This window comes from Mustela nivalis (assembly GCF_964662115.1).
Source record: "Mustela nivalis genome assembly, chromosome: 2".
NCBI classification, from domain to species: Eukaryota; Metazoa; Chordata; class Mammalia; order Carnivora; family Mustelidae; genus Mustela; species Mustela nivalis.
The window spans coordinates 147,408,155-147,478,818 of record NC_139021.1 but is presented as its reverse complement, the minus strand read 5'-3'; the positions used below and the strand labels follow the sequence as shown (position 1 = coordinate 147,478,818).

The 70,664-nt window shown below is 49.8% G+C and overlaps 1 protein-coding gene across 5 annotated transcripts; it reads left to right on the top strand.

The window, feature by feature from the left end:
* The first annotated feature begins 18,895 nt into the window (after window positions 1-18,895).
* On the top strand, window positions 18,896-50,997 carry DRGX (dorsal root ganglia homeobox). Of its 5 annotated transcripts, none has more exons than XM_082719580.1 (6): window positions 18,896-19,008; window positions 23,175-23,272; window positions 24,200-24,301; window positions 27,197-27,375; window positions 27,463-27,575; window positions 48,656-50,997. In XM_082719580.1, exons 1-6 carry the CDS (start codon window positions 18,975-18,977, stop codon window positions 48,919-48,921), a joined length of 792 nt encoding a protein of 263 aa, XP_082575706.1. In that variant the 5' UTR covers window positions 18,896-18,974; the 3' UTR covers window positions 48,922-50,997. The 5 variants fall into 5 exon arrangements, with proteins under 5 accessions (XP_082575706.1, XP_082575705.1, XP_082575707.1 ...); XM_082719579.1 differs by having other exon boundaries at window positions 27,460-27,575; XM_082719581.1 differs by having other exon boundaries at window positions 23,172-23,272; window positions 27,209-27,375; window positions 27,460-27,575.
* The last annotated feature ends 19,667 nt before the right edge of the window (window positions 50,998-70,664 follow it).

Sequence of the window (70,664 nt, the reverse complement as noted above, 5' to 3'; positions counted from 1 at the left end):
AGTGTCTGACACATAGTCAGTTCTCAGTAAATGTTAGTTATTTAAAAAAAAAAAAATCACTCTGCTAATAAGGGCCAGATTCGGAGTTTGGACCCCGAGCAGTGTGGCTGAAGGACCATCCTGTTTAACTCCTACCTGTGTGGCCCCTGGCACTTGGACGTTGACCCCTGGAGACTGCCTGGACACCGTGGAAAGCCTCGGCCAGGAGCTCTCTGGTCCTGGGCACAAAGAATGTGCAAGCTGCAGGAAGGACAGGAAAGGGAATGGGGCTTTTTTGCAGGCTGCCTATACCAAAGGTAGGGGCAAGAAGTCCCTCGGGGGAGACTGCCAGTCCCTGCCCCTGCCGGCTAGTGAGGACAAACCATGCTCAGCCTGAGCTAGGGAGCATTCCGTTGACAGTGCTTTGGGTGTCTTGGGGCCCCTCTGATAGGCAGGGGAGAAATCTGACGGGAAGTGCCCTGGGTGGGCCAGGAAGGGGGCCCTGCGATGCTGTCCGGCCGCGGTCCGTAGGCCGCAATGCACATTCACGAGGCCCTTCAAGAACCCCTCTTGGATCATGCCAGCACGAAACTGCCAAGAGGTGGTGCTGTCTGCATTTTACACATCTGAAGCAGAGGCACCAGGAGGCCAGTGGGAGGACAGAGTGGTCAGAAACATGGGGTCTGAAGCTTCACTGCCTAGGTTCAAGTTCTAGCTCTGCCATTGACCTCCTGACGATATGGTTAATCTACTCACCTGCTCTAACCTTTATTTCTTTTTGCATAACCTGGGGTCAGGTTGGGGTCCTGTAGGGTTGAAGGAATTATTTAATTAAGCTCACCCATACCAAGTCAAGTGATTTTAACGTTCTTGGCAGGCAGTATGCTATTATTATTCCTATTGTACAGTGAGGGAAACCGAGGCACAAAACACCACTCAGCTAGTAAGAGCCAGAGCCAGAATGTGAACCCAGGCTGTGTGGCTGTAGGAAGGGCCCAGCTGGACCCCAGCATGTGGTTCAAGCACAGGGATCATGCCTGACACTTGACTGTTGTTCATGGCTGCCCAGCCAGCAAGAGGTGGGCCAGCACCTCGGTGGGGGTCCCACGTAAAGCCCTGCCTGTACTTACCAACCCTGGCAAATGGAGGTGTAGGCTGAGGAGTAGGTGCAGGGAGGTGGCTCACACCTCCATCTCTTGGCTGGTGCCCAGTGGGAGCCACCGTCTCAGGTCACCAGCAGACACCTGGGTGGCTGTGGAGTGTGAGGGGGCAGCTCAGAGGGACCTGTGGCCTGCCAGAAACCCCTCCTCCACATGGGCCCCCAGGATGTCAGGGATGTAGGGGCTGGATCATGCTGCCTTCCGGCTACCAGGTCAACTACCGCAAGGGACAGTCCCTACCAAGATGAATGCGTCTCATCACTCCGCCTTCGTGTCCTTCCCCTCCTGTTATAAGGTGAACCCCGATGCCTCCAGCCCCTCCTGTGTCTCCCACAGATTCCTCTGTCTCAAGGAGCAGAAGACACAGGTGTGCTGCGGCAGTACACAGACATGCTGGTGGAGACTTGTGGTTGCCAGTAAGACAGGCGTGGGTGGCAGTTCTTCCTGGGGTCTTGCCCTGGCACAAACTTGGCTCCATGGAGTATAGGGAGCAGGAAGCTGGGAGGGGAAGAAAAAAAATCCACTTGGAAGCCCAGAGCATCAGATCTTGTCTAAGGATACATCGAACTCCCTTTGTGACCGACGAGGCCCAGATGCTTCCTAGGCTTCGGTTTCTCCAACTGCAAAGTGATGCTGAATCTTGATTGACCTCACAGGCTGAGCGCAGGACTTGGGAATGGCACTGGCTGGGGAGGAAAGGGTGGCTGGTTCCATTCTGTGGGGGGCTGTTACTGCTCGTGTCATCCTCTCCAGCAGGTTCATTTGCTGCTGGGTCCCTGGGAACTACACAGGCTGGGCACGAAGACAGCCCTTGATAGTACTGAATCAATAATAAATGAACTGGAAGCTTCTGTAGTCATTCTTCTCACAAGGCCACGTCTGGAAGAAGCAGGAGGAAGAGTTTAAGTCTTCCATCTCCCCCACAGCTTGGGTCTTGAGTCTCAATTTGGGGCTTTGCCCTCTCCCAGCTGGCTGGATGGTGGATGGTGGCAGCAGTCAGCCTTAGGAGGTGACTGAGCAGCGGTGCTGACCAACCTCAGGGAGGTAGGTTCCTGGCACACCTGCGACCTTGCATAGCCGGCGAACCAGGGGCACCTGCACCCCCGTGCAGCTGAGACACTGTGGTAAAGCAGAAGGTGTCTCTGATCCTCCCTCTTCTCCTTGACACACTCACCTGGATCCCAGGTGAGATCACCAGAGGTGTAATGAAATCAGAACAAGAACTTTGCCTTGCTAGTAAGCTCCCACTGTCAAGCAGGTAATGGAAAGAGAAGGAAGTCTTCTTCTGTGGTCCACTGTTGATGCATTATGCTGCCTAGATAAAATGGAACCAAACATGAAAGAAGAGATTCCTGCCAGTGAATTCTTTAGTGTGTTGTCAGGGAGAAATCATTTATTTGAAAATTTAAGAATGGGTGTGAGCTAGATGTCCATCTGTAGGGAACTAGTGGGTGAAGGATGACCTTCTCTCCTTCCTTCCTTGCTCCCTCCCTCCCTCCCTTTTTTCCTTCTTTCCCTCCTGCATCCACCCATCTTCCATCCATTTTTCTGCCCAAGTTATGGAGAAGACATTGAAGATGACGCCCGTAGCAAGATGTTCACAACATCACTGGCTGAAAAAGAATTGCTTATAAAACTGGTTACAAAAATTGGTTACAAAATTGGTTCATGAGATCTTGTGGGCTTTTTGTTTTCTTTTCGCATATGTTTTCTACCTTTGCTACAATGAAGGTATTTGCTACAATAAAGATATTAATCTTTATTGGAAATAAAGATTTCTACCTTTGCTACAGTGAAGATATAAGAAAAAAAATAACTATTCTTAAAACAAAGCAAATATGCTGTCCATTGGGGCAGCCTGGAACACTGACCAGGGGAGATGCGTGTCTTGGCAGGGAGAAGCTGGGAGGGCCGGGAAACAGCGACATCCTAAGGTCTTGCCTACAAGCATGTTGTGGGCTTCTGCCTGGTACAGATAAGGTTCTGGTGACCTCCGAGGTCTGTCACAACTTGGGGTTCTCAGATCAAATTAAGATCCCATTCAAGGATTATTTCTCGGTGACCTGCAGACTTACAGACGAAGGCTGTTGGCTTCCAGTCCTTTGCACACTGAAAATGTGGTCAAGGGATGCCTGGGTGGCTCAGTTGGTAAAGCAGCTGCCTTCGGCTCAGGTCATGATCCCAGCGTCTTGGGATCGAGTCCCACATCGGGCTCCTTGCTCAGCGGGGAGCCTGCTTCTCCCTCTGCCTCTGCCTGCCATTCTGTCTGCCTGTGCTCGCTCTCTCCCCCTCTCTCTCTCTGATAAATAAATAAAATCTTTAAAAAAAAAAAAAAGAAAAGAAAAAGAAAATGTGGTCAAAGTCCTATGTTTGAACCCGGGTTTACCCCTGGCCAACTGGCTGTGTGACTTTAAGAGAGTCCTCCAAGTTTTCTGAATGGCAGACTCCTTATCCATAAAGAGCAGAAATGCCACATCTCAGGGTCAGTGGAGGAGTAAATGCACTGTAAGGAAGTTAAAAGTAGAGAGATGCTCTAGCAAGGGAGATGAAATAAACACTATTCACATAAAAGGTGGCAGAGAAGATGGTGCTCGGCCAGGCTAGAAGCATCTAGCTCTTTCCCTGGGCCCTCTTCTGAAGGACCGAGCCTGGCCCAGACCTGGGGTTTGGGATATGTCTGCTACTTAATGAAGATGTGGAGAGACCATGGGATGCGGAGGAGAAAGTGACGGGACCTCTGTGTGCCTGGGGGAAGGGAGGCTCTTCAACAGAGGGGTCATTAAGGCTGGTCCCTCTTAGCGCTCGGTGGCTACGTACATGCTGGAGGAAGGGATGGATGGGTGAGCAAGCTGAGTCTGGAACAGGGTTTCTCAATTTCAGTACTGTTGACTCTTGGGGCCAGATGGATGATTTTTGGTTGTGTGTTGGGGGCAGTCCTCTGCATCATAGGAAGTTTAACAGTAGCTTTGGCCTCTCCTGCTAGATGCCAGCAGCAACCTTTCCCCCCAAAAGGTTGCAACAACCAGAATCATCTCCAGAGGTTTCCAAATGACCCCTGGGGGTAAAGTTGCCCCAGTTGAAAACTACAGGTCTAGAGGGATGAAGAGGAGCTCCCAAAGGTGAGAGGGGAGTGGGTGCCATGGAAGGAGTGCTTGGAGTCTTCCTCCCACACCCCTGGGCTTGGACCCTCTCTGCTCTCCCAATGACCCCCAACCCCCACCCCACTAGTCCTGCCTGAAGGGCCCACTGGAGAGCCAGCATTCCAGCCCTGGCTGCTTTCCTGCCAGTTCATCCTGATGGGGTTGGAGGCCACTGGCAGTGCCTCATCCTAGCCCAGCTCGGTCTGTCCCTCCCTAGTCCAGTGCTTTTACCTTCCTGTCCTGCCTTCTGTGAGTCTGGGGCCAACCACCAGTGTCCCTGAACCCCCATCCCAAACAGACGCTTCATGATCCTGCAGCGAAAGCCCAGCTGCTTAGAAGGGAGTCTTGGGGCTTACTGGCCATTTGCAGAACACGATGGGGACGGACCTCCCGAGCCTGCTGCCGCTTCATCCCACTGGCACCAGGACAGTGGGACACCTCTGGGCAGGTCTCGGACCCTCTGGCTTGGTCCAGATATTCAACTGGTTAGATGGCAGGACTCATACCATCCGCTGTCTTCAAATAATTCCCTGGCGGTGGTCGGAAGCCGGACAAGCCCCCAACTTGCCTCAGTGTCCCTTCAAGGTGTGGTGTGCTCTGGACCAGTGGAGGGCTGCCCCTGGAAATCCCGTGTGTGGGGGCCTGCCCTTTCCTCTAGGACTCCAGCTCTGGGACCGGGTGTGGCTCTGGAGATCCCAGTGTCCCCTGAGGCCTCGGCTGTTTCCACAGTTCCCCCAGCTCCTCTGCAGCTGGCGCCCCCAACACCCGCACCCAGATCTCACCTTTGCACACTGCCTTGTGGGATGGCAAGGACAGAAAGGGGACCCCACTCTTCCATTTGCTGACGGGCTGCAGGGTGGGGAGCAATCTTTCTGTGAGCACACAGCGACGACCAGCCATCATCTTGCAGAGTGCTTCTAGGGCTCCTTGCTCTCCTTTTTCTGGATGTTTCCTTTCCCCTTAATTCTCTCCCTGAGCAGTTGGTTGGGATTGTGAGTGGACACACGGCCTGCCCCTGGCTCATGATAAACGAAGAAAAATGTTTGCAAAGTGGATACTGAGCAGAAGAGTACTAGAGTTCTTACAAATCATTAATCCTCCAGGACAAATTATGAGCCCTCCAACAGAAAAACAGGCACCTATGAGAAGACCCCTTATAAAAAGAACCCCAAAAGAAATACAATAGAATAGAAGCGATATGGGTATGGTAAATCGTTTAACCCCATAAAATGATTAAGAGAGAGAGAGAGGGATGCCTGGGTGTCTCAGTCAGCTGAGTATCTGGCTTCCGCTCAGGTCATGACCCCAGGGTCCTGGGATCGATCCCTGCATCAGGCTCCCTGCTCACCGCGGAGTCCGCTTCTCCCTCTGCTTGCAGCTCCCCTTGCTTGTGCTCTCTCTCTCTCTCCCTGACAAATAAATAAAATCTTTAAAAAAAGAGAGAGAGAGAGAGAGAGAACACAGAAAAAGATGTCTTTTGTGTGTGGCTTGTCAGACTGTCAGAAATTATTTTGAGAGTTGCCTGCTGCTTCCCTGAGTATAGGGGACACGCCTAGGCACCCGGCCCAGGGTGAACTTCCATTGTGCCCTTGGTCCCCGTGTTCCTGGTTGCTCTCCACGAGGGCGGACATCCTGCTGGGGTGGCGGGCTCAGAGCCAAAGGCAGAGAGGGATGAATAAGTGATGGGTTTCTGGGCACAGGGAGGCGGTCGGGATTACAGTAAATGAAATCGGAGCAGCAAGGCCCTCACTCCCCAGCAGCTCGGTCCCGGCGCCTGCTCTAAATGATCTCTTTTCGTGCACCCTCGCCATGGTTTCATTATGGCCCATTAAACAGCAATAATTAAAACAAAATATATTGGATTTGTTTATCTTGGACTTCATACGGCTCTGAGGTTTGCCATGGTGGTGGTGCAGAGCTAAGCCTGTGAGGGCTTATCATTAGCAGGATAATTAAGGAGACGTTGTCTTTGTGGGAAGAAGGTACATTTCTCCGGGGCAACAAACTTCTGGTGGTGGAAAGTTCTGCCTGGGGGTGGCCGAAGGGTGTGGGAGCTGCCGGGGGCAGCGGGTCCAGCCCGGGGACGAGCGGGGTTTGTTCAGTCAGCAAAGTGCTGTGTGCCCGGTCCTGTGCCAGAGGCTGGCGGTGCCATTAAGTTCTTGCGCTCTCAGGGAGAAGACACGAAGCACGTGCCATTAAAACTTGTGAGAAGGCGTTGATGGCTAAAGAAGGAAATTAAAGCGGGAGATGGGCAGAGAGTTGGGGAGAGTAGGGTGGGGGGGACTCTGGTGGCCCTGGGCATCTCTTGAAGAGATGACTTTGAGTTGAAGATGGATGACGTGTGGCTCAGAGTCCGAAGCCTTCCCGCCCAGAGAGAAGGGCAATGACAAGGGCGGGAAGACGGCTGGCCAGGCTGGGGCTGGGAGGGCTTGGAAAGGGCTCTGCTGACGGACCAGGAAGCTGACTCGTTCTCCCCCCCTCCCCCGCCCCACCCCCCTCCTCAGAGGAAGGAGCGACCCTCCTCTGCGGTTTGGTGCCACCTGATGGCCACTGTTGGTTCTGGCTGACATGGACGGGGGGCTCCATGTGACTTCAGGACAGCAGTCATTTCAGAAGTCGCCCAGTTGCTTGGCAACTCTTTCTCAAGGAAACCAGAAACTTGAGAAAATTGGGCTGGAAGAACTAGGCATGCAGAGAGAGACCTTCCCCATGCCTTCCCTGCTTCCCAAGGTGGGCTGCCAGGATTTCCTCCACCCTCCTTCCTTCCACTTCCCCAGTCTTCTTTTGGGGCACCAGGAGCTAATCTGACTTTAGATTTTCGTAGTTTGCTGTGCTGACCAGCGACCCAGTATGTAGAGGTGTACAATAGAGAGCCCCATCTGCGGGTGGCAGCCCCTCTAAGACCCACCAGAGTTGTGCAGTGGATTTAGGGGAAGTCCTCAGGACCACTGCTAGATGAATCTGTCTTGGGGAGAAATGGGACGGTGGCCTGGAATCTGGACTTCCCTGGTATTTGATCTTGTAAATATTTCTCGCCCCAGCCCTGGGGAAAAAAATGCTCTAACTTCCTGCCTGTTTCAGGACCTGCCTCTCCAGCATTCCAGCCCACATCCCACTGTCCTTTTGCCTAAGGTTTCCTGCTTGTGACCTCTGCCTCCAACCAGCCTCTTTACCTAAGAGCCTGTCCAGAAGATCAGGGTCTCCATTCAGACTTCCATCCCTTAGCCTAGGACTTTTCACCAGGAGTGCCTGACATTCCAGACCGCCCCTTAAACCCTGTGGGCCTCCAACTTCACCACCTCCATCTAGAGGGGGCTAATGGATGTGGTTTTCAGTTGGGGGCTATGCTCACTGATGTTTACCACCCATGTAGGCTAGTCCCCTTTTAAAAGGTGGAGATCTGAAGTGTGCTCAAGGTCGAAGGGAAGCCAGAAAGCAAAATATTTATGAGTATGACCTTTCGCAGAAATGGGAAGAAGTGTGCATGGCTCTTATGAAATTTAAATATGCTTATTCTTTGATCAAAATAGTTTGTCTACTGAAAATTTATCATGGGTGTGGATCTCCTGTAATAGTTCCCAAAGTAAAATAGTAGCAGTAATGGACAGTTGTCCCCCAATATCTGTGCCCCATAATGATAGAACCCGTGATATTTATCTGGCACATAGATGTCAAGATAAGAACTGTTTCTAAGTCTCCAATCAGCAGGGCGTGGCCACAGCTCTGGCCAGTGGGTTGGGAGCGGAGGTAGCAGGTGCAATCAGTAGGCCCTGAGCCTCCAGTGAAGGCTGTACTATCTGCTCACCTTTTCTATTCTGCCTGGCGGCTGCACTGCTAATGTAGAGAGGGGTCCTCCTGGGCCATGCGGACAAAGGCCACACCGAAGTGACAGCGGAGAAAGCAGATTAAGGGAAGTCTTGCTTATCTCCTTGAGCACAGCCTCTATACTAGACTGGCTGTCCACAAGGGAAAAAAAACCGTCTTGTTTCAGCCACTGTTTTGGGTTTCTATTACAGTACCTGGACATAAGTCCTAACTACGTATAGAACCTCAAAGAATATTGTGAAACATGCAGTGACATGGAAAGATATTCACTATAGATCGCTAAGTGAGTAAGACACTAAAAAACCAGATAATGGTATGATCCCTTTTTTTTTTCTTTAAAAAGTATGCATACAGTAAATTCAGGTAAAATATCATAAGCTATAGAATGACATATTAATAATGGTTATGCTTAGATTGTGTGATTATTGATAGTTTGGGTTTATTGTCTTATGTGCTATTTAGAAAACATTTTAACATTTAATTTATTGATGGATTGATTTTTTTCCCCTTAGACAACTTTTTCTGAAGAATACAGTAAAAGGCAAGTCAGCCATAAGGCCACTATTCAAAAAAAAAATTTATCCAGGGGCTGTAAATTCAGATGCCTTCAGAGGTCAGACAGAAATCATCACTGTGTGAAGGGGTGAGATGCTACGAAGGGGCAGGGTCTGGACCTTGGCCAGTTGGATTCTGTACAGTTGTTTTCACATTTTAAATAATATAAAATGTAATATAAAATAAAGCCAATATCAATACTGGTCAAATACAGAAACCCTTCCAGTGATAGACAGGTGGCAACCTCTGCATCAAGTAAGACACCAGGGTTTCCCTCCCCTAAACTCATTCTTTATTTCCATCTCCCCCACCACACCACTCATTGCAGCTGACAGGGGAGGAGGTAGGCATCCCTTCCTTGGACAGGGCAGGGTTCAGCCTCGGTATTGCCAGGGGGAGGCAGGACTTGGGGTGGGGGGCAGGAGGCGGGGGCAAAGTCAGGCTTGCTGGGATCTTGGCAGAAGAGCAGGAGAGAAGGTTGTGACTCGCTCCCCTCCCCGCCCCCACTTTGGCTTAATGAGAGGGAGACCATGTGTGCTGCCATCACCACATTCACAAGGCGCTTTACCGCTTCATAAATGGCTTCTTTTGCGATGGGAATCATTTTCTTTTGCAGACGAGAACACGGATGTTCAAAAAGTTCAGGTGACTCCAGAGCTGGAAAGGAGCGACAGGGATTTTGGACACAGAACGCCATGTCCCTTCTACTACTTCAGGCTGCATGGTGGGGAGACGGAAGGCTCTAGCAGCAGGGGTGTGAGTGAAGGTTGTCAACACAGCCTAGGAGAGCGCTCCCATACCGTCGTAGCCGCTCCTGCACGACTGGACAACGCATCCGCCTTGCTCTGCAAACTGTGAGCCACTCCTGACCACCTTGGAGGTGACCGCTGGGACTGCTGAGAGGTTTGCAGCATCATCTGGTAAGAGATATGAGAGCGAAGAGACGATTGATTGGCTCTTGACTCATGTACTTATTTATGCTCCGACTTGTCCCAGAGAGCATCGAAGGACATAAGACTGCACTGCAGGGAGAGGCATTGATTGCCAAACGTCTGTTCATGTCTCTGCCCTCTAGACTTGAGCCCGAAGATCTTGCCTTATTCATTTATGCACCCAACAGATCTTTCCTGCATGTCTGCGGGGTGCCAGGCATTGGGCTAAGTGCTTAGGATATCATGACGAACCCACACTGACCTGCTCTCTACCTTCACGGCATCTACTTGATTACTATATTACTATTACTATATTAGCAAGTAAAACAACCACCACCACCACCACATATATCATATTAAAAGTTTTTAAGAATAGTGAAAGAAAAGACATTTATTTTCTCTCGTTCCTAGCATCAGGCTGACACAAGCATGGATTTCAGTGAGCATCTGTTGGAGGAGAACAGGAATGTTTGGGCTATAGGAGGGACACTGGGAGGTGAAGGGCTGTACTGGGGACCACCACCTTCCCAGCAAAGGGGACGCCCATCCGTCTGCACCAGTTGCCCTTCTGCAGCTGCCTGAGCTCATTCCTCCTGGCTGGGACTTTCTGGACTGAGCCGCTGGAGATGGTGGGGGCAGTTGTGGACACCTGGGGTCCTTTTCAGGGGTGCAGCCTGTCTCCTGGAGACCTGGCTTTGGCAAGCTCTGCTATAGGGCTTATGAGAGGCTTTCCTGACATGCTAATCTTCTAGGTCTCTGGGGTCTTGTTTACAGGTGCCTTCCCTGAAGGCTACTTGGCACAAAACTGGTGCTCTACAGTTATTCGTGGGATGAATGAAGAAATGAGTGTCTAGACAGGTTTACCTAGTGTGTCTCAGTGTGTGGTGCTGAGCTTTGCTCCTTACCTGGTTGGTCTGTGGGGCGCTGTGGGCTACACTGGTCCCGAGGCTGAGAGGTGGAAACTGCCAGCACTAGCCTTGCTCAGACATCAGTCAATTTCATTCAATAAATATTTATGTTGGGATTTAAATATGCCCTGAGAGCCTGCAGTTGGATGAAACTGAGGCCAGCAAGAGAAAAGGGAGGCAGTGAGTACCTTATTAGTGTGTGCAGAGAAGTGCACCAGCTTGTATACACATGGCCTGGCTATGCTAGGCAAGGTGATGGCAAACCAAGTCAAGAAGAGAGAACCAGAGAGCACAAATGGAACAGTGGGGCAGGCGGGTTGGGGGACCAGCGTCCTGGAGGCATGGGTTCTGATCGTGGGTAGGAGTGGGCTGGTCAAAGGGAAGAGGTAGGGTCTGATGAATCCAGGTTTGCAAAGGTATCACAGGGAAGTCACAATTATGAGGTAGGTACCTACTTTGTGTGTGTGGGTGGTGGAAAGTGGAGAAGAAGCTACAGATGGCTGGGACAAATAACTGTAGGGTAGACCCGGTCAATCCCACTTTGTAGATGAGGAAAGGAGGACTTAGGAAGAAGCCAGATTTGACACCCAGTCCACCTGATCAAAAACCCACTCCCCTCCCACTGGAGATGCTTACATAATTCAAATCTTTTAGAAACTGGAAGGTTTCATTGTGTTTACTAATCATTCATGTAGCTAACTTATTTCTTATCTTTGATATTACGCTACAGAATTACATTCTGCACATTTTTTGAGCACTTAGCATGGGCAGTTGACTGCGTGTTTTGTTTCAAGAGAAGCCTGTCTTTTTAAAGAGAATGTAGTGACCAGCGCTGGGGCTTGGGCTGTGAGGGTGGCCTCCAGTCGTGTTTCTGCTGGTTGCGACCTGCAAGTTGTTCACTCTCTGCTCCTACTCTTCTTCTACAGTTCTGTTATTCATTCTTATGGGGAATTGTTTTGCACCAAAGAGCTGACCTTGAAAGTTATTTTTCCTAGGTTTATTGGTGAGATAATGTAGACTTGGAGACTGAGATCGTTCTTCTATTTTTGGCTGGATCTTATTTGAGATTTCCTTGGATTGGTTTCATTTTCTTGTTTGCAATTCATTATTACATTTTTAATAATAGTCAGCTAGGCTTACCAACCAAATGTTTATTAAATGATTTTGCTCCAAGCCAGGAACTCCAGGAGATCCATCAAAATAGTCTTGGATGTTGGGATCTTAAAAATTGAAACTGTAGGTGCACCTGTAGGACATATCCCAGACAGATGTGTGATCCAGTCCCCCAGGGTTCTCACTGCAGCTGGAACTGAGAAGCAGGGAGCTGGAGGCTGATGCTGAGGTTGGCAAGGCTATCTGTGGGCCTTGGGGGAAGGAGGGCACTTCTCCATTGGAAGCTGCATGAGGATACATGAATGTGAGGATCCTTCCCCCAGTGAGGGTTAGGGTTAGGCTTAGGTTTAGGGTTAGGGGGTAACCTGTATTCTGAGAGCTGCCCTTCCAGAAAGGTTCTAAGGCAGGGGAAAGAGGGCCCAGGGAATCCAGTGGCTTTTCCTGTGGTACCAGATAGTGCCAGATTCCTTTCTTCCTGCTATCTCAACTCCTTTCCTAGCCAGAATCTCTGGGAGCTGGCTCCCAAGGCCAAAAGTTCCTGTCTGTGTTGTTTGTGCCTAGCACAGAATAAATGCTAGATATAGGCTTGTTGAATTGGACTGAATTAAACTCTGGAACTCAAGAGGCTACAGACTTTGTGTCCCCTCCCATCCGAACACTCGACAAGAAGTCATCATCAGTCTGAAAATCATGATAGACTCATGCAGAATTTATGTGAGAGGTAAGAAAGTCAGATGCCTACAGGAACCAGGTGGGTCACACAAACACAAAAAGTGACATGGAGGACATGTGGAAGAGTAGGAATTGTGGCTAAGCAGGGTTGACATGTTCAGTCTAAGGCAATCCACTGGAATTTCCTTTTCTTTTTCTTTTTTTTTTTTTAATAGATTTATTTATTTATTTATTTGACAGATAGAGATCACAAATAGGCAGAGAGGCAGGCAGAGTGAGAGGGGGAAACAGGCTTCCCGCCTAACAGAGAGCCTGATGCGGGGCTCGATCCCAGAACCCTGAGACAATGACCTGAGCCAAAGGCAGAGGCTTAACCCACTAAGCTACCCACTGGAATTTCTTTTTTTTTTTTTTTAAAGATTTTATTCATTTATTTGACAGAGAGAAATCACAAGTAGATGGAGAGGCAGGCAGAGAGAGAGAGAGGGAAGCAGGCTCCCTGCTGATCAGAGAGCCCGATGCGGGACTCGATCCCAGGACCCTGAGATCATGACCTGAGCCGAAGGCAGCAGCCTAAACCACTGAGCCACCCAGGCGCCCCTCCACTGGAATTTCTAAAAAAATTTCTGTTGGCCAAAGAAAATACCCTTGATCCAGTTGAGCCCTTGTCTTAAGTTTTCTAGTCAAATAGCTTTGTACTGAGTGCAACTCAACAAACCTGACAATGCGGAAGGAAGAAGGAAAAAATACAAGGAAGCAAGTGTGGCCGACTGCCAGGTAGGTAGGATGGGGAGCTGCAGAGAAGCTCTCCCCAGGGTGGCGCTTTTTGGCCCAACGTGGACCCATCCTGGAGACAGCCAGAGAAGGCATGTACTATCTATTAGTACTTAAAGCAGCACCGAGGAGTCCCTCTCCATGCACGTGTCCCCTGCTGGACTATAAGGAGTGGCAGAGCAATAATAATAATGATAGTAGAACCATCATAGCTTGTGTTTACTGAGTGCTTACTACGTGGTGGGCATTGTTTTCAGCACTTTTTTTCCTTTTATTTAAAAAAAATAGATTTTATTTTTTGGAGCAGTTTTCAATGTACAGCCAAACTGAGCGGAAATTATAGAGAGTTCCCATCTATTCCTTGTCCTACAGGTGCACAGCCTCCCGACTATCAACACCCCTCACCAGAGTGTGTATTGACATGTCATAATCGTCCAGAGCCTATAGTCTATTTTAGGTTTCCTTGCTGGTGTTGTCCATTCGATGGGTTTTGACAAAAGTATAATAGCATGTACCCACTGCCACAGTATCACTCAGGATAGTTTCACTGTCCTGAACATCGTCTAGCGCTGTTGTGAATCCCCTCACCAGCACTTGATGTAGACATTTTCCAAGTCCTTTCTCAGAGGAAGTCAAGGAGTTCCTGCAAGAATGAGCAGCCTTCTCAAGTGTGCCCTGTTTATGAAGCTAGTATGCAGGACTCTGCAGGGACCCCGTAGGTGGTGGGGCTGAGTCAGGTACGGTGCTTTGAGCTGAGCAGAAAGGCTCCCTGGGAACCACATGGGAATACGCTTGGTCCTGTGGTCATCGTGGATGAAGCTAGTGGAAGTTGGCTTGCATTTTAGTGGTTGCTATTACTTTTACATGACAGTAAAACTAATGAATGATAGGAAATTTCCAAGATAATAAAATGCATATCTATCTCTTGTTGTATGTATATTTTTTTCTGTTCATAGTTCCCTATTCATCTGGAATTTCAATTAGCTGCTGTTCCCCCCTCCCCCCCACATATCCTATCATGTTTAGCTAACTCAAGTGTTCTTGGCAATTTCCAAAACTACAAAATGACAAACAACAGATTAGCTGACAAGTAGAGAATATGTGATGTCCATACGGAGCACGCTTACGCTTCACGTTCTGCCTTGAGAGAGCTGGGTGACCACTGGGGATTACACCAGGGAGGCTTTAAAAAAATTTAATAGTAAAACAACATTACAAATCACCCAGATCCTTCCAAATCACATAATTAGGAATTCAGTGTGGTTTTTTTACCCCCTCCCTGAAAATAGAGATATTGTTATGGTTTTAAACCATGTTTACTGAGATTGTTTCTGCTAAACCAAATTTAAAAGGAAGGTTGGGGAAAATCTCTTCTGAGCATAACTGAGATGTCAAATCCAACATATGTTCATGTATCCAGCTCAAAAGATGTTGACAGTGACATCTTGAAGTGTTTCTCCAGTTTCCCCCAAACAGAACAATGGTAAGAAATGAGTACCATGTGTGATGGTTGAGACATAACCTGGAGTCTCAAATCTCTGCATTTTCTAAGGATTTGGGATTCTTTTCAGGAATCAATTTAAAATAACTCATAATTGAACTGAAAGACAATTTAGGGCTTTCAGGTATAGATACTCCAATTTCTAACATTTTATTGCTGCTCTTAGTGTTTTTGAGATGACAGTTTTCCCTTCACAGAACAAGCTTAAAATTAGAAAAATCAAACACCCATTAGAGAAAGCAGATTTACTCTGCTATTAATTGATGTAAAGATGTAAAATTTCCATCACCCAGGCGGGAGCCAAGCACATCCCCTGCAGACATTTTCAGGGGGCAGTGGGTCAGCAGCAGCCCACTCGGCCTAAAGGGGAGCTATCTGCTTTTAGGAGAGGAGGCTTGCATTTTCAGTGGTAGAGACGCACTGGGAAGAGGGGTGCGGAAACCACATCTGTACACACATCTTAGGGAGTGTGTGACACTCTCTTCCCACTTTGTTTTATTTTTTAAAAAGTGAACAACCTTCCAAGCTGAGCAATCCACCCTATTCTGGCTTCTCTGTGCTCTGCTGGACAGGAGTAGCTCGCCTGTTTAGTAACCAGAAAATGACTCAGAAGGGAGACTCTGTGGCTGTTGTGAATTAAATAGGGAGAAGAAGGAGCGTTGAGGACCAACCACAGAATTGTCTCCTTCCAGAGGCTGGAAGCAACCCAGGTTGGGGTGGGGAGGGCCAGCAGTGTAAGAATCTGTTGAAATATGACCCACGGTTTTAACTTTAAATAAGCATTTCCGTCCTAATAGAAGCCCCATCTAATGTCTCCTGCAGCTTTGATTTTGGAACACGTCACATTCCTCATTAAAGCAATCACTGTTAAAACATAAAGCAACACAGGATTTATTTCTTCATTAAACTGATGATCCGTATATGAAGCCAATTAACATTATGAGTCTGGTGAACATCAAGTGTAAAGAGGTTAGAGAAAATTAAAAGCAGTCACCTTGGTCTTTAGATAAAGAAAGTACACTTTTAGGTTGTAAATTATCAGAGTGTCCAAGCGGGACAGATCTGTGAATTTGGTTAATTGAAAAATACATTTTACCGTACAAGAATTAAGGAAAAATAACCTTTTCGTTTCAAACGCCCTTTTTGGTGGGGGAGGGGGACCGTAGCGAATACATATTAGTCACCTTTGGAGGCCGAGTGTCGGAGACAATCGGAATCAAAAAGGGGGCTCGCGTCATCAAAGTTTGCAGTAGGCTTTCGTTTCTACCTTGCTTGGCTGTTTGTTTATTCGCTGTTTTGCCAACAGAAAGGAGCCGGTCTCGCCGCTCAGCAGAGGGAAGTTGGGCGAGGCGAGGCGGACGGTCCCGAGCTGACTACAAGTCCCGCGCGAGGTGGGTGTTTTCCGGCAGCCTGGCTAGTTGTCCCTCCAGGGGGACGGCCAGGCTCGCGTCGGGGACGCTCGTAAGGCGAGGGTCAGGCGGCGACTCGCGGCCGGCCCCTTCCCGGCTGGAGCCACAGGGCAGGAGCAGCGCGTGGGGCTGCGGCGCCCAGAGTTCGGTCCTTCTCTGAGCGCGGTGAGCGCGTACCAAGTTAACTTCCTCAGGTTTGATCAGTCCCCCGAAGCCTGGGATCCGGCAGGGCGGGTCCCACTGCTGCGTAGCCCAGAGCCCCGGGGGCCTTGGGGACCCGCCTCTTTTCCCTCCGCCGCCCTGGAGGGTCCGGTGCCGCTGTCCAGGGTTCTGACTGGTCCGTAGGCGCGGGGAATGTGCTGCCCGCAGATCCAGGATGAGCGTGTCCAGTTCCTGGGACATCTCTGAGACTTGTTGGGAATCTGCTCCGGCGGATGTGAGGGATGGAGAGCTGAGACTGGGGCTTGGACTTCGTTAGCTTTGGGGGCCAATGCGGCGCCCCGGGCGCCTGGTGCTGCGGGTTCCCGCACAGATACCCAGGTGCGACTGGAGCATCTTGGCCAAGCCCTCCGGGATACCTTCCTCAATTCGCCTGACGAGCACCCGCTCTTGGAGCGCACAGGGTGTGCAGGCGGGGAGCTGCCGCCTAGGGCAGATGGGAACCTGAGGGAGATTTGGCAGACCCGGGCATGCCAGGGTAGCCTCAGGCTCTTTGAAATAGCTCCAGAGGATAGGGTCCTCTGAGTGACACTGGGAGGGACACAGAGAGCGCGCGGAGCCTCTTGGCCTGGGTTGACACAGGGTCCGCACTTGGGGCTCCAGCTCTCTCTGGATGAAGTGGAAACGGCGCTCTCTGCTGCCCGACCAGCCCCTCCTGCTACCGCACCGGCCTCCTAGACCTGCAGGCGCGTTCCCCCGGGCTCGCCGCCTGGACTGGCGGAGTCGGTGACCCTGGCGGAACTGGCAGTGCGGGCTCTCTCCGCCTTCAACTGAGCCAGAGTTTCCAGCGGTTTCTTCCCTATGTCGCCGCCGACTCCTCGCGCGGGGCTGGCTGAGCCCAGGAAGGACAGCTGAAGTGCCCCGGGCCCTAACTTGCCTCTGCTGGAGAAGTGCCCCGACTTCCTCTCACTGGTTTCCGGAGGGCTGTCCATCGGCCGCCCAGTTCCGAGGCACTCTGCCTTTCAGCTCTACAAGCCTCGCCAGCGGCGGTGTCCACGTGTGGGGCCCACCAGGCCTTTTGTTTCCAACACGCTGTGTCTTTAAGATCAAGGCTGGATCCCAGGCGGTGCAGGGACCCGACCCACCGCCTCGCCAGGGCTCCCGAACGCAGCATTAGAATGTTTATAAAATATTCAATTTATGCAGTCTGTCCAAGAAGCCATCGTCCCAAAATAAAATCAGCAGTCTAGACGGAACACAGACACCAGAACTTATCAACAGTTGTCTGACTTGCATCTTCTGATGCATCTTGAGTGGGTCATAATACCAACTTTATTTTCAGTGGTGCATAAATTAATTACACGCATTTAATAACCAAAATATCATTATATTCCCCCTTTAATATCATAAAGGCTTTCCGCCAGGGAAGCACTTAATAGTGCAGGGGGCCGTAACGGGCTATTATCCTGGTGTAATGCTATTACAGAACCAATTATGCGCCATTAGACTTGCTTTTTTTTGCAGTTTATGTGATTTGATCCAATCCCGCGCCCCTGACTTGAAAATTTCAGCCCGGTACTTTAGAGTTTAATTTTCACCCAGGCAGAGGGAAGGGCGGTCTCTCTCCGCTGAGTGTCTGCCTCGGATGCATTTTAAAAGTAATTGCGAAGGGTCCCACCGCATATCATTTGCATTGAGAAACGAACATAAATTCAGGGACCCCTTGCTGAGAACAAAATCAAACTTTCCTTTTGTACGGTCGCCTGGAAAGGGAAGCCGTGTGCAAAGAGTCCCCCCAAAAACCCATCCGCTGGCTACAATTAGCAGCGCTTTGTCAATTCGCAGCCGGAGAGACGCTGGGCCTTTGACAAGGGCGAGCCCAAATCCAAGCTTTCACTGAGAGAAAAGGTTTGAGTCAGATGGGACGAGGGGTGGGTGTGGGTGGCGTGTTGAAAAAATAACGCCTTTTTTGGGGTGGTGGCAATGGTGTTTGTTTCTATCCTCTTTTAAAAGAAGAAAAACATTTCTGATGTTTGCTGAGAAATGATGGATTTTTTTTTTTTTACACCACGTGGGCCATTTGTAAGGCCCAATAGACCTATCCAAGTTACTCGCAGTAGACAGCGCTGGAAATAATCAGATTAAGGCCAATTATGCGTGAGATTATAAAGGCGAGTGCTGAGCGGCGGCGCGCGCTGTAGACAGACAGCAAGACATCTGGCCACTTCCCGAGTCACTTTCTGGTCCTGCGGGCGCCAGCCGCGCCGAGCCCCGCCCGCTTCCAGCGGATCCCGGCGTGAGGACGGGAGGCGGTCACGCTCCGGCCTTCCTCGTCCGCAGCCCGCCGAGGTACGCACGGCTCCCGACCCACTCACCCGGCCCAGCGCGCCCGGACTTCGGGCTCCGCTGCCTTCCCGGCCCCAGGCTGCCGCTCGCACAGATGGCCTGGCGCGCTCGCTGGACCCGGCTGCGGCGGCCTGGGTGCCGGGCTTGCGGCGGGGACCCCAGAGAGCGGGGAGCCAGATTGCCCGGGTTTGGTGTTGGGGCCAAGGTGGGGGCATCGCTATCTGGGAGGTGGACCCGAACCGATGGGCTGTCCCACGGGGACCGGGCTTGAGACGGCGTTGCCCTGTTGCCTCCAGTCCCCACAGTGGGTTTAAGGCATGGGGGGGGGTGGCTTCCGGGAGGAGGGCGCCCAGTGCTCACTAGGGCCAGTCTGGGGCGCGGGCAGAGGGAGACTTAGACTCTATCGCTGTTTGTTTTGCAGCGGCCGGAGCTACGCGCGCCTTGTCGGTCTAGCGGGCACCCTCCCCAGGCCCCGCCGTCCAGCTGACCCGGCCGTCGGCGATGTTTTATTTCCACTGTCCGCCGCAGCTAGAGGGTGAGTAAGCGCCGCGCCTGAGGCTGCTCCGAACCGACCGGCGCTGGCCAGAAAGCTCCCGGGCGGCTGCGTGGCGGGTGGATGGTTGGGTTCCCGCTCTGCGAGGGTTGCAGCCGCCAGGCAGTGGACGGGTGCCCGTGGCCTCTTTCCTACATCCCACTCCAGCCTTCCGCCCTGTCGCCACCTGCCTCCCACCTCCCTCCCCGCCAGGGCCGGTTGGCCCCAGGCTATTTTCACAGCAGGGACCCGCCGGGTCCTCCCAGCACAGATGCTGGTGTCACGCCTCTAATCGGGTCTCCCCCGCCCTGGGGGCCGCATCAATCTTTCACGGTGTTTTGCAAACATCCCGAAAAGCCAAGGTGGACTAGGGAGTTGGGCCTCGTCGTCCTGTCACCAACCATGAACTATGAAAGACCCATGCCTAGACTGCTCTGGCTTGGAGGACGGAGCTGTCCTCCTCAGGAAAGCTTTAACATCTGTTCTGGGCCACCACTGCCCTCTGGAACTAGGTGGCCCTGCCCACCACCACCCCCAAGTGCCCTGGCCTGGCTCCTCCCCTGTGACTCACTGGGTTTCTTGAGCCCAGTGGCCAACCGCTCCCCACTCCCAGGGGAAGCCCCATGGCCAGGGTTTTAGACTTTGAGGGTCCCCAGGCCTTAGAAGGCATTTTTGCCTCAAGATCCCTCATATGGTGTTGGCTCTGGATTGTTAGGTGGGAGTAGGTTTGTGAGAAGGGGACAGCTTGACTCTCTGGTTCCCCCACCCCTCCAGGACCTGGAGGGACCCCTTGCATAGGCAACAGACAAATGCAAAACCACACCTTCCGGACTTTTAATAGCATATTCCTCAGAGCAGACATCTCAGCAGTGGGATATTAGAACTTTTATACCTGGGAGCCATACCAGGACTCGGCCTTTAATAACCTACTCCTTTGATTTATTTGTGGGGTGGGAGAATTTGGGAGGCCAGGAAATTGAGGGAGGCATGTGGGGGGCAAGGCGGTGAGGCACTGTCCACCTTGTCTCCTTTTACCAGGAGTAGTCACTGAGCCTCGGCTGGCCAGCATGCCCAGGGATCTCAGGAAGTTTGTTTTTGTCTTAACCATGGAAGCTTTTAAGAGTTCAGTAGAATTTTCTAAAGGAGGCTAAGGATCCGTGTTTAAGCCCTACTAGCTCAGTCAGCATTCTGAAGAAGGCAAGACCAGATATTTGCCTGCACTTCACCTCCTTTAATCTCGAAGGACCCATGCTGCCCCGTTTTATGAGGTGCATGTCCGGAGTACACCCCAGGCCCAGAGGGACCTTTGCATGTGTGGAGGACACACCATCTCTGTGCTTCTGAACCCAGGGTTTGGACTGATGGGTACGACATAGCCCACTCTTTAGGTTAAAGGGCTGGGGAGAGGCCAAGAAGTGAGTATTTAGCAGGTGGTGGGCTGCTTAGATAACTTAGGGGAAAAGCCTGTTTGCAGGGTGGGTTTGCAGAAGTCACTTAGGATGAGTCCTGGCTTGGCTGATCATGGTCCCAGGGATCTGAGCTGTTGGCTGCCCACCTTCCCTTCCCACACCCCGGCACGTTCCCCCCTCAGTGCTGATTCTGAGCGCTAGGACCAGAAGAAAAGGAGATGGATCTTTAAGAACCTTTTTATCCCTCTGCAAATGTGTTTCTGAGCTAGTTTTGCAGAAAGGGCTTTTTTGTTGCTGTTGTTGTTGTTTTGTATCAGTTTAGTGGTGCCGAGGAGGAGGTGATCTGCTGCACATGGAAAGGCTGACAACAGCCCTTTGGAATATGACATCTCCCTCAGCCCAGGAGCTTTTTAATTTTTATTCGTTATTAATCTAGAGAGGCATAAAGAAGAAAGCAAAGCATGGTTCATCATCTCACTTCTCAGATAATTGTACTAATATTGAATTAAAAAGTACTACCTATACCTGCTTAGGAAACTCAAATAGAACAGAGACCTCCACATTGAGAAGTGAAATCCTCCTTCCTTTCCCCTTTTTTCCTAAAGATATTCCCTATTTTTGGTTTCTTGTGATTCCTTCAAGAAAAACACACTTTTTCTTTCTATATATTATGCATTTTTTTCTGCTGAGATCACACTGCCATGTCCTTTAGGACTTTGCTTTTTTTACCTTGTAACATAGGTTTTGGAAATTATTCCATATCAATATATATACACACAGATCTACTGATTTCTTTTAAACAGTTGTGTAATATTCCATTATATGTTGTACTGGTGGGAACTTCGGCTGTTTCCAGTTTTTTTCTTCTTATTATCATGTTGCCAGGAATGTTCTTTTTTTTTCTATTTTGGCACACTTTATGTAATTCATAGATTAAATATGTATATGTTCACTTAAATCTTTGATGAATATTGTCAAATTACCCTCTAATAAGGCTCCAGCCATTAATGTGCCTACAGAAGGTTAATGGACACACACATTTTCTTACACCCTTAACTGTATTAGGTATCATTATGTACCTTATTTATTTATTCATTTTTTGGTTAAAATGTTGAAAATAATAGTTCATTGTTTTGTTTAATTATTGGCAGGGTTTAACATTTTCATACTATCAACATTTCTACTTATTTTTTAATTTTTTTAAAATTCTACTTGTTTTAAAGTAAAAAGCCTCTTCTCATTTTTTTTCTCTTTTCTGTTTGTTCTTATTAATTTGATGGCCCATCAGCCTTTTTTAGGATTCAATTTGGCTCACAGTGTTTCAATTACAGATATTATATCCACACATTGTAGAAAAATTTCGGACCAGCAGGTGTAAGTTAGAAGGGTGAGGTAGGTAGAATGTTTGGAGCATCTCAGAGTCGGCATTCCATCCTCACCAATCAAAGGGAGACAGTTTGGTTTCCTGCAAAATAATGGAAATAAGGCTGCTTTGAGGCTATCCCTTTGAAGTTGCCAACGAGCTGGAGAGAAATCTTTGTAACTAGGGTTTTGAAGAAAAGTGCAATTTGGACAAGAAGCTGGAGGAACAGGCTTCAGGAGAGACTGGGGTATTGTGGCAAAAGATGGGGCAATGGGGAGCAGAATAATAAGCAGGAGGGACCCCCTTATACGACAGAATTTTTAAAAGTCCAGAGGACTCTGCTTCCTTGGGACTGAGGTCTTTCTGAGGGAGTTTGCCCGTGTGGCTTGCCAGGTCCTAATGCCGAACCTACGGTCCTTCTGAGACCAAAGCGCATGGCAGCTACAGCATTCACTGGTTAATGGGAACTTGCTCATTCGTTTTTCTAAGAAGCCATTGCACACTGTCGAGTAAATGGTGCATATTAGGAAAATGACCTGAATGCACATTTGGGGCCAAACTCTGTTCTGGCTTTATACCAGTTTTGGAGGCTGCTGGGGAGGAGGATGGTGGAAAGGATGCCTTTCTTTTCAGGGAAGCGAGAGCAGTGGCTCCTTTATGAGCCTGGCCAGAGAGGGTGGGGTGCCCTTTGAGAGTGGCCCTGCCTAAGTCTACTTGGAATTCAGGACACTAGCTTCTTGGTGCAGACCTCTTGTTAATTGACATCTATATAACAGATCCACTATGGTGCTGATGAGCTGTGACCAACAGTAATTAATATTCATTTATAAACTTCTTACCTCCTGGTGTCCTGAAGTTCTAGGAGAAATGTACAGTGAAAGCTCTTGGCATTTTCTTTCCTCTCCCTCCTCCAGCCGTTCAGCTTTGTTGTTTATAGAAACAAGGGAAAGCAAATGAACAGGTGAGCAAACAGGAGACGTGGAGGTTTCTATGAAAGAATCCGAGGCAGGGCATGGGATCAAGGCACACTGGACGCAGGTGCAGCTGGAAGTCAAAGGACAGGGGAACGCACTGCCCCAAGCCAGTGATGTTTCCTGGCCCAGAGCCCAGAATTTCACAAGAAGCAGATTTAGCCTTCTTAGGGGAGAAGGTTGCCACCTGCCCTACAAAATAAGCAGAGTTGGGCCTAAAGTCAAAGGTTACTGGGGCGGGGGGAGAGAGCATGAGAGAGTGGAAAAGGAGGGGCTCCCAGGACTGCAGCAGAGGAAGATGCTCTGGGAGAGGCAGGTCTCTCCCTGAAGAAGCTTCCCAACGAACGTGTGTGTCCATATGTGTCCAGGGTCGGTGTGAGGCCAGGGAGGCCCTCTGGTCAGGCTGACTCAGTTTACTCCCAGTAGGCACTGCACCCTTTGGCAACCACTCTCCAGGAGATTTCGATGATGGGTTTCTGCGCAGAAAACAGCGCCGGAACCGGACGACGTTTACTCTTCAGCAGGTAATGACAGCGCTTCCTTTCTGAGAATCAGCTCCGTCCTGCCTCCCAAAATATCAGAGTTTGAGCAGCTGTTTTTGTCTTTTAAAATAAAGCCAACTATGGAAATTGGATCTTTCCATTTTCTTGCGCACTGTATGTGTTAAGAAATCTGTTTGGGGAGAGGGCAGATGACTTGGACCTTCTGATCCCAGATAGGAAGGGAAGGGGCAATAGTGATCGCTCACATTTGCCCTAGGTTGGTAGTTTGGGGGAACATTTCCACACCAGCAGTATCATCTGAACCTTGGGAAATGCAGACAGGACATTCTTAATCCCAGTAGATAAATGGGAAGACTGGCGCCCAAGAAACTGACTGACTTGTAGAAGGTATTGCCATCCATAAATGGAAGGGCTGCAAGGGGGACCCTCCTACCATCTTTCCTGGACCTGGGCTCTTTCCCTTAGATCTGTGCAAACTAGAGGAGTCACGAAGGTGGCCCAAATACCTCTTGTTAGTTTCTGTGGAACTGACACAGTGAGGGCGTCTGCAAGTTGTTTCTGTTCTCCCAAGTCCTCTCGGGAAAGCTGTGTGGATTGTTCTGTCTCATAAGGCCACCCTGAGAGCCTTTGATTCCTAGGAATCGGTTTAAATGCAAAAGCACATAAATATTTGTGCTTCTCTTCTAATTCTCATTTCTTGGGGGAGCACCGATGTCGATGGATGTCTGGATATCGATGGCGTTAGCGAGTCTTAGCATCTGAGTCATCCGTGGTTATAATTTGTATTCCGGGGGATCTTCTCAAAGACCTCTCTTCTTCCTCTTCCTCCCCCATTTGATCTGTGAAGCTACTTCCTCAACTCCTGCTCATTGCAAATTTGAAATAGGCATCTGCTTCCTCTCACCTCACCGCAGCCTCTCACCAGTAAATATTTTTCCCTTTTACTAGCTGGAAGCTCTTGAGGCAGTCTTTGCCCAAACACACTATCCCGATGTCTTCACCAGAGAAGAGCTAGCCATGAAAATAAACCTCACAGAAGCCAGAGTGCAGGTAAACCTTCTTTTTAATTATTTAACTCTCTAATATTAAAACTGGCAAACTTTTTTTTTTTTGACATCATGACTGCAGAGTGCACATTTGGCCAAAGAAAGCAAATGAAGACTATCTGTCATTTTCATGATGCACTTTAATAACATCAACATAATGTGGAATATTAGATTAGGTTGATTAATCGGTCATTCATAATTAACTAGTGATAATGTTCTACACTAATTTGTCCGCGTCTCTAAGGTACTAAATTACATCAATGCACATCCATTTCCTTGCTTTGGAAAAAAAAAAAAAAAAAGAGCTGAGATGCTATTCTCAAAGCAGCTCTGACCGCTCTGGGGTAAGGCCGGTCAATTGCAGAGAACTGTGTTTTCAGATGGGAACAGGGTAGGATCTGCTTTCCAGAAATTGCATCATGTCCAACTTTTCCCCTGGACGCGGACTCTTTCAGTGAAGTGGATCCGAAGAACATGTGCAATTTAAAAATCTTTAAAGGGCAGCGGCGAGAGGGCTGCCTCCGAGCCGAGCATGGCCCGCGGTGACCGTCTCTAAGCAGGAGTTCTTTTTAGAAGCCACACGGTGATTACGTTTAAGTGCACAAACCCGTCGAGCCCAGCAGATGTGCCCGAGTGTGGGAGGAACAGATTCATAGCACCGCCTCTCCGGGAGAGCTATTCTTTGAGCACAATTATATATTCATTTTATTTATGGGGTTTCCTCCATGCTGTTTCTGTTGTTTTTTTATGTAGGGGCTTGGGGTTAAGACTATGCAAAGATCTAATTGTAGGAAATATAATAGTTTGCTTTCGGTTCCCCTGGGTCATGTTAGTATCTCTTAAAAACCAATGGCTGAAGAGAGATAATGGAATTCTGAGCAGTAAATTGGGGGTTGTAAACAAATTATTTCCCCTATAATCAGATTATGTGATCCTGATTATTAAATCTGAACATGAATCATTGGTCATATGCGGGCAAATTAAACTGATTATTATTTGGAAATGAAAATCTCCTTTGGCCAGGATGTTGTCTATCCCTTCTTTTTTTAATGCCAGCTTGCCAATAGCTGCCTAAAGACCGAACTGCAAATTGAGATAAATGACACAATTATTGAGCATTCAGAAGTGGAAGATCATAACTTCTCCCTGAAAGGTGCAAGGGTGAGATAGGGGTGGTAACAATTAAGTCTGGGAATTGTTGTTCAGGCTGTTGTTGGCTATTATGCAAACAGACAATGGCTGTGAAGCATTTGTTTAGTGAGCCTCCGTGTGGGGACGGGGCGGGCTTCGGTGGCGGGAAGGGAGATGTGTTTACATTTATACCCCTTGCTCATTCAAATATGATTAATGTTCTATAAAGCAGGGTCTTAATCGAAGCTGATGTTGTCAAACAATAACTAAATAGGGAAATAAACGACTCCATCATGCTCTTTCCTCAGAAGCAGGCGAACTGTCAGTGCAAAGTCATTAAAATATGATAATGAAAAATAGCTCAATTAAATGTTGTTATAGCTGTGACCTTCATTCAATTAAGACACAAGAAAGTGTCTGCATTTTGCTTTGCATTTAACTGCCCTAAATTTAGAATATAGATAAAATCATTATTCAATGGTTGCTGATATGTGCAATTAAAAGCCAACTAGATTAGAAAAGAAAGAAACCCAGTTAAAGGAGAATGAAAATTCGGAAGCGGGGTGGGCTGGCGGAGGGCTCAGCCCCGGGACCCAGGCTCTCTCCTGGGCCAATGTGAGGCAGGAGGAGGAGAGGCTACCCTGGGGGGAGTGGGAGGTAATCTAGCCCAGCCTTTTTTGAAAGCCAAGAATTATCTCCCAGGAGAGGAGGGATGGGGTTCTGCTGGGTAAAGAGCAGCAGGATTTCACTGACCTCTGGGAGCACCTTGGGCCCCGTTGTGCGGCTGTCATGAGGGTGTCCTTCTGCAGATGCCGTCCTGATTGCCAAGGCTTGAGCAAGTCCACACCAGGCTCTAAGAAGGCACTTAGGGCAGGTGAATCGTAAGCGTTTTCCTAACCAGAAGGTGGCAGGGATAAGGCTGCTTAATATTGACCGAGGGACTGATGGCTGTGTGTCAGGCGACAGTGCTCCCCATTTTTTGTGTGTCTCTGTGCTGACAGTGCTTGGGGGTGGCCATTGTTATTACTCCCAAGGAGTTTGGAATTGGTTCCTAGCCAGGCCACCGATCTTCAAATCGTGGGTCTGCCACTTACCACCTGAATGACCTTGGGCCGGTTAATTAACTTGTCTGTGCTTAGCAGTCTCATCTGTGAAGCGGGGATAGACCCACCTGCCTTCCAGGGTCGGGGTGGATTCTAAACCAGGCCAGGCTGACTCCAGAGGCGTCGTGCCTCGTGGGTGTGCTGGGCTGCCAGTCACAAGCTTCATGAGGTGTCAGAGACGATTTCATGGGTCTCAGGACAGACACATCCCGGCTAAGGCAAACCTTTGGGAATAGGGAATGAGTATTTCTGATGAGGAAACCCCAGGACAGTGTTTTACAAACTGCTGTGATGATGAGTCTGCCTCCCTCCGACCGTAGCAAATACGTTTCACATCAAATAAATGCACTTGGATATGTCAAAAATTTCCACACTTGTACCTTTGCTGTGGGTGATACATTTGGATACTTTCTATGATTTAACATTTATTTAAGAAAAATGCCTGTCATGCCTTCTACACTGATCTTCTGACCCATCTTTGGGTCTGAAGCTGCAGTCCAGAGGGCACTGTTTTGGGAGATCTTTCGAAGAGAGGAGGCTGGTCCCCCCACGCAGCTGCTGCAAGGTGAGCGGTGAGCACGGAGGCTGGGAATCCAGGCGTTTGGGTTTTTGCTCCTGTCTGATTTTCTGCCTCCCTGGGATGTGCATTTCCACGGGGGACTCAGGTTTGGTTCCAGAACCGAAGGGCCAAATGGAGGAAAACGGAGAGAGGGGCTTCCGACCAAGAGCCTGGAGCCAAGGAGCCCATGGCAGAGGTGACGCCACCGCCCGTGAGAAACATCAACTCCCCACCCCCGGGGGACCAGGCCCGGAGCAAGAAGGAGGCCCTGGAAGCGCAGCAGAGGTGAGGCGGTCGAGCCCCTGGGGAGGGTTCTGGAGACTTGGCGGCTACACAGGATTGGGAACTCAGTGTGATTTTTATCTCCAGCAGCCTGGGGAGAACTGTGGGTCCCACCGGACCTTTCTTCCCCTCTTGCTTGCCGGGGACCCTCCTGAACACGGCCACCTATGCCCAGGCTCTGTCCCACGTTGCCTCCCTGAAAGGTACGTTTTGCTTCTGCTGGCTGGTGGGGTAGAGCTGGGGTTTCTCGGGCGCGGCACTGTCCCTAAGGTATCGTGGAGATGGTCTGGCAGTCCTGGTTTCTCAGTTCCACCAATCCTTGTATCTTGGGCAGTGCTGCTCCTTGTTCCCTTCTGTCAGTTGCAGCCAGGCGCGTGAACAGTCTCAGTTCCCCCACACGCTGTCCTGTTTGACTTCTGCATGGCCTAAGATTGTAGGCGTCACCGCACCAGCCAAGTGGTTGTGCCACGAGGGACCACTCTGCCTTCACAGGTGGCTTCTTCTCACACAGGTGAAGCCTTGTGGGAGAGGCCTTGATGGGCCGTTGTCCCAGCTTACAAGGGCTCTCTCCAACTGTGCAGCGTGCCCACCTGCCTCCCTGGGGACTCCTGATGTCAGAGGTCTGAAGGGCTAGGATTGGTGATTTTTCAGAGTTTGTGCTCTTCTTAATCGCTGTTGTTGTCTGAAGGATGCAAACCATTAGGGTTGTTTGGTCAGGCCCAGAAAGAGGAACTCCCTGGGGACTTCTGGGGCATTCCCCACTGGATGAATGTGCCCATCCACTGTTTCTGCATTCCTGGCCTTGAACTCACTCCTTCTGGGATGAGGCCAGGCAGCTGTGCTGGCCAGGAGCGGGGCTGGCGTCCACATGGGGTCTGGGGCATTGAGGGGCAGTGCTGTGCTTATGAGGGCCTGTCTGTCACACGGGGTCTGGGAGGGGAGACACAGGTGTAGGCTGTAGGCTTTTGCCTGATAATAGGCAGTGGGAGAGGCCCCTCCTAGAGGGTCCCCTGCTTGTTCTGCGTTAGGATCTGGGGTCTCCTTCCTTTGAGGGGTCTCCCTCCAGCTGGTAAGTCAGACACACACACACACAGTGGCAATCCACAGCACAAATGTGGTTTCTGGAGGCCGAAGGAGGGCATGAAGTAGCTTCCCTGGGGAGCCTCCAGAAGGGAGAGAAGGGCATTTTAGGCCTAGAGAACAGCACATGCAAGGTTCCAGGAGAGGGCAGGAGAACCAGGTTTGTCTGGAGATTGGCTGGTATGGAGGGGTGTCCCTGGGAGAGTGCCCAGAGATAAGGTAGAGATGCTCAGCAGGGCCCAAGGCTCTGGAAGCTGTGCTCCTGGGGTTGGATTTTCCCAAGGTGGGTCCTTGAGGCCCAGAACACTTCTGAGCCGTCCAGGTAGCTGGGCAAGTGCCCTCGCTTAGACAGCTGGTATGAGTGGGTGAGGCTCACTCCTGTCCATCTCTGGGCTCAGGGCCTTCCTCATGCTTCCTTCAGCTCCAGGCCCGGGTGCTCCAGGGGCCAAGTACAGCCGCGCCCCACCCCTGCCAAGAGTGGCCTTGGAACACATTCACAGGACACAGTAGGCTGATCGGGAACAACAGAGGTGGAGTCCCAACTGGAAGAGGCTTCTGGAAGGAGATTACCACTGGGACTTGGGTATCATTTAAGGAACCAGTCTGGGCAGAGGAGCAATTCCGTGTCTCAATCCTCTGCTGTGGTGGGGGCCAGCTCGGTTCCTGAGAGCAACCATCTCTTTTAGAAATGTTCTTGCTTGCCCCACTCCAGCCTCATGGGTTGTACGTGACTCCCGTGTCTCTGCCGTGGCCGCCTGTGGCCGGGCTCTCTGGCCAGCCAAGCTGGGCCCCGGGAGGAGGCCTGCAGTGGCTTGAGGAAGGGTGAGGGGGCAGCTGACTGAGCAGGGAGGGCACAGCGCCTGCAGCTGGGAGGCCCAGGGCGGTGGCGAGAGCGAGACGGAGCAGAGTCTTGTGTCTTCTGAGTTATGACCCAGGATGGAGGCAAGGGCTGGTGGCAGGGGCCGGTCAACGTCAATGTGTCACCCCTCTTTTCGTCTGTCCCTGATGTGTACTCCCCTCTAGCGCTTGCCTAGACTTTTCCCGCTGGACTGTGACCCCTGGGCCTGTCCTGTGTCTGCCTCATTAGAAACTGGCTTTCCTTCGATGCTGCCCTTGCTGAGGGGGCCGAGGGGGTGGAGCTTGGGATGAGCGAGGGCTCGTGGCTGTGACAGAAATCGCAGTGTGTCCTTGCACGTTGTGGTGGCACTAGCTCGGGCAGCCTGTGTATGCCATGGGAAGTCTACCTGACTGCGGTCACATTCTGGGGCGGGTGGCAAGCTCAGATGTCGGGCAGACAGCGAGTGAGGTGACTGGGTGTTGGCCCTGTCTTCACGTCACCATATACTAATGAGCTATTGCTCCCTTCTCTTGAGGTACAGAGCCCTATTGGGATTTTTGAGAAAGACATGGGGAAAGGACCCATTTCTCCACTGTCAGAGACAGTGGGGCTGGGCACAGGTGGGGCTGGGGGAGGATTCGATCACTCAGGGGTCAGCGGCTGCTCAGGCCGGCTGATGGTGGCCAAGCGGGTGTGCGGATGCAGCATTGCCAGCACTGCTGAAAGTTCTGGAGAAGCTGGGAAGCTGGCTTTTCATTTGAGATAGTCCCATCTTTTAAATGTGGTCTCTCAGTCTTTAGGCCACACCGGCACACAGTTGGTCAGAGCAGTCCATGGTCTGCCATTCTGCTCTGGGAAAACAGCTGGTTTTGGTGGGGGCATCTATACCTTCCGAAGGGGCCTAACCCCATATGGTGGCCCTTCTGGGAGCTGGGTGTTCTGAGTTGGAAGTCTCGGAGTCAGAATGCCCGGCTCCAGTCCAGGTGGGCTCAGCTTTCCCTGGGAGTGTGCTCGGGGCTCGGGACCTGCATCATAAGTGTCTGCCCACGAGTCAGTTTCTAGATACTGTGGGGCTCAACATCTGACTGTTCTGTGGAACCTTTGTTAAGTGGTTTAGGGATGGGGCAGGGTTTTTTGTTTTTTGTTTTTTAAAGATTCTATTTATTTATTTCACAGACAGAGATTGGCAGAAAGGCAGGCAGAGAGAGAGGAGGAAGCAGGCTCCCTGCTGAGCAGAGAGCCCGATGTGGGGCTCAATCCCAGGATCCTGAGATCATGACCTGAGCCAAAGGCAGAGGCTTTAACCTGCTGAGCCACCCAGGCACCCCGGGATGGGACAGCTTTTTGTCTTTTGCAACCCACCTTTTCTTCCCAGACTCCCCCAGGCTGCAGAAATTAAGTCCACAGGCCTCAGAGGGGAGCGGCCCCATTTCCTATAACCTGGCTCAGTGCAGGGACTTCTGGGCCGTGACCTCACCTCCCTTAACTTTATGAATCCCCACAGGTGACTGGGTAAGTGATGCTGGTGGAGCTGGTAGCCTGAGCCTGGCTTCCCAGGGGGGCGCTGGCCAACCTGGGGATGGGCCTCACGTAAGTGGGAGGACCTTCGTGTCTGTTGGTGCTCGAAATCACCTATCTGGGCTTCTAGGCCCATCCCTCTGGTCACAAATGAGAAACTGAAGCTCAGAGGAGAAGTCAGTTGCTCAGGCATGACTTATTCAGCTAGGTTTCTCCTTCAGGGTCTGGGCTGCCCTCCACAGGATCCTTAGGTGCCCTTTTCTCCAGACATCATGTAGTCATGCATTCCTCTGCTTGTTCTTGGTAGGGCCTTGGACCCCTACTCTCCTTTTTCTCCCACAAGAGAGGACAGCTATGAGTCTGCTGGGTGTGAGTCCTGGTGAGGGGTCTAGACTCATCCAAGACGATCAGAGACCAGGACCACTGTGAGCTGAACACCACCGTCTCTTCTAGCCCGGAGATCCCAGCCCACTTCTCCAGGGCCATGGCAATGGGTAAATAATCCAGAAGAAAGAAATCAAACTGTCAGCTCCCAGACTTAAACCAGTGCTCGTGTCTCCTTCCCTAGGCTCTGTGGTCCTAGTGGGGTCGTATGGCCCTGGGCTGAAGACCAGGCCCCGACCTGGGTAGGCCACGGAGGTTCTGGCCCATCCCTAGACAGCACCAGGTTGCCCCTTCCCCAGACCAGGGCCCGAGGACCTAAGCCCAAGCTGCGTGTGCCATAGCCAACATCTGGCAAGAGCGAGAAGAGCAGGCGGGGCTCCCAGTGCTCCAGGGCAGGCTCGGTTCTCCCACGGGGCATATTGAGCACCTCAGCCACTGCTCCTAGGGCTAACAAGCTGAGAAGGCCAAGGACTCTGAGCTGGGGTCCTTGTCTTTTGGTTCCAGGCATTGTTGTGACAGATGCGGAGTCCTTGCCTGGACTTGTTAAGCACCTTGTTAAGCACTGCTCCAGGGGTGTTTGTGGGAGAGCTTGGGGGTTGCTAAGGTACAGTTTGCTCAGTTCCTCTCAGTAGTGGCCCTTGAGGGCTCTTTGTCCTTGAACGAAGCTTTATGGCTATTCCCTTGCCTGGAAATTCTTTGACTTGGGATGTGCTCTGAGAACAGGAGTGCTCTTGGATACTGGCTGTCAGCTCCTGGAGCAGGCTGCACTAGGGGAAGGAAAAGGGCATGCAGGGACGTCAGTTGTGCAGGGAATGAGCTCCCAGGGCCCCTGCAGTGCTGGGCTCCAGGAACGCAGAGCTGTGTGGTAACACCCAGCCCGGTCCCCAGCGGGAGTGGGGAGGACTGGCTGGGCCCTGGAAGCTCTGTGGCTTTGGCCCAGAACATGCCAGTGGTTGTAGACTGCTTCTTTGTCTGTGGATTATGGGGGGAAGTGGCCCAGAAAAGAGGAGGGGGAGCTGGTCTCTCAGCCACTTTGCTGAGCTTTGGCCACAGACTGAGAAGTCAGTAGCAGAACACTCTGAAATATGGTTTTCTTAGAAAATTAGAAGGACTAGCTGTCATTCCTTGGAGACGCCTGTTGAAAGCAGGGGTCTGGGTTTTGGAAGCACCTAGAGAGCCAGGGAAACCAAGATGAGATTGAAAATTACCCCGGTATGTGGACAATCCACATGGCTCAGAAACAGCCATGGCACTGAAACTCGACTTGGTGCTTCTGCCTCAGGCCTGGGAGAGAGCAGAGACCTTGCAGAGCTTTGCCCTCTGCCACAGTCATCCTGTGTTGAGGGTGGGGTGGGCTCTTCTGCCAGTCTGGTCCAGGGCTGGGGCCCTGGGGGTGCTCATTCAGCAGGCTCAGTGTTTGGAGCGCGTGAGGTGCTGTGCGCACAGAGGGCTGTGTCTGGAGAGGTCAGCAGGGCTGCTCAGGCACTAGGAAGCCAGGGGAGTGGGAGGTGGGGACGGCCCCCTTGAAGGGCGGGAGGTCACGGCCTCTCTGGGGTGGCGGATCAAGCAGAGCGTCCGTAGGTGGATGAGTGGCCGACTAGCCTCCAGGTTGCCGGGCAGGGTCCCGAACAGGCAGGGGACTGTGCCCACAGGGAGCAGGGCAGCTGGCTACCTCAGGCCCGGAAACTGCCTAATGGGGACAGAAATGGGGGCAGTGCCTTGAAAACCAGGCACTTGTGGGGGTTTCCTCCTTTAATTATCCTTTATTTATCAAGCAGCTGACCAGCACAGTGGCCTCAAGCAAGGACTCTGGGGTGGCCTGCCTGGTATGAACCCTCATCCTTCTGTTCCCAGGCTGTGTAAGTCTTGAGTACAGCACTGGGGGTCTCTCTCTCGGATCTTGATCGAAACAAGACTGAAGTCAGAGAACTGGTTGAGGGGCACAGGAGCTAGAACATCTGAGGCTCTTGGAACCGTGTGTGGCATGTGAGAGGGGCTCAGTAAATACCGTCGTCATGAACCAGACCCCTTCGTCGTCATGAACCAGACCCCTTCGTTCCCTTTTCCAAGGCCCTGGGTCCCACTTACCTTTAAAGGAGCCCATGACACGTCCGCATCTTCCAAAGGTCTCCCATCTCCCTGACCTTTACGGAAGTTGTTACTTATCTTTTTCTTGTACCCTCCTTCTTTCCAGATTTGGCCATGATGAGGGGGTTCCTTCTTGTCCCTGGTAGGATTTCCCTGGGCAGGACACCTATTCCTTCCCTGGGGCTTCCCGGGGCACTGATGCATTTTGTACTTCGGGATGGTCAGAGAGGACCCCTCGTGGCCAAGCATGCCATTTGTTCGTGTGTTTCCTTATTGAGTATTCCATGGACACTCTCGAATAAAAAGGCGGCAGCACCTTCCCTACCCCATGCAGGGAGGGTTTGCATCACAGTAATGGGCGTCCAGAGAAAAAGCCTTTGCAACGCAAAGAATTTTCCTGCCCCGTCTTAATGGCCAGGCTTGTGTTCACAATTCATTAATGCAGAGGAGGTTATTAATGGCTGAGGGAGGCGCTTGGGTTTGTTCTGGGGAAGTGCTGGCCCCACGAGGAGCGTGATGGGGGAAGGCGAGCCACAGTCCACGGAGGCCCCCTCTCCCTGGTGCACTTAGCCGGGCTCCCTCTAACCTGTGATCGGGAGAGCGGGTGTGCGGTGTGGAAGCTAATTACAGCCGCCAGCAGAGAGCTTTCATAACTCAGGCTGTGCTCACGCTTGGGGCTCACAGTCACTCTCCTGCACTGGGCGGGGGGCATCCCGCCCAACTTTTCTGAAGCTGGAGGGGGCGGGTGGGAAGGTGAGGAAGCCCGAGGGCAAGGCGGGCCGTTGGTCCTTAGAGTCAGACCTGAGGGGTGGGCATAGCAGCCGAGCAAGGAGATGAAGTCTGACGTCTTCTTACCCGGCCATCCCATCCCCTCCTGGGAAGCTGAGGTGGCCCCAGCCGTCCCATGCTGGAGGGGCTGGAGGCAGACAGCCGGCTCCCACCTCCCAAGTGGAGCTCCTGCGTTCAGGCCTCGCAGGCTGGGAGATTCGGGAGCTGTTATGTGCCAGGGATTGCTCCGTGTTGGCACGAGGCGGGCACTCAGAAGCTGCTAGCACTTGGAGTAGCAGTTCTGGTCCCGCATCGTGTGTACGAGGAACAGGGGAAGGCAAGGGGCAGGGTGTCCCCTGTGGGGGACAGGGTCTGGCCATATCCTTCCAGAGAGCAAGGCACCTTCATTAGTCAAGAATGTGCCTTCCCTGCCTCACACCGGCCTTGGCCTTGGGCTCAAGCCAAGACAAAGTGTCTGGATTCTGGGACTGCAGGGGCTTTATGGCCCAATATACATCTGTCCACCAAGGCTAAACTCCGGGCTGGAGGCTGTCTTTTCCCTCTCCAGCATCTCCCCACTATTCCTCCTTAATCTCTTTTTCCTTTGGGTTGTGGCAATGCAAAAACATTAAAATTTGTTTTATTATGAAATATAATATTCATGAGAAAAATTCATAAAACATGCAGCTAGAGTTTAGTGACCTATTTCAAGCACCTAGGTAAGGACCCTCCGGGACTTTGCCTGCACCCCAGAAGCTCTCCAATCCTGGACCCCTTTTCCTCCCCCAAACGAGAGCACTATGCTGACTTTTGCTAACCACCTAAGCAGGCATCCTGAAACATTACTATTTAGGCTGGACTTTTCTGAACTTCCCGTATAAATGAAATCATAGAGAACAGATTCTTCGTGTCTCCTTCTTTGGCTCCACGTAATGTTTGGGAGATTTATTCTTGTAATTAGGCTTAGTGGTAGATTCTTTATGATACGTGTATGAGGAGGCCATCTGCAGATAAAGACAGCTGGTCTCTTCCTTTCAAATCCTTATGCCTTTATTCCTTTCTCTTGTCTGTGCCAGCCAGAACCCCTAGCACAGCACTGAATAGAAGTGGTGACAGTGGGCATCCTTGCCTTATTCCACTTCTTTTGTAACAGCTTTATTGCGGTACAATTCACACACCGTCCCATTCATCCGCTGAAGTGTGCGGCTTAATGAATCTTAGTATATTCAGGGAGTGGTGCAGCCGTCGCTAAGATCAACCTCTGAACATTTCCATCACCCTGCACCTGTTAGCAGTTACTTTCCCCTGCTCCCAATGTCCCCAGCCTCGGGACACCATGGATCTCTCTGTCTCTATCGGTTGTGAACATTTTTGCAATTGCTACTGTGGACTTTTTGTAGGAATGGAATCATACCATATGTGGTCTTCGTGACCGACCCTGGCCTATTCTTGATCTCAGGGTTTCACAGTCACGTTTGTTGTCTTTGCGTTTTGAGTTTATCTTTGTGTTGTTTTGGTTTAGATACCTTTTATCAAGGAAGGATAGTTTCTTCTCTCCTCGGTTTCCTATGAGTTGTATTTTAATTATTATTTAAAAAATCATGCATGTGAATGAACGTTGAATTTCATTGAATACTTTTTCTGCTGCTGTTGAGGGGATCACGTGATTTTTTTTCTTTCTCAAATGTATTAAGACAGTAAGTTACACTGATTGATTTTTTTAGTGTTAATCCAACTGTGCCTTCCTGGAATAAGCCCACATTAGACGTGACATGTCGTCCTTCTTAGATAGAGCTGGATTCCCTTTGCTGGTTCTTTGCTCAGGGGTTTTGTATCTATGATCTTGGGGAGACTGGCTTGGGATCTTCTTAGAATTTCCATTCCAGATGTCAGTGTGATTTTTCTTTGCCCCTAAACCAAGTATAATGAAAGCAGCAGTAGGGCCGCCTGGTTATTTTACTCTCTGTCCTGATTCCGAGGACTGGCTGGACTCAGCCAGGTGGTTTTGCTCCTGCTTTGGTCGCGGCTCTCTCATGAGTCCGTGCTCACATGGCTGCTGGGGTTGGCACCTGCAACATGGGGTCACCCTTCCCTGTCTGGAGCCTTGGCGGGGATGCTGGGAGGCTGGGCACTCTTTTTCTCTCTCTGGCTGGTGAGCTTGGAGTGGGGTTGAATGGTGGTTGATTCCCAAGCATGGAAAAGCAGAAGGTGCCAGACCTTGTTGAGGCTTACACCCACAACAGGCACAGTGTTGTTTCTGATGCATTCTATTGATTTAAACTGGTCACAGGGCCAACCCAGGCTTGAGTGGAGGGGCTTGCACACAGGTGTGAATGCTAGCAGGTCACTTCCTTGAAGGTCCTCTTTGGAGACTGAGTGACACAGAGATCAAGGATACTGTGATTTGAATCGGGGTGTTTGTTTTTGAGCCTACCTTGCTTCCAATCCCGACTATAAGCACTTTAAGGGTGATGGCCCCATCTGACTCACTTCTAAGTCCTTCCAAGCCACTCACCCTGGCCCCAAATATAGAGTGTGGTGCAGAGTAAATGGTAGAGAGGTTTGGCTAAAGAAGGAAAGCAGGTGAGGCTGCTCTAGGTGTGGGAGACTGACCTCACCAGCCTGCAGTGCTGGCCATCTGTTGGACCCCAGAAAAAACTGGGCCCTCCAGTTCTTCATTCAGCACCCACTGAGTACCCCCTCTTTGTTAGACTCTAAAGCAGAGGCCAAACCTCTGGTGATTAATTAGACACATCCTGATTTCAAGGGAGTGACAGGCCAAGTGTGGGCTTGGAGAGACAGTCAACAAAGAATTTCATCTCATGTGACACAGTCATATGCTCTCATAGAGACCAATAAGGGCTGGGAAGGTATGGGGGCAGCCATGACAGGAGAGGACATTTTTCCCTGTAGGAATGAGGAAGCCTTTCCAGAAGCAATGTTTCAGTTGGGTTTGAAGGAAGCATAGGAGTTGCTTAGTGGGTGAAAGAACCCCAGGCAAGAGAACAGCATGAGCAAAGGCACTGAGGTAAGTAGGCCTAGTATAAAGGGCAAAGCATGAGGTTGGATGGGGCCACATTCCCAGGAGAGGATGGCATGGCTTCAAGGTGAGCCCAAGTTCTAGAGTCAGACTGGCCATGGTGCAGAACCTCTCAGAATTGTTCCTCAATGAGAGAGCTTCTCAGCCTCCAAGGCATAGTTAATGAGTTCACAGGTGTGTGAAGCTCCAAGAAAGCAGCACAGCCTTCCAGGGCCCTTGTCTTGTTTGTAAGGATATAGGTATTTGGGGGAGTAGAGAACCCAAGGGGCAGAAGGTCGCCACTTTTTATGGAGAAAGTGGTTGGTTCAGCCCCAGTCCTCTCCGTGCCTAGTTTATGTCAGGAAGACCGGGGTCGAGAACCCCAGCACTAAGATTTGTAAGGAATCTTCTTAAAGAGTATGTTACTTTCCTGGGTATAGTGGGGAAACTGAGGCCCAGAGAGGGGAAGGGACTATCCAAGGTCACGTAATATATCTGTCAGAAGTAAGACAAGTCAGGGACCCAGGTGTCCCATCGTCCAGCTCCGCACACTCTGTATCGATTCTGTTCCTTTTACAGGCACCTGCTGTCATTCTCTGGCTTTAAAAGCTGCAACTCACTTTCCAGAAGCCATTTCCTATGGGTGCTGATGGGTTTGCCCTTCCTGCTAATCAATGGGGCCCTGGAGTGCAGGGAGCTGAGCAGAAGGTTTCTGGCTTGTGCCCAGAGGCAGCGGGAGAAGCAGCCTGCCCGTGTTGAGCTCTGGCTGCCACTCGGAGGAGGGAGGGCTCATTGGCATCGGGCTGCCCAGAACGCGTGTCCCTCTGCTCCTTGGGCTGTGCCAGGCTTCTTGGATCTCCGTGTTGTCATTTTTTGTTTGCCCCTTCAAAGACATCCAAATGGAAAGGGGACCCTGGTGCTGGGTCCTGAGACCGTCCCAGCACAAGGAATGTTTGGCTGCTGTGCCTCCCGTCAAGGAGCATTTGCTGAACAGATGAACAGATGTCAAGAGAGTGGGTATACAAGTGCTAGGTGGAGTTCAGGCAGGGGTGGGACTGGGCGCCAGTTCTAGCCGAATAACCTGCAAAATTAACCTGGGGATTTTGACATGAATCAGATTGAGCAGCTTTGCCATGAACACTGTTTCTCTCCACAAGGTACTAAGGAAGTTTAGAACCTACGGGATGGTAACTCTGGGACCTAAGGTATGCCAGCTTAGTCAGGAAGGAGAGACTCCTCCTCCTTTTCTGCCTTTTCCAACTCTTCAGTCTTTATTTTGTACCCAAATTGTACATTTCAGTTCTGGCCTCAGGAGTATAGTTGTGAGTGTGGGGGAAGGGCGCTTACGGCAAGTTTGGGAGGTGAGCTGGGTACAAAACTCAACACAATAATAATAATAAAAATAATAAAATACACACAACTCATGGTGAAAGGCAATATAAACCATAAAATGGAGATGGGACAAAGCACGTCAGGCCTTCTGAGGTAGAAGATATGGGGGTATGAATTTGACATTGTGCACTTCATTATTGGTGAGCATGCATAGCTACAACATCTAAAAATCTGTGTTTAAATGTGGTAGGCATCTACCAACACTGCACTCATGCCCAGGGGCTGTTATTACAAATCACAAAATATATTTACCATCTATCTATCTATCAAAAGACATCAACTATGGTATTGTATTAAAGGAGTCATAAATCCACACACTCAGTTCCTTGTTCAGTTCTGTTACTCTTAACCTGAACTTTCAGCAAGAAATCAGTGTGCGAGAGCTTTACTTGTAACCAACATTGTAGTTCACGTGCCTTTATGAGGAAAATGTGCTATCGACAGAGACGAGACAGAACTAACTTAATTTTTCCTGTCAGTCTCTATAGTAGATCAATTAAACTGCCAAGGAGATCAAATATTTCAGACTGTATTTATTACATTAAGTATTTATGTTCAGGCCAAGCCTTTAAAGCATGATGTCATGTAGGAATGTAGGCCGATTAGATCAATTCAGCAGAATTTGCTGTAACTTAATGGAAATCTAATTGTGTGTTTTAATTTAGTGTCCAGGAGTAGTGTGTTCTCCGAAAAAAATCATTTTCAGGCTGTGTTTTAGGGTCAGATGCTCTCACACAGACGCTGGCCATGGCACATGTTGGTAGGGCCAGAGGGGAGAGGTTGTGGTCTTTTAGGGGGTTCGTCTGTTGGCGGGTTGGTTGTACCCCATGCTTGGGGTGCTTAGGGACTTTCTAACCTTGGACCATACAGAACAGGAGACTGACTAAGTGCTCCTGGTGGGTTTTCCAAGGCACTTTGTCCACCCCAGGTTCACTGGTCAGTGTAGACTCAGGCCATTAATAGTTATGGAGCTGCACCTGGGTGCCGAGGCCATGGCCCTTATTCCTTGACAATTTCAGTGGGACTCCATCCTAAAGGAGAGCATCCATTCTCATCATCTGAATGGAAGAAGGCCGGAAATCACAAGGCACAGAAGGACACACCATTTTCATGACTTTAATACCTGGCCAGGCCAGAAAGAGTGGAAAATACGATAAAACACAAAGAAACATATAAAATCCCTCATACCCTTAGTACCCAGAATCAACTGCTATGAATATTTGGTATTGGTACATTTGTTGTCTTCCCATCTATAAATATATATCTCTAATGAATTCATATATTTTATAACTTATTTAGAAATTAAAAATTTTAAACCAAAAAGTTTAAACTTATCAGTATTTTCTGCTTACAAATTTTCACATGTATGATCCTACATGGATACGACATATAGTTGTACATGGATATGTACACATGTACACACAATGTGTATATATGTATGTATTATGTACACATGGATATGTACAATAACACATACATATGTATACCAAAATGGAATCCTATTGACTTAGTTGTTTCTTAACCTACTTTTTAAACTTAATATTTTATTATTATATGTCATTACGATTAATTTTTTCATGGTGCTAAGTATCTTCCTATAATATAATTTTATCATAGCTTTAGCATGTTCTCTGTGGGTGACTCCAACTTACTCAACTCCCTATTGTTGGGCTAGGAGGTTGGTCACCATCACCGTATGCCACACTGGACTGACTTACATTGTAGCTAATTTAATTTTTAGCCCATTCATGATTTATACCTTTTTGAAAGATTTGTAAAAAGGGGGGGACCTAGAGCCCCAACTCTGGAAATCCGGTAGTTAAAAAAAGGACACTTTTAAAGTTCATTTTCCTCCTCAGGATTCTGTTGGCAGAATAAATTATTTTGGTTTTTGGTCTGATGGGAAAGGCTCCGCTGAGGACACAGGACATCTGAGGACACAGTGCGGTGGTCAGTTGGGCATCTTTCAGGCCTGGGAGCAGAGCTGGTGGGATGGTCCCCCCACACTCCCCAGCTGTGGCAGAGCTCACGGCTCATCCTGGGTGTCCCGGGGGAACACTCACAAGGTCAGGTCCTCAGCGGGTGACTAAAACAGATCAGTAATTGGAATAAGTTGTCAATTGTGACTTAGAATTACCCTTCAGTTTGTATGCGGTGAGGGAAATAGTAATTGTTAGAGGCCTTAGTACTCGGTGTGCTATGGAATGTCTCCCAAAGGTGGGTGTATCACCTCCCCTCACAGATGAGGAACCTGAAGAGTGGACGGATGGCGAGAAACCCCATGACAGGTGAACAGAGGGGCTGGGGGCCAAACTTCAAATCCCCCTTTCTTCTGCCTCAGATACAGGCTGCATCCGGCTTTCAGGTCCCAGAGAAGGCCTGTTGTGGTTCTCGTTTTATGGAAACTTGATAATGGATGAGTCGATTTTGGGGTAGACATTTTCTTGAGGGTCTTGGTTACCTCCCTGACATAATAAAGGGGGGCGCATTGTCCTTCTTGTGGTTGGCTCAGTGTCTCCCCATCATTCACAGTCACAGGAAGCTGTCAAAACATTTTCAGATGTTATGTCTCTGTGGCGGTTCTTGCTGTGTGGGTCAGAGCTGTCAGGCCATGCTGAGGTGTCCCCCTTGGCTTGCTTGCCCCGGTACTGGCTGGCTCCAGGTTACTGTGCATTTTGAGTTTTTTGGCTGTCATGAGTTTGTGAGCCTTTTCTCAATATTACCAGTGTGTCTGCCATTAGCAGGCACATTTCTCTCTAGTTTGTGGTAGTCTTTTAAACCAAACCGTTTATGTCAGAAGTGCACTTGAAGGGATCATTAAATACTCTAGTGAGGGCCTTGAGTATGGCTTTTCAGGGACAAAGTGCATGCGCTTTGGGGTCTGGGTTTTTACTTGGTAACTGTTGGTTCATCTGCCATCCTGCCGTCCTGAGCATGCCAGAGGACGAATCTCCATTTTGTTGCTTCTGGTTTTCAGTCAAGGTCCGGGTCGCTGAAGTTATTTGGGCACGAGGCATTTGGGAAAATCTGGTGATGCCATTGGTACTGCGGACTCAGGAGGAAATCAAGAGTTAGTTTTATGAAAATCCTATTTGTGGAAATCGTTTTTTTCTTTGTTAAAAAAAGGGTGATAGGAGCTAAGGGAGATGCTGGTGGTTGGACAATTTAAGTTCTATCACCATGAACTGAAATTCTGAAAACATGTTAAAGTTGGAAGGACTCAACTTTATAATTCACCTTCCATTCTAAAACCACTTCTTTTTTGTTGAAAGGGATTCAAAGCCTTTTCTTGTCCAATAGCCCATATTGTGCATGAAGATTCTCTAACGTCCTGTCGGGGGCTTCAGGGTCTGATGATCAGGAACTTAGTGAGCCCTCTGCATATGTACAGCATGTGATGGTAAAGAAAGAAAAACTTCATTTTTCTCATACTTTTGGCCATTTTTTCTCTTTCACCCCTGTCACTAAGAGAGAGATAGTCAGAGACAGTTACTTCATGTCCATTGTGCCCTGAGGTCAGCTCAGCTAAGTAGCCCCATTTCTTCCATTTTTTACTTCTCCCTCCTCTCTTTTTTCCTTCCCTTCTCCCTCCCCTCCCTCTAGTCTGATGGTCTGACCATGACAGAGAAGAGAAAGAATTTATCTTCCGTTCCCCCACAGTTTCTGCCTCTGTGAAGGCAAACCATCTGGTGTCACATTGAGCTTACTGAGAAGTCATGTTGACCACATGCTCCACTGAGCCCCACCCCCTCGTACAGTTGGACCCTTGGGCACAGATCATAGACTTTACACCTTTCCCTGATAAAACCTGGCACATTAGATTTGTCTCTTTGTTTGATTTTGATCTTGTTCTGTTGTACATATTGCCTCTCTGTCTTGCCCATATCTACATTCTGGACTGGCACATCTTCCAAGTTGTCTTCCAAGTAAGGATAGGGCAAAGAGAGTGATTTCCAGTGGTTCCTCTGCCTCTGTTGGCATTCCTTGATGTGGCTGTTTGGATGGGTGGGAGTTTACCTATAAACATCGACCCCTTTCAGGAACCCTCCTACACTGTTGGTGGGAATGCAAGCTGGTGCAGCCACTCTGGAAAACAGCATGGAGGTTCCTCAGAATGTTGAAAATAGAACTGCCCTATGACCCAGCAATTGCACTATTGGGTATTTACCCTAAAGATACAAATGTAGTGATCCAAAGGGGCACATGCACCCGAATGTTTATAGCAGCAATGTCCACAATAGCCAAACTATGGAAAGAACCTAGATGTCCATCCACAGATGAATGGATCAAGAAGATGTGGTATATATACACAATGGAATACTATGCAGCCATCAAAAGAAATGAAATCTTGCCATTTGCGACAACATGGATGGAACTAGAGCGTATCATGCTTAGCGAAATAAGTCAAGCAGAGAAAGACAACTATCATATGATCTCCCTGATATGAGGAAGTGGTGATGCAACATGGAGGCTTAAGTGGGTAGGAGAAGAATAAATGAAACAAGATGGGATTGGGAGGGAGACAAACCATAAGTGACTCTTAATCTCACAAACAAACTGAGGGTTGCTGGGGGGAGGGGGTTTGGGAGAAGGGGGTGGGATTATGGACATTGGGGAGGGTATGTGCTTTGGTGAGTGCTGTGAAGTGTGTAAACCTGGTGATTCACAGACCTGTACCCCTGGGGATAAAAATATATGTTTATAAAAAATAAAAATTAAAAAAAAAAAAAAAAAAAAACAGGTTAGCAGCAATGCCCACAATAGACAAACTGTAAAAGGAGCTAAGATGCCCTTCAACAGAAGAGTGAATAAAGAAGTGGTCCATATATACATTAGAACAGTACTCAGTTATCAGAAGGGACAAATACCCACCACTTGCATTGACATGGATGGAACTGGAGGGGGGTATGCTAAGTGAAATAAGTCAATCAGAGAAAGACAATTATCATATGGTTTCACTCATGTGTGGAATGTAAGGAATACCATGGAGGACATTAGGAGAAGGAAGGGAAAAATGAAGGGAGTGGGAATCAGAAAGGGAGATGAACCATGAGAGACTGTGGACTCCAAGAAACAAACTGAGGATTTTAGAGGGGAGGTGGGTGAGGGGATGGGTTAGCCCGGTTGGGTGTTAAGGAGGGCATGTACTACATGGAGCACTGATTGTTGTTATATACAAACAATAACAATAAATCATGGAACACTACATCAAAAACTGATATACTGTATGGTAACTAATATAACAATAAAATTTTTAAAAATTAAAAAAAAAAAAAAAAAACATCGACCCCTTTCAAAGGACACTTTCACTATAGTTCAGACTTGGGGTGTAGATGAGGAAGGAGGATGACATCTGCCAAAGAATTTTGTTGGCCTGAATGCCTGTCTCAGGGTCTGCCACCCTGCTGTGGAAATGCCCACCCCACAGGCATGAAGTGGAGTCTGGGGCAGAAACCCAGCTTAAGGAGGTTGTATAATCCATGAATTGCTTCCTTAGCCAAAGACACGTCTGGCGAGGTGGATTGAGGGCATTAGCCCATGGATGTGAGGTGATATGTGGCTGGTGTGGGAGTGTTTGGCCCGAGGGACTTTGGAGGTCCTCATTTACTGGAGGAGCCATAAAGAAGTTCGAGAGCCATGGGCAGTCCTCGTGATCCTGATGACCTTGACCCGAACTCTCTTGTGGCTCTTATAGTTTTATTTATAACAATGTATTTTACTTTATTTTATCTTTAATTGTGATAAAATATGTGGAAGATAAAATTTATCATTTTAACTCTTTCTAAGTGGTAATTCAAAAGTATTCAATACATTCCTTTTGTTGGGCAACGATCACGACCGTCCATCTCCAGAACTTTTTCATCTTCCAAAATTGGAACTCTGCCCACTGAACAAGGACTTCTTGTTTTCTCTTTTCCTCAACCCCTGACAACCACCATTCTGTTTTCTGTCTCTATGAATACACCTACTCTGGGCATCTCATGAAAAGAGACTCATGCAGGATTTCTCTTCTTGTGACCGGCTTATTCACTTAGCATAACATCCTTGAGGTCCATCTATGTTACAGATGTGTCAGAGTTTCCTTCCTTTTTAAGACTCAACATTTCTCCTTTGTATGCATAGCGCTGAGAGCTAACCACAGAGCGTCCCAGAGTCATTGGGTTCCTGGTCCTCAGTTTCCCCATCCATCTGGCGTGGGGGGTGAACTAGATCACGGGCACAGACTCTGCCCCTTCCCATAGCCTTGGTTCTATGAGTTAATGTATTTCTCTTATGGCTGAGGCTGCATTTCGAGGACCAAGAGTGTAGTTATCGGTGGCTTTCTTGGGAGCCCACTGTGTGACCTTGGAGGCTGTGGATCCCAAGGAGAGAGGCTCTGTTTTGTCCCAGTGGCCCTTCTTCGTTCCGTAGGTGGCATGTTCCTCACCGAGTCACAGACTGTTTAACTCCCTGCTTGATGCTTACATTGGAGCAAAGCCTCGCTGGAGGCAAGAAGCAGCCTGACCCTCTTGGGCTGCTCTGATGCAGGGCAGATCCTGAGGACTGTGGTCCCTCCCAGGTTGCTGACCGTCCACAGCTCCAGGCAAGCTCCCCTCAGACTTTCAGTACAGACCTGGCTCAGGCTCCCCAGCCTCCTCCTGGGCCCTCCTCAAATATGCCTCTTCCTAACATTCATTTACAATTGAAAGTAGTGTTTCTGATTTTTAAAGAACTTCACTTTTCTTGTAGAAAAATGAGAAGGATTCTGAACAGACACAGAGAGGAGAATGCCCAGTATTCCCATCGTTCTTTGTGTATGGTCCCCTCACACATGAGCTCCCTTTGGGAAGGAGACCTGAGGGGACCCCTGTCCTTGCATGGGTCCTGGGGCTCATGGCACAGACACTGTCCCCCAAAAGGCTGCCCCTCCCCTGCTGAGCCATCACTGGTGTTATCTGTGCGTGGCTGTGCTGAGTGAGGGCTGTTGGGAAAATGGACTCGGGACTTGACCCAGTGTGACTTTCTGTTTGTTTCCTGCTGCTGGAAATAATGCGAGGCTAGAAGCCCACCAGGGGTGTGGGGGCTGTGACCGGGGACCTGGGATCTTTGTAAAGTTGGCCTTTGTGATTTGTCCTATGCTCGTCCTAGGGTCTGCTACTGGCTGTATTGATTCCCAGTCAGAACTGAGGTAGGAGGCCACAGCTCTGTTTCCACCTCCTGTTATTGTGCCAGAGAACTGAAACACCGCCAGAAGGTTCTGGTCCCACCTCTCAGTAAACTGTACAAACTCAGGCCTGAAGTCTCAGTGTCCTTACCTGGAGAGTGGGGATGAGTAATGCACACCCCTCAGGGTGGCCGGGATGGAGACAGGGGGCCACCGTGGGGGCTGGTAAAGGTGAGCGTCCTTCTGTCTCTAAGCAGGCTTGGAAAAGAAGAGAGAGATGCCCCAGTGTGTTTGAGGGGAGAGGAAAGGGTCTGGCCCTGGCATGGGGAAGCCTGTCCCCATGAAAGGAGGCGGGAACATCCACGTGGATGTTGCCGAGGCTGCCTCATGAGCACTGATCCTACAAACGGGCACTAGGGCTGATGGCCCTCCCCGACTTTTTCCTTCGCTGGGTGTTTTCCAAGGGCCTGGCCTGTTTCAGGTACTACGCTAGGTGTTGGGGACAGAGTGCTGAATGAGACAGGAAGATACTTAACCTGTTGGGCGTCTGCAGTCTCTTGAGGGGGAGAGACAGACAACAAACAAGTCAAGAAACCATCAACGATCCCCCTACCATTTGTGGCCAATGCTGTGGGATTTGAGCAGCCTGGAATGTGACCGGGAGCTCTAAAGAGAGAGAGAGAGGTGTGAGGAGACTATTCCAAGGCACAGGGTGGGGCTCTTCACTCACAGGCTGAGCCCAGGGAAGCGTCCAAGCGGGAGCGGAATGAACGCTCTTCTCAGACAGAGGGATGCAGTGGTTGAGGAGGAGGCCCCCTGCCTGGTGAGGTCCCACTTGGCCACTTACTATTGACCCTCAGTCTCCTCATCTGAAAAAGGGGAGAACTCTGGGTAATACAGCTTTCTGTGGGCTCTGCTGTGATGCTCAGGGAGCATGTGAAGGAAGTCCTTGCCAGCGCATGGGAAGGAGGAGAACACAATGCCGACCCAGTCATGCAAGGGCTTGGAGGCCACTGGGAGGAATTTGGATTCATTTGACAAATAGGAATTTTGGTTCCCCGGTACAACTGATCTCTGGGTCTGCTTCTTCCAAAGCCGGTGAGCACTTTCAGAAAGAGGTGAGGGACAGGATTTGTGGTGCCCTCCCTTGTCAGAAGGTTGCCCACCCACGTGCAGCCAGTGGGCATGGTGGACCCAGGTCTCAGGCCTTAGGGGTAGGCACTAACCCCCAACTGCCCTTGGCAGGATCATGGTGGTCCATCTCTGGTTCCCCTGGGGGACTCTGGCTTTGGAGCTGGCCTGGGGTGACCGGGTGGGGAGGGGCATGGAGAAGTGGGGATGGGCCTGTCCGGCAGGGATCACACAAGGTGGCCCACCACTTGTCCTGTGTTGGGAGCTCAGAAAATCTCTCAAAGTATGTCATGCTGCCAACTGAGTCTGGGGGCAAAGTTTGTGTGACTCCTGCCCCCACACCTGCTCAGAAAATCTCTCAAAGTATGTCATGCTGCCAACCAGGTCTGGGGGCAAAGTCTGTGTGACTCCTGCCCCCACACCTGCCTGGGGTCGGCAGGTGGAACACACAGGTGTCCCTCAAGGAACAGGGGTGGTGCCAGCCCTGCTGAGCTCTGCTCATGTCTCCCCTCAGAACTCAGATGGGGCAGCAAGACCACGAGGTTCCAGACTCTCCCCATCCTTCTCCTCCACAGGCATGCCCCCTCCCCACACACAACATTCTCTGTTTGCCCCCATCTTAGGAATGGCCCCTCTGTTCATTTGGATGTGGAGTTGAGCCAAGCCACTTTCCCCGAGGACTGCTTTACCCCCCAGCCTTCCCACCCTGTCCCCGATGCAGAGAAGCCTGCAGCACTCTCTACTCTGACCTGCTGAGGTTTCCTTGCCCTGAATCCTGCAGTCTGGTCTTGATGACCTTGACCTGCCTGCTTCTGCCCTCAACTGTGGTCTCTGGCTTCGGTCAGTCTAAACACCCTGTTATTCCCCGAACTGGTGACTTCCAGTTCTACGTCCGTGCCTTTGCACTGCTCTTCTCCTTGGCTGCGTGCTCTTTCCCGTGGCTATTTGCCCTCAGGTCTCTGCCAAGCACCATCCGTGTTTTCCATAGCATGTGTCACCACCTGCCTTTGTATCAGGGACTCAGGGTTCCGGTGTGACTCTCCACTAGACCTGCACTGGTGAGGTGGGGTCCTGCTGCATTGTTCTTGGTGGTGGTCACTAGGGTCTAGAAGAGTGCTGGGTGCTCACGGAGAGTCGTTGAATAAATACATGGTTGAGGATGACCCATCAAGAGGGAGGACCCTCAAACTGAGCCTGGCAGAGGGGTGAGCTCAGTGTGTGTCTGGGTTGGTTTATACCCTCTGGCCAGCTGGTCGGGGGCCACGCCATTGCTCCCAAGCCCCCCGTTCCATGCATCGGACCTATGCTAAGTGCTTTCCAAACTGATTCCTTTAGAGGTTCTTAAAACTCAGTTCACAGTGCCCTGAGGGTCTCCGTTAATTTTTCATGACTCTCTTGGGCCCTTGGAAATACCTAACAGTTTTGTTCATTAAATGATTAGGTCTAAGCAGCTCAGTGAGTATTAATGTCCTGGCAACTTAGGAGCCGCTTGAAAAATGGTGGGGCTCCCTTTTGTCTTCAAAGGTTAAAAACGTCCCTACAGTGCCCCCGTGAGTTCTCATGGGTGCTTCGGCACCTAGTTTGGGGAGTGTGGGATTTCTTCACTGGCTCCCATCGCTATGGGAGGTAGGTATCTTCCCATTTTGCAGAAAGTTAAGCCAAGACATTGGCCTAAGGCCGCCCAGTTGGTCTGTGAGGAAGCAGAACTGGTCAGGTCTTCCCAGCGCTCTGATGATTCCTTGGGTTATCAACCAGATTTCTTGCACTGGGCCCATCTCTGGGGTCCTGAGCACCTGTCATGTCACCTCTCCCTTTAGGATCCTGAACCAAAACAGAATCGGTTGGCCCCCTCACCCCCAATCATGTCCCAGGAGACAGAATGTAGGCACTGATGCCAGCCTGTTGTTTTTCCTCCTTTCAGGGGGCCCGCTGTGCTCTTGCTGTGTCCCAGACCCTATGGGGCTGTCTTTCCTTCCCACCTACGGCTGCCAGAGCAACCGCACGGCCAGCGTGGCCGCCTTGCGCATGAAGGCCCGCGAGCACTCCGAGGCCGTCCTGCAGTCGGCCAATCTCCTGCCCTCTGCCAGCAGCAGCCCCAGCCCCGCGGCCAAGCCGGCGCCCCCGGATGGCAGCCAGGACAAGAACCCTCCCTCCAAGGAACACAGTGAGGGGGACAAGAGTGTATGAGGGTCCCGAGTGTCCAGGCCCGAGGCGCCCTCCCCCCACCCCCTGCTTCTTCCAGCCTCAGCCCCTGTGGAAAACTCTCCAAAAAGCAAAGGAAGTTGCGGCCCAGGGCCTCCTCATGGACTCAGGAAGGGACGTGAGACCCACAGCTCCCTTGGCATCTGGAGAGTGCCTCTGGAGTCCTACTGGCGGGGCTGTGTTGTCCTGGCTTCCGGTGACAAGTCCAGATGGAACTCGTGGGCACCGGAGACCACTCTGTGGTGAGACCCCTGGGGTTTCCATCTGGGCCCAGAAGTGTTGGAAGGAAGTAGAGTTGCTCACCCCCTCAATTTTCTGTCCCTTTCCTGGGCCGCCTTTGAAGGTCTTAACCAACCCAAAGAACTGTGGCGTGGGTCATCCTTGAGAGACGCTCCAGGCTGAGTCTTGTGCTCTAAAGTGGGACTGTGCCCCTTCCATGAAGAACGAGGAGATTGGTGTAATCCCAATGAACTCTTATGGCCCTCCACCGAGATTAGCAGCAATGCCCCCCCCTTTCTCTTGTTGAAGGATATTAGTTGTAGTCTGAGTTAGTTTATAGAAGGTGAGAAGACAGAGGGTGCAGAGGGGTAGGCACAGCCTGTCTTGGGGGGCGCCCGACTGGGCACTTCCAGCCAGGGAGGCTGGGCCAATCAGACAGGCCACGAGCTCTGTGAACTGGGGCCACCATCGTGATGAGCAGGCACCGAGCCAGTGTGGGCTCCCACAACGAAGTCCCCCGGCTGGCCCCACCTCTCTGGACCAGACCTCTAGGTTGGTGGACAGTTAACCAGTGGAAAGCAGTCCTCTGATCTAGAGAACGCCAAGGGTCCTTGGAGCAGGAGAAAGCTCCCACGAACATCTCCGACATCTGTACACATCTGGATGAACGACCTTTCCTCAGGTCCCTGGCACATGGAGGGGCTTCCCCAGTGGTGTTATTTATTGATTTATTTTTTTTACAGAAGGAAAAAGAAAAAAAGGTAGGAAACAGGAGAATGGTGTATGTGGAGAAATGGAGCACGGGGAACAGGGCTTCCTTGTGGTGCGAAGAGAATTCATTCCAAAGGGCCACATTTCGTAGAGATTTCAGTTTCGATCTCCTGGGTGTGTTTTCTCTCATGTGGATCGTAAACTCGAAGAGATCCAAGGGAAAATGTGCAATAGCGTGAGCTCTGCCACTCCCTGTCAGGGGGTTTGGTACCTGAAAGGTTGCGGTCTTGAACGGCTTACTGATGGCGTTTCCATGCAAACGGTTATTGGTTTTATGACAATTATTTTCCTCTCAGTTATTATAATCAACATGTTCCACCTTCGGATCGCCCTGCTCCCCTTGTCACCCCCCCCCCACCTAGAAGCCCCCTCACTGGTACTCCCTGAGTGTAGTGTGCCTCGTTTCTGATGACCGCAAAGCATTTGATAAAATACACTGTCTCTTTAAAAAGAAAAAAAAAAAGTCAGATCTTTCTTCCTGCTGTATTTTGCTTGTTGAGTACCAAGATGAAACGATTTGCCAAAAAGCGGCAGAGTTGCTTCCGTTTCCCTGTAATTACGAATGTTGGGTTGAACGCTGTAAGCTCGAGCCCTTATGTACACTAACTCTTCAATCTAATTGTTTGATTAAACTCGTATTTCCTCCAGAAAGGTACATAAATAAGTGAACTGTTGAGCAAATTAAGAATACTTAACAGCATTGCATCTGAGAAGTAGTTACGCTGATTAAATTTTGTGTCCTTGAGGACTTTCAGGAAATTACTTTTGATCGTCAATAACACAATTAAGTAAACTACACACACATTAGCATGAATAATTGATAAGAAATTATGTATTACCACGAAGCACTGATTTAATAATTCATGAGGCGACACTCTAGTGACTGTGCAAAACTGGATAACATCGAAAAGTCTGCCTGATGTTACTGAAAGAAAGGAGAGAAATCAGCACCAGACCTCTGCAGACACACCGAGTACTTAGTTTTGTTGTACAAAGGCAAAAAGTAACCATGCATGATGTAGTTTCTGTTTGTTGAAATACCTGAATAAATCTAGAAGAGTTAAAAAGAAAGTCAGAAAGAGCCCAGGGTCTCTCTCTTTGTTCCTCCTGGCCCTCGGACTGCAGGCCGGAGTGGAGAAAGTGTCTCTGCTTTGGCCTGCACGCAACTGGAGATCTTTCGGAAGCTTCCAGGCGGAGGGCTCTGTGGCCTTGGCTCAGGAACCTTTGAGCAGATGCCAGGACAAGACCTGGGCTCTGTGTAGGCCGGAGCCTCCCCCTGAGTGCCAGTGCCTGGGGGACTCTGTCCTACTATCCTGGGACAAACGGACCGATGGATGAACACGGCCTCGCTGGATCCCCTTCCAGACTGTCCTGGGTGAAGTCTCCCTTCTGGCAGTGAGAACGGCCGTCGATGGAGCCCCTGCAGGCCGTCCCATCTGCAGAAGTTCATAACATGACTACAATAAGGCCGTTGGGCTTCAGGCTGGGAAGGAGGCACGGGTCCCGGGGATTGATTGATTATTATTATTCATTTATTAGTTGCAGCCCTTTGAAGAGCTTTCCTTAATGCACTTCGGGTTATGGGAAAGGAATTGAAGTCACGACAGGGTCAGCAGCCCTCCTCGTTGGGAATGATGAACTGCTGGGGTGCGGATCAGCCATGGGGGTGGCAGGGAGCTGGAGGGGGGCAGCCCCGGGATAGGACAGGATGCTCAGAGGCTCCCTTCTCTGTCCTCCCGTTGCGCTTTATTTAGGAATACCCAGTGCTTGGCCTCTCGATTGCATTGATCTTCCTTATTAATAAATAATCCCCATTTATTAAATTCTGCCACCATCTCATTGCCTGGGACCTTTTCAGAGGTTCATTCATTTAATCCCAGTGACCAATCCACAAGGCGAGTAGCACTATCCCCATTTGACAGACGGGCACGGCAAGGTTGGACAAGTTTTCCAAAGTTACATGGGTGGTGGCCTCCAATGAGAAAAGAGAGAGCTTGGCTTCCTTCTCTGTCACACAGGGAGAGCTAAATCAATGAGTTAAAGAGATTAACTGGGCTCAGTCTTGAAGCCCCAAGACAGGGTAACTAGGGCCAGTTTGAGGTCACTCAGTTTTGTCTTTGCTTGCTGTCTGTGGGCTTTGTCCTAGGCTAGCCTGTGGAGGGGAGAACAAGCCACCCAGCATCTTCCTCTCCTGGGTCCATACTGACAGGGGCAGAGGTTAGCCTGGCCCCATTTCATCTGCCCCTGTGCTAGCACGCTTGGCCTTTGCCTCTGTGCCATCCTGTCCAAGGGCAGGCCCAGCAGGGATTCCCAGTGTTGATGGTGCCCGGAACTTCGGGACCTCTCAAACGGCTTTTCCAGCAAGAAGGGCATCAAGAAGGGACCAACCATTCCCCATCACAGAAACTCTCTCTTCTTAATTTTCTGGCCTCACCAGGAAAAGAGAAACTTTTATAACTTCAGAACCTCACTGGAGTGCTCTAGAGAGCTCCTACTTGTTCAAAATCCCAGCTCTCATTGGCTGTGTTATCTGGGCAAGTCATTTAACCCCTCAGTGCTTTGGTTCTCCCTTACGGAAAATGAGGATGATAATGGAACCAGGCTCATAGCATTCTTTGACGATGACATGAGTTAATTGCTCAGTGGTCACGGGCACGGAGGAAGTGCAGTATAAATGCTAGCTCCTGTACCACCAAGCCCGACGCATCTCAAGGGCTAGAAGGCCTTTGGCAGGTAGGAAGCTCATGTTCTCAAGAAGGAAACTTACCGGAGGACACGCCTTCCCCTGGAGGTCTTACTCTCCCGCATCCCACAGAATTCACTAAGGAGGTGGGTGTGTATCTTGCCGGCTGGGTCTTGCGTCCTGAGAACTTGGATGGGAACCCGTGGTGCCTGGAGGCAGATGTAGGCAGCCCGGTGGGGTGGGGGGTAGGAGTGGGGGTGGTCAAGGGAAAGAGAACGTCTCCGTGAGGGCTCTATCAGTGCAAGTAATAGGAACCGCTGAAGGCAGTTTAAGTCAAAAAGTGATCTTATGAAGAGGATACAAGGTATACCATGTAGCTCAGGACAGCTCAGGTTCTGGCCCTGGGATCTAGTGGGCCAGGCGCCAGGGACCAGGGGCCATCAGATCTGCCCTTCTGCTTCTCCCTGTCTTTCTCCTGCAGCTCTGCCCTCACTGCTCTGCGCCTTATAGAGCACCTGGCTCAGGCTGACCCTGAGGCAGAGGTTCACTGCGGTTTTGGGCCAGGCATCCACCTCGGGTCCTAGCAGGTGTGGCTAACTGTGTCTGCTTGGCTGTGCCCTGGAAGCGGGGACAGCATTTTCAGATGGATGATGCATGATCCGAAGTGTGCGCGCTCCCGGGAGACCGTGCTGGAGGCACACAAGGGCACGGGTATGGCGGAAACAAGCCCGGTGGAGGCAGGTCAAACCCGAAGATGAGATGGGGCCTATCAGAGACTTATAATGTTTGTTTTAAAAATGGTAACACAGCTCCATTTCTTGGCCCCACTCTTGGACACAGCCAGACCTCAGAGAACCCAGCCTGGGTTGGTTTTCTCTCCGGGACTTGGCCAAGCACCCTGGTCGTGATCTCATGTCCAGCACGAGATACTGCAGGGTCAAGGTGGAGGGTGGGCGATGGGGGCGATGCCTGGGCCCCATACCCAAGAAGCTCGTGGATCCCAGGGCTGTGGAACATTCCAGGTGTTCCCTTGTGCCATCTCCAGCTACCTGCCCAGGTCTAACCCGCCCCCTCCAATCTGCCCCCGTCCCCCACCTGCAATGACATCAAAACTCTGGACAATAAATCTGGGCCCTGGGGCCCTAACACCCCGCAGTGCTATACCAGGACAGCGAGCTGAGTGCTGTCTGGTAGGCCCCAGGCATTTCTAGTCTTTGTGTTCAAGAGGAGTAGGTGCTTCCTTCCCCCCAGTCTAAGCGGTTCTCCTGGACAAGCCAGGCCCAGATGCTCCCTCAGTCCCATGGCAAGAACCAGGATTCATCCCTGAACCCACTAGGAAGGACATTTTAGAAAGGGGCCTGTTCTTGCTTGTACATGGACTTTTTTTTTTTTTTTTAAGATTTTATTTATTTATTTGATAGAGACACAGCGAGAAAGGGAACACAAGCAGAGGGAGAGGGAGAGGGAGAAGCAGGCTCCCCACTGAGCAGGGAGCCTGACATGGGACTCGATCCCAGGACCCTTTGGTCATGACCTGAGCTGAAGGCAGATGCTCAATGACCAAGCCACCTAGGCGCCCCTGTAGATGGACTTTTAAACCACCTTTTTCTGAGTCACCTCAAAACAAAGCAAGGCATGCGGTGGAAAGCAGCATCATCTAGGTATCCTAGAAGCGCTAGGGTCTTCTCTTTGCATTCTGTAGGACAGGGCTGGGGAGGCTGGGACTCAAACTGGAACCTTCTCTTGCTACTGCTGCCTGCCATCTGCTCTCAGCCTTCGGAGCTGGGAGGTTGGCCCCCGAGGGACCAAACGCCTTCTCTTCAGAGCCTGGCTCTGTGCAGGAGATGGGCTCCTGCTAGTTAGTCCTCTTCCTTAGGTCTTGGCGGCCTGCCGTGGGTTCCCTCGACTCTGCTGGCTCCATCTGGGTTCCAGAACTGGGCCAGCAACCTGGGCACATGGCAGTGCTGGGGCTGTGGCTGCAGACCCTGGCCTGGGTCGGCTGGGTGCCCCAGATGCCATGGAAACCCGTATCCTGGGATGCCTGTGCTGCTGGTGGGAAGAGGTTTGCCAGCTGTTGAATGGCTCTGAGGTCCCGCCTGGGGGATCCTCCAGCTCCAGCAAAGGATTCAGAGAGCGTGGGAGGTACAGGATGAATTTACCCAAGCTGGGAACCTACAGGGTCAAGGGCTGCCTGGGCAGTGCCAACAGGGCACGTGTTCCTAAGGGGCAAGGCCGCATCCTCTGGTAGCTTTGTGTCTCCACTTGGCAGAGAGGAGCAGCCCTGGCCCCACCCCTGGTTCTGGAGACTCTGCTTTGAGGTCCAGTGCCCCATACATGGTAACACCCCAGTGGGGTCATAGCAGCGTTGGGCAGGCAACATATTAGCTGTGTGACATCGGGCAAGCTACCTAACCTCTCTGTGCCTAATTTCTTTATCTGTGTTGTGGAAATAATAATCCTAATTTCAACTTCATGGGGTTGTCGTGTGGGTCAAGGGAGATGATGCTTATGAAGGCCGTCTGCGAACAGCTCTCAGGAGAACAAGGTCATTGGCAGCACAGCGAAACCATACCGCCTGAAGCCTCCTTTTGTTGCAGCAACTGGGGCCTGGCCAAATGCAGCCTAACGGCGGAGAGGAAGCCTGTGGCCAGGAAGTGAATCCTGAGGATCCTCCCCTGAGTTTTGCGTGCCTCGTGGCCCCTCCCTCGCCCAAGGTCTGGATGGGGCAGCGAGAGGGGCTAAGTGATGGTGTAATGGTTGTATCTGTCAGCACTGGCCAAATGGTTTTTCCAGGAGTCAGCGAGCTAATGGCCCTGCAGCTTGGAGAGAGCTTCTCCTAAGTGGAGCACTTTATCTACCGGGGAACATAAGAGCAGCATGGCCCCAGGCCGCCGGGACTCAGAGAACAGCTGCTCCCCTGGCAGCCTTGAATGAGCGCCCCATCCCCACTGGCTTGCCTCACACCTGCTGCTGCTTGTCAGTCTGCAGGTGGCAGCTGAGTGGCCGTGGGGGGAGGGGCGTGGGAACTGGGGGGCATCATTGGGCCTGGCCTTGAATCCGGAGCCCTGTAGTGCCCACGGGCTGTGGAGCCTTGGCCTTTGGTCTCTTGCCCTCCACATGGCTCAGTTTCTTCATCTGTAAAATGGGGGCACTGAAGATTAGGCAGGATGAGTCACCGTGCCTGGCACTTGGGGATTACTGATACAAAGGGGGTAAAAAAAAAAAAAAAAAGCTTTTCTAGGTGATGACAATGAAGAGGTTCAGACTGATGAGGGAGAAGAACCCTGTGGTCTGAGGGAGAAGCCCTTGCAGGTGGAAAGGGATGCCAGACCGCCTGCAGGGAGCCTGGGGCACCAAGTGTGCTGTGCAGACTCGCCCTGACTTCTCCCTGGAGGCATCACGGAAGGCCCGAATGTCCTGCCTACCGAGGTCGAACTGCAACTTACACCGGGCTCTGTCTCCAGACAGCTACACTACAGCACAATTTCTTCGAGTACTTCGAGACTTTTAAAAAAGTCTTTTTGTTATAAACCAATATTAGACTTACATGCAAGTTGCAAAAGCAGTAGCGTTCCTACCTATCTGTTGCCCATTTTATCCCGGAGACACGGTTTACATAACCCTCGGGCAATGATCAAAACAGGACGTTGATATTGGTACTATATTATTAAATAAATTACAGACCTTGATTTGGATTCCAACAGTTTTTCCATGTACTAGTATTTTTTGAGGGGGTGGCTACTGGAATCTCATCACCTGTGTATTTTCCTATCACATACTACAGTCCAGTCCAGAACTATCCCATCACCTCGGAGACGGTTCCCACCCCTAACCCCTGCAACCCCTGATGTTTGCCATTGCTATACTTTTCTCCTTTCAAAACTGCTGTATACATGTATTCACAGAGTGACTGCATGTGTTTTAAAAACCAAGAGTTAAACACGATGTGCTATTCATGATGATTTAAAACGTTACACAGAGAGAGTAAACATTAGCTCGATACAACGTGTCCTCTCAGGGGCTCCGTCAGATAACATACAGTGACATTTATGAGACAGAGGAAATGTATTTTTATTAATTTATTTTTATTGTGGTTAAATACATGTAACATAAAATTTATCATCTTAACTATTTTGCAGTGCACAGTTCCATCGTCTTAGGTATATCCCCACAGTTTTGACATATACTTGTGCAAATAATCTCTAGAAGTTTTTCATTTCGCACAGCTGGAGCTCTATGTCCATTAAACAACAGCCTCCCCCTTCCGCCAGCCCCTGGCAAACCCGGTTCTACTTTCTGCTTCTTTTCTAAGGTTTTTATTTTATTTAATTTGAAATATTTTATTTATTTATTTGACAAAGAGAGAGAGAGAGAGAGAGCGATCACAAGTAGGCAGAGAGGCAGGCAGAGAGAGAGGAGGGAAGCAGGATCCCTGCCGAGCAGAGAGCCCAGTGTGGGGCTTGATCCCAGGACCCTGAGATCATGACATGAGCAGAAGGCAGAGGCTTAAACCATTGAGCCACCCAGGCGTCCCTAAAGATTTTATTTTATTTATTTGAGGGGGAGAGAGAGATTGAGAGAACAAGTAGGGCAAGAGGCAGAGGGAGAAGCAGACTCCCCACAGAGGGGGGAACCTGACATGGGACTCGATCCCAGGACCCTGGGATCATGACCTGAACCAAAGGCAGAGGCTTAACTGACTGAGCCACCCAGACACCCTACTTTCTGTTTCATGAGTCTGACTACTCTAGGAACCTCATGTAAGTGGAGTCATGTGGTCTGTATCCCTCTGTGGCCAGCTTACTTCACTGAGCATAATTCCCTTAAGGTTCATGCATATTGTAAATGTAGACATAAGTTCATCCATATCATAGGTCTGTATTGGAATATCCTTCCTTTTAAGGCTGAATAATATTCTGTTGTATGCATACATCACATTTTGTTTGTCCATCCCTTGATGGATGGGTACTTGGATTGCTTCCACTTTTTGACTAATGTGAATAACACTGCTACCAACACAGGTGTTCAAATGTCTTGTCAAGACTCTGCTTTCAATCCTTTCAGAGATACGTCCAGAAGTGGGATTCTGGATCATATGGGAACGCCAGGTTGGATTTTTTTGAAGAGCCACCATATTGTTTACCACAGTGACTGCACCATTTTACATTCCCCCCAACAATGCACAGGGGTTCCACTTTCTCCATAGCCTCATCATCACTTGTTAATTGATGGTGGCCATCCTAATGGGTATGAGGTGGTGGCTCATTGGGGTTTTGATTTGCATTTCCCTAATGATTAGTGATCTTGACCATCTTTTCATGTGCTTGCTGGAGGAAATTGTCTTTGATGTGAAAAAGCCTTGCTGATTGGGTTTCTGGAAAGGATTGAGCAGGTGAATGTCAAGTTGACTTCGGTGATGTTCTATTAACTTTTTGGAATAGCTGTCAAGAAGAGATGGAACACCAGTCTGTTTGTCTGTGGCAAGCTATGGGTGCATAAATTTTCTCTGCATTTGGATCATTATGCTACAACTTACAATCACATGGTAAGAAAAAAAGGAAGCGAGGTACGTTGTATTTCTCCCTCTTGCCGACTTTTCCTCTACAGTTTCTCTCTGTAGAGGTTCCCATTGCTACCTGGTTCTGTGTCTCCACCCAGAGATGTACAGAGATATGCAAACCTCTTTTCACATAAATAGTCATGTATCCTACACATTGTTTAGTCTGCGCTTTTTTTCTCTTAAATACATATTTTGGGGAGAATCATATATTAGTGTGTATGGTTCAGCTTCTGGAATGTGCTTCTGAAGTCAATCCTTACGTCTGTATTCCCTCCTTTCGGCACTTGACCAATGCTTTTTTACTAGTTTATTCCTTGCACAGATGGATATCCCATGCCTCGACTGGCCCAAGGAAAACCAGTATGAAAGGTGAGGTTTGTTGGTAGCAGTGTGCCTGGTTTTGATCTTCTCCTGTTTTAATTCCAGTTAGAAACTTGATTTCCCCTCCTCTACATCTTGTTTTTGGAAGATGATAAGGTCTAGTGCTCCAGTATAACACAAATATTGCTATATTGCTAAATATATGCTATGAAATCGACTATTTAGATTAAAATATCCACTCATCAGCTGATGTTCCAAGGTCCTACCTTGGGCACAAGAAAGTTGATTTAGGAGGTTTACAGTATAATATGTGAAAATTCTGCTCACGGAGTGTTGATGTCTTCATGTCAAGAGCCAATGCAAAGAAGAGCAAAGCCGAGAGGACTAGAGTGTTGGGAGAGGAGTGGGGAACACAGGCTGATAGCGGACGGGAGGGACATGTGAGCCAAGGTCAGCTTTACCCTGGGCAGGGAAGTCTTGGCATCTGAAAGTTTGCTGGGTTGACGTTGTCTGTTATTATAAAAATAATGATCACTGGTGGATACCGTCGATGAGCCAGGAAGTCTACCAGATGCGGCCCATATATTATTTCTAATGCTCACATGGATTGACAAATCTTGTCAAGGTTTGTTTGTTTTTCTTACATGACATTTGAAAAAAGCAAGGAGGTGGGGGAAGGAGAGCATCCTGCCGGCTGCAGAGCTGGTCAGTGGATTGGACAGTGCCCTTTCCAGGCAAAGGTGGGCCCTGAGCCCTGCCCACTCCAAGGCAGGCAGCTTGATTCCCTGTCAGCTGATGGGGGGGACAAGGCACCCCACTTTCCATCCGAGGCTACTGCGGGGATCATGCCCCTCCCTGGGAGCAGGATGGGTGTCCGAAGCATGGATCTGAGGGGCTTCCCAGAGTGTGGGCACTGCATTGGCCCCAGCCTGTGAGGTCACAGGACACATCTGCACAGCCATCGCGTATGCCTGGCTGCCTCAGCCCATGGTCACCAGGGCCTTCCTTTCCTCCATCCAGTTATCGCTCTTGCCCCATGACCACGAGCTCCTGGCTCTTGGCAGACTCCAGCCCCTGTCAGAGTCAGCGTCCAGCAGGTACCCTGCCATAGGTGATGGGGGAGAGCCGAAGAGAGGGACTGTTTTCAAGCATGTAGGCAGTGTAAAGGAAAGCCAATAAGAGGTGGTGAAGCCTGGAGGGACTGGTCCTGCCCCTGGGCCTGGTGGGATGGGAGGACACTGGAACCAGTGGGTCCTGTCACTTGGAGAGTGCAGCTGGATAGGAGCACTGGGCCTGGGGAGAGGGGTCCAGACTCTGTCATCCCTCAGTCTCCCAGCGAGAGAGCCAGGGGAATAAATATTCCTGGCCTACTTTCCTTCTGCTCTCCATCCCTGCCGGTTCTCCATCACTCAAGCAGAAGTCAGAGGGCAAAGGAGCTCCTCGATGTAGCGGTGGAAGGATGTTGGAGGGCAGCGGGAGACCAGGCTGCCCGCCATCCCTCTGGTGCCCTTGACATGTGGGTCTGATTCCGTCTTCCACTGTCCCGGCTGGGCCACCTGTTGTTTTCACTGCCACAGGGAGGAAAACTTGACCCTAGCCAGTCATTTCCTGACTTCCTGGGAGGCATATGTATGTAGCCAGATGAGGACAAGATGTGGAAGAGAGTGTGAGATTTCTGGGAGGTCCTGAGCAGAGTAAAAAGGACCATTGGGGGCCCTTCTGTCCTATATTTGGGGCACACCGAGGCTGTCCAGCACCCTGACTTTGTTGCTTTCCAGACCTCCAGCTCGCCCTGTCCTTCCCTTGCAGTTTAAGTGGTCATCAATTACTCATGGAAATGGATGGCGTGACTATTCTCTCGCTTTCATTAATGTCTATCTCTTTCTCCAGATGTCTCTTCAGAGCTGACTCCTCATTGCTAGTCCTGGGCCAGAGGACTACGTTCCTTCTGAGCTCCTTCCTCCCAGGAACCAGTTAGAGCAACAATTGCTCTGGGATGAGCCTGGGTAGGGAGGGGGAGCCCTGAGGACAGAGAGGGACCCCAACTGCCATCCAAGTTGGGCTGGCTCATTCTCGTCCTGAAAAATGTGGTCTTTTTCTCTGTTGCTCTGTCTCCTCGGGCCAACCCCTCTTGTGCATGCAGGGATGGGGGACATGGCTGGAGGAATCCTGGGAGAGAAGAAGGTCAGGGGACGATAAGAGGACAGGGCTGCTAGCCACATCCATTGCCCCATTTTCTCCAAGGATCTTCACTGTTTTTTTTTGGAATCTACATTTCCATGTTTATAGGAGAATTAAGGAGCAGATGTGGGGTTGACACAAATTCCTGAATTCCTTGTTACTTTCTGAACATTTTGTATGGCTGGGGGAAATAGAACACATCTTGGGAGAAAATACTGCATCTTGTAAATGAACTTCTTCCATCCCTCTCGCAACCTCCCTTTCTTCCCCCCTAGCTCCCTTCCTTCCTCTCTCCTTTTTCCTTTACCTTTTTGGCTCTCTGGCTTCCTCTCAGTCAACAGGATCCTCTGCCTGGCAGCCCTGTCTTGTTACCCCCCTCACCCACATGTAGGGGGTATAGCAAGCAGCTTCTAAATAGACCCCCAGGGATCCCCACCTCCCATTTAATCCTCTTCCCTGGAGTGTGGTCTGGATTTTGTAACTCATTTCTAATGGATAGAAGTTATGCATGTGTTTTGGTTTGTCTCTTTTTTTTCCCATTGTTCATTTGTTTTGTTTCTTAAATTCCACATATGAGTGAAATCACATGTTATTTGTCTTTCTCTGACTGGCTTATTTCACTTAGCGTAATACCCTCTATCCATCCGTGGTGGTGCAAATGGGAAGATTTCATTCTTACTTATGGCTCAATAATAAACCTGTGTGTGTGTATCACATCTTTATCCATTCGGCTATTGATGGACACTTGGGCTGGGATGTGGCTTGTCAGATTAGGCTATGAAAAGATGGTGTCTTCCATCTTGGGAACTGCTCACTTAGGGTGTGGGGGGTGTGTGAGGAAGCCAGCTGATGAATCATGAAGCCATCCTGTGGAGAGGCCACATGGTGAGGAACTGAGGGAGGCCCCAGGGCAACAAGTACGAGGTTTAGAGGCCCCTCTAGTCACCTTGCAAAAACCCTTCCCCAGGAGCCTTCAGATGAGACCACAGCCCAGGTTAACAGTTTGATGGCAACCTCATGGGACACCTTGAGGCAGACACCAGCCAAGCCATGCCCAATTCCTGCCATACAGAACTGTGAGACAATAAATGTTGTTTTTAGCTGCTAAGTTTTGGGGTAATCTATTACACAGCAATAGTTGGGGAGGCCCATTAAGGCAAGGAAAGGAGGACCTGGGAGTGCGTTAGCAGCAGGATAGCAGGAGTCCTGCCTGCCTTCAGGAGGGGGACAAGGGAGCCATGTGTCTCTCTCCATGGCTGTGGCATCATCTGACAGCCTCCCCTGTCTCGGAGCTGATACCAGCTAGAGCTAAATGCCAAGGCTGAGGGATTGTGGATGACTTTATTGGGCTGGGGGAGGCTGGGGTCCCTTTCCTTTTATTATTGACAGAGCTCAATGTCTATTTTATTAATAATACATGCCTAGTGGTGATGTCTATGAATGAATGTTTTTCTCCCACGTCTAATTGTTCTGTCGGGCATCTCTCCTGTAGATTTATCATTCCATCTTTTCTTTATTTGGTAGTTTTATTGCCAGTGATTAGTAATGGCAGCAGTTGGAGTCCTTCTTTATGGGAAAGATTCATCTCTGTTTACTAATGGGATGAATCTGGAATGAGGAGGCTTGTCTCTATCCCTGCCTCCATTTAGGAGAACTTAGAGTCATAACACCCCTGGGCTAACTTCCCTCCCCTTCTCCCAGCACCATCTTGTAACATCACATTCTTAGGAGACTTTCCAAGCTGGGGAGATATCCCTGTCGCAGACCAGGATTGTGGGCCATTTGCTGGTGTCCCAACACACAGTGTGAGATTCCTTGTTGCCTCTCACCCACAATTGCTGCCTGACCATCCCATGTCCCAGGGAGCGTGCTTTCTAACTTTCAGTTAAGGTGACCTTCTGGTGCAGTGCCCTTGATGACAACCGTGCCGCCAGGCATGGCCCAAAACCTGCAGGACTCAAAGCCAGGGTCCAAGGTGGGCTTCTCCTCCCTGGCATGACCTGCCTGGGCATGGTGCATCTTTCCCGACGCCCTTGTTCCCCGTCAGATTTCTGAGAGCTGAATGAGTTATGAAGCGAACCTCTTCTGCTTTTCTGGAGGAGGGGGAGAGCTGCAGGTGTGAAGCAGCTTGAAAGTGAGAAGTCTGTAGGGAGAAGCACATTTCTGTGGGTGAATGTAGTTATGTCTGCTTGCGGGGAAAGTGGAGGGGCTCCCACTGCTGGGCAGTGCACTGACCTTGCCAAGGCTGGTTCCCCAGAGGGCATCCGGATGCCTTTCTGGGTTCCTCCCTGTCGCTTCTGGTGCTGGTGCAGCTGGCCCAACATGGCTGGGCTCTTCCTTGCTGATCCACAGTGTTGATGGAGTGGCTCTGGCCTCGGAGCTGGACCAGCTGGCATTTGGATCCCAGCTCCACTCTGTGCATGCACTGAGAGGTTTGGACCTTAGATTTTTCTTCATCACAATGGAGAGAATAAGAACTTACATGTAAAGGGTTCATCAGGCTCTTAAAGAGTGAGCCCCGCTCTTCAAGGGAAGGATAGGTGGCTGGCCAGAACTTAGCGCTTTAAGACCTGCTCCGTGAGATTTCCCCTGCTGCTCTGGTACTGACCAGTCACCTTCTCCATGCTGCCTCCCAGAGATGTGTCTCTAACCCAGTCGCAGATATTCCGCCTTTCCCTCATCTCTATTCCTTTCTTCTTGCCTCCCTCCTTTCTCTCTTCAACACATATTCCCATCAGTGTACATCCACACAACTGCTATGTTCTAGGTGCTTTGGAAACAGCCAAGAGCAAAATAGAGATCCCTGTTCTGTGGCTTATATTATCAGAGAGGGGAAAGAGACAATAAATAATAAACACGATTTAAACCTAAAGTACATGGTATGTTAGCAGGTGAGATGCATGAGGAAAAAGTAACAAAGAGGAATAAGGGAGGAGCCCTGGCATGGGGGGGGCACTGGGTAGATTTTGGGGGTCAGCAGGGTCATCAGAGGAGGTCTGATCCAGAAGGTGAAGCCTTGAGGGAAGGGAATGAAGAAGCCAGATGACCTTCTGAGGAAGAACAGTCATAGCAAAGGACATTGCCAGTGTAGCCAGTGCAAAAGCCCTGGGGCTGCAGCATTAGAGGAGCAGCAAGAGGTCACTATTGCTGGGGAGGATGGAGGAGTGGAAGGAGACAAAGTCAGAGAGGGACATCAAGGGCTGAGGAGCCCTGATGGGGGGATGGGGTTTGGGGGGAGACTGAATCCTCCTGGCATCTGGCTTTTTTCACACCAGCCACTGCAAAGTCCAGGGCCTGTGCGAGGAGCTTTAGATACAGCATCGGTCTGCTTCCTCAGTGACTGCTTCTCACAGGGAGCTTAAGGAAGTTCTCTGCCTGGGGCCCGAGCTCGAGGCTGGGACACCATCTCAGGAGAAGAGCTCTAGCCGGATGGCGGATCCCGCAGCATCCACAGTTCTGCGTTGGGAGCAAGGCCGCACTGGGAGGTCATGGCCACCCCTGCTATGCTGGCTTCTCTGATTCTGGTCTTGGGGTTGGTGCAAGGAAGGAGGGAGTAACTTTGTTCCAATTAAGCTGCATTCGCTTTGTCATCTGAATCCAATTCCCCTTCAGTCTCACAGTCTAGGAATTATCCTTTATTAAACTTGAGCTGTTCCTGCGTGTGCAAGGCTCGAACTGCAGCTGCAGCAGAATCGGGAGCGGTCCCTCTGGTGCTGTGCGGCCCTGCACTCCTGGAGGTTTTCCTCTCACAGCTTTTTCACGCCTGCTTGATGGGAGGAAGCCAGTCAACGAATGGCCTCAGCATCTAGGAAGGGGAGCTAGTCCCTGGCCCAGCCTGGTCGGCCCAGCCAGGATCACAGGGGGATGCTTGCTGCCAGGCCACCCCAGCCTCTGCTTAGCAGTGAGGGGTTGTGACTGAGGGAACTGGAATGTGAGCACGTAGTAGGGGCTGGTCAATAGGCTAAGTGCTTTACAGGTACTAACTCACCTAATCCTTACTACCATTGTATGAGGCTGGGATTAGAATGATCTCCATCCTAGAGATGAAGATACTGAGGGTCAGAGTGACCTGCTCAATCACTGAATAAGTAGTCCCATGGGGATGTGAATCCAGGCAGCCTGATTCCTGGCCCTGCCTGAGCTCCTCATGGGTTGGGGGGACTCTTCTCAGTAATGCCTTTGATGTGTCTCTATGGGTTGGGGGTAGGTAGTGTTTTGCTACCTGACGTGCTTTCATGGAAGGTCTTCAGGAGTTCCCTCTGGGGTCGTGGGGAGGGGCCTCTACCTTCTCTTAGACTCCTTGACTGAGGAAGGTCAGAGGAGTGTAGCCCTAATGGACATCTTGCACAATTTCATGAGAGAAATGCCACTAAGCCATGACTTAACTCCTGCATTTGTGACCCATGATCTCAGTGAGAAAATAAACATTTGTTGTTTTAAGCCACTAAGTCTTGTGGTGTTTTGTTAAACATCAACAGATAACTAATACTGTGTTTGTAAGGATTTGTCTTCTCACAAGCTGCACATGCGAATTCCCATTGCTCTGTGTCCTAGCCAATGCCTGGGATTGTTGGAATTTCTTCTTATGCCAATCTGGTGGGTAGGTCATGCTATTTCACTGTGACTTTAATTTGCTTCATTTACTTAGAGTTCTTTTATTAGAGGCATACACATTTGGGATTGTTATGTCTTCTTGATTAATTGTCCCCTTTATTACTATGAAAGATCCCTATTTATTCCTTATTCTAAAATCTACTTTAATTAAGATTAATATGGCCACTTCAGTTTTCTTTTTCATTTTTTATTCTTCTGCCACTTGATTTTATTCCTGTGAACATTAAATCAGTAAGTCATCTGTGTTTCTATGTGTAACTTAAGTTTATTCATGCTTCTTGCCCTACAATATTCATTCATTTTGCTCTTGTATTGGCTTATTAACTCTTCTCATTTTATTTTTTAGTGGCTGCTTGAAGCCTTGCAATTCAATCTTTAATTCATAATAATAAGGTTATTCCAGGGCGCCTGGGTGGCTCAGTTGGTTAAGCGTCTGACTCTTTTTAAATTTTTATTAACATACAATGTGTTATTTGTTTCAGGGGTACAGGTCTGTGAATCATCAGTCTTACACACTTCATGGCACTCACCATAGCACATACCCTCCCCAGTGTCCATCACCCAACCACCCTCTCCCTCCCACCCTCCTCACTACAGCAACCCTCTGTTTGTTTCCTGAGATTAGGAATCTCTTATGGTTTATCTCCCTGCCCGGTCCCATCTTACAGGGGAGAGGCAGAACGAGAGGGAGAAGCAGACTCCCTGCTGAGCTGGGAGCCGGACAAGGGGCTTGATCCCAGGACCTGGAGATCATGACCTGAGCCTAAGGTTCTCCCTCTCCCTCTGCCTTCCTCCTGCTCATGGCTACTATCTCTCTTTCTCTCTCTCTCTCTCTCTCTCAAAAAATGATTATCCTGCTTCTTCTATAACATAAGAACGTGACAACAAACATTCTTCCTTTTACCTTCTTTCACGCTTTGTGTTATTGTGGACATGTATTTTACTTCTGCTTATGCTGTGCACTCCACACAACATTGACATTATCTTTGCTTTAAACGTTATCTTTTTCAAAAAAAAGATTTTATTTATTTATTTGAAAGAGAGAGCGAGCAAGCACAAGTGAGGGGAGGGGCAGAGGGAGAGAGAGAATCTCAAGCAGACTCCTCACTGAGCACAGAGCCCTGCACTCTGTGGGGAGTCTGATCTCAGGACCCTGAGTTCATGACCTGAGCCAGAATGAAGAGTCGGCCACTGAACCGATGGAGCCACCCAAGTTCCCCTTAAATATATTAAATATAGACAAAAGTCTTTTAAATTTACCCACATATTAATCAGTTATAGGGCTTATAATTGTTTAGTGTAAACCCAGATTCCTAGATGTCCATCTGGCTTCTTTTTTCTTTTTTTTCCTTCCTGGAAAAATTTCCCTAAAGATCTTGGTTTTAAAAAGTATCTCTTGAGGCATGGAGTTCCCAGGGATGCTCTTTCAGCTTCTCCATGCTTTTCCATGCTTGATTATATTCAAATCCTAGTGACAGAGTTAAAGTGGATGTGTGGGCACCTTAGGTCATGATGCTATTTAACTTTTAGAGCCATTTTTTTCCCCTGTCATAATATTTATTGCTCCCTCTATGGAACTGAAACTAGATGATTTCATTGGATTGAGGAGGAAGTGAGAAGAGCACAACCAGCTGAATTTACCCTCCTTGTCCTGAAGGAGGACAACCTCGATCTTCCTTAGGGGACTTAAGAGTTAAACTCTGTCTAAACCAGCCTGGCCTTCCCACTTGGCAGCCAAACAATGTGAAAGACTTCAGAAGACCAGGGTCTGCCGCGGAGTCTTCCCGGGGCAGTAAACACAGAGTTCAGGTCCACTCACTGCTTTCACGTAATGCGATTTGTTTAATGTCCTCCTCATTTCGTCATCACCAAACCAAATAAGAGTTGGTTTCTAATTTGGGTTTTGGATGTTGTTATGAGCCCGGGGCAAGCCTTGGCCTCCTTTTGTTGGCAGGTGTGAATTTCTCATCAAAGAACATTAGTTAAATGTGAACGCTGACTCTTGGGGTCCATTGTGGGACATCTGTTCTTGGACCTCAGGTTACTGAGACCCCATCTGTGGAGCCACGGCCTGCCTGGCTGCCCCTCATACAGGGTCAGGAGAGCAGAGTGACTGCTCTGGTTTGGGATTGGGTTGACTCCTCTACATGGTGTCAACAAAGGTGGGAAAGTCAGGAAAAAAGATAAAAATGGCATGGTTTGTTTTCCCAAAAGTTCCTTCTTATTCGATTCCACTCTTCCAGTATAAAGTAAGAATCCCTGGGGTGGCTTGCCTGGCTGGCTCAGTTGGAGGAGCATGTGACTCTTCATCTCAGGGTCTCGAGTTCAAGCCCCACACTGGGTGTAGAGATTACTTAAATAAATAAAATATTAAAACAAAACAAAATAAAAGGAGAATCCTGCTGAGTTCCTTGATGTTTACCCGTTGCCTACCTTGGACCTCACACCATGCTAGGCACCGGGGATGCAGTGATGATGTGGACAGGCTAGATTCCTCCCTCCAGAACCGACCATTGGATAGGTGAGGAAGACAGTTAAATAGTTACAATCTGTGCTGTGATGGGGGAAGCACCTGGGCCTGCAGATGGGGAGAGTGAGGTGCACGGTCAAGAGCAAGGGCATTGGGAACGGCCTCCAAGAGGACATGGGCTAAGCTGGGGAGACTTAGGGCACACAGGAGTTAGATAAGAGGAGGCTGGCAGGGACACGGTGAGAGTGGACAGGGAATGGAGGCTGGCAGAAAGAGAGAGTTTCCGGCATTTCTTACTGGGTCACAAACCACTCTGAAGCTTAGTGGCTTAAAATAAGAGCAGTTAATTCATTATCTCTCATGGTTTTATGGGTCAGGAATCTGGAAACACCTTGGTGAGGTGGTTGGGGCTCAGGCAGACAAGGCAGGAGCTGGAATAAGAGGGCCGGGGTCTCTCCCTCTCTCTCCATATAGCCTCAAGGTCTCTCTGGACCATCTCCACATGGTCAGCATTGGCTTCCTTACAGCAGAATGAGCCAGGGGATGTGGACTCCATGGGTGCTGGAGACTTGAGGACTGCATGTTCCAGGGGACTGGGGAATGTGGCAGGGCATTTTTTGACCTGGCCTTGGCATTCATTGCACACCAACTCTATCCTGTTGGGCACAAACTAATGGGCAAAAAGACGCAGACCTGACCTCCTGTGGAGGGGTCAGAGAATATGCAAAGGGCTAGAAATGGGCCATTTGGTTAACTCAGAGAATCCCAGGATGACTGGAGTCCAAGGAGGCAGGTGATGAGACCACTGAGAACGGAGGTCCCAGGATGTGGCAGCCATGCATTTTCTTCCTCTGGAGCAGACTCTGCTGAGGTGAGCAAAAAGTGCTAGAACATTCTGGATCAGGGTGCAGCATTATTCAGCCTTTGGGTTCCATGTAAGGAGAGTGGAAGGGGATCATACGAGGGGTGGGAACAGTGGGGGCGGGGGCTCTAACAGCAGTCAGGGTCGGGTGGTGGTGGAGTGCAGATGAAGAATGCGTATTGACTGATGTCTGGAGGTAAAATCCACAGGTTCGGGGTCTGATTGAATTGGGGACAAGAGACTGGGAGCAGTGGGAATGGGGACTGTGGCTCGGGCATTGTGGTGCTGAGCTGGGAAGGCCAGAAGTAGAGGAGCTGGCTTGAAAGGAGAGCTGCTCCCTCCTCTGTGTTTCTCTCTGGAGTCAGGTATAGCTGCTCTGCCATCACCAGAGTGTGGGTCTGAGAGGGTCCCCACCCCTTCTCGATTTGGCCCACAGTCCCAAATCTTGCGCCTTTGTCTCCAGGAGAAGATGGAGCCCAGTCTGTTCTTGTTCCCTAGGAGGGACACTGTTTCCTTTGAACTCCAATGCTTCTCTGGGGCCTTGACATGAATGGGCTGTTTGTGCTGGTCGAAGGCTTTGTGTTTCTTTTCTTTTCTTTAAATTGTGACAAAATATACACACTATAAAACTGGCCATTTTGGGCGCCTGGGTGGCTCAGTGGGTTAAGCCGCTGCCTTCGGCTCAGGTCATGATCTCAGGGTCCTGGGATTGAGTCCCACATCGGGCTCTCTGCTCAGCAGGGAGCCTGCTTCCTCCTCTCTCTCTGCCTGCCTCTCCATCTACTTGTGATTTCTCTCTGTCAAATAAATAAATAAAATCTTAAAAAAAAACCTGGCCATTTTAACCATCCTCAAGTGTACATGTAAGTACATTCACCACCAGCCACCTCTAGACTTTTCTGATCTTCTCCAGCTAGAACTCTGCAGGCATGAAGTATCAACTCCTCATCCTCCCTCTCCCCGGCTCGGGCAACTGCCATTTTACTTTCTGTCTCTGTGAATTTGACTACTAGGGCACCTCGTTAAAGTGGAATCGCACAATATTTGTCTTTCTGTGACTGGTTTATTGCGCACAGCGTAGTGTCCTCAAGGTTCACCCTTGCAGCCTGTGTCTGAATTTGATTCCTTTTTAAGGCTGAATAATATTCCATTGTATGGATAGATGACATTTTCTTTGTCCATTCATCTGTTGATGACATCTGGGTTGCTTCTAGCTTTTGGCTATTTTACGAATGATGCTGCTATGAAAAGCGGTGTGCAAATATCTGCTTGAGTTTCTGTTTTCAGTTCTTTTGTGTATCTACGCAGGCATGGAATTTCTAGCCCCTATGGTAATTCTATGTTTAGCTTTTTAAGTAACCGCCATACTGTTTTTTATAGTGGTTGCGCCATTTTCTATTCCTATGAGCAGTGCGCGAGGGTTCCAAGTTCTCCACATTTTTGCCAACACTCATTTTCCTTTTTACTTCCTTCTTTCTTTTTTTTAAATACTAGCCATCCTAATGGCTATATTGTGATATATCTTTGTAGTTTTGATTTGCATTTTCTTTATGAATAGTGATGTCGAACAATGGGTCCAAAGGTTTCCGTCAGAAGGTATCCACCTTCTGGGAAGTCAGCAAACTTGGCAGAAGAGATATGGTAAACGTGTGTGTGTCAGAACTGATGGGGAAGCCATTGAAATCACTTTGCCTGGGGCGGTGGATCAGCCCTCCACATAGTCCTTACACAGGTACGCCAATAGGCGACTGGTGCAAGGAAGAGCAGGGATGGGTCCCACTACGGCATGTTGGCTGAGAATCCCTGCTAGAAACAGACCACTTGGTCAGTTCTTCACCTGGCTCGCTGGCAGTTTCCATCTTAATCAGCAGGGAAGAATGGGCTGCTGAAAGCATAGGAATGTCAAGTGAGACTGACCATGTCATCTAGAGTTTGTAAATGTGAAAGAAGAGCACATCAGCCTCAAGTTTTCCAAATTCAGAGGAAAACATAGGACTGACCACAGAAGACAGGATGGCAGGCACCCACAATGTCACTCAGTGCATTT

Bases quoted from the DNA above. Each gene is read 5' to 3' on its own strand.
- DRGX (XM_082719577.1), top strand. From the start codon at position 18,975: ATGTTTTATTTCCACTGTCCGCCGCAGCTAGAGG. The intron at 24,302-27,196 runs GTAAACCTTCTT...CGGGGGACTCAG, and splicing joins TCACAGAAGCCAGAGTGCAG to GTTTGGTTCCAGAACCGAAG. The intron at 27,376-27,459 runs GTGAGGCGGTCG...TTTTATCTCCAG, and splicing joins GCCCTGGAAGCGCAGCAGAG to CAGCCTGGGGAGAACTGTGG.